At 44.5% G+C, this 69,148-nt stretch overlaps 4 protein-coding genes across 5 annotated transcripts; 3 read left to right on the top strand and 1 right to left on the bottom strand.

The window, feature by feature from the left end:
* Positions 1–691: 691 nt before the first annotated feature.
* On the bottom strand, positions 692–9,651 carry LOC135458092 (bile acid receptor-like). The gene is made up of 9 exons (XM_064733020.1): positions 9,153–9,651; positions 7,227–7,367; positions 5,578–5,717; positions 5,381–5,485; positions 5,192–5,291; positions 3,999–4,127; positions 3,620–3,739; positions 2,387–2,500; positions 692–2,247 (listed from the first exon to the last, which is right to left on the bottom strand). Exons 1-9 carry the CDS (start codon positions 9,592–9,594, stop codon positions 2,018–2,020), a joined length of 1,521 nt encoding a protein of 506 aa, XP_064589090.1. The 5' UTR covers positions 9,595–9,651; the 3' UTR covers positions 692–2,017.
* Positions 9,652–24,963: 15,312 nt separating this feature from the next.
* On the top strand, positions 24,964–29,605 carry SIKE1 (suppressor of IKBKE 1). Of its 2 annotated transcripts, XM_064733168.1 has the most exons (5): positions 24,964–25,269; positions 25,381–25,486; positions 25,728–25,870; positions 27,739–27,852; positions 28,257–29,605. In XM_064733168.1, exons 1-5 carry the CDS (start codon positions 25,111–25,113, stop codon positions 28,335–28,337), a joined length of 603 nt encoding a protein of 200 aa, XP_064589238.1. In that variant the 5' UTR covers positions 24,964–25,110; the 3' UTR covers positions 28,338–29,605. The 2 variants fall into 2 exon arrangements, with proteins under 2 accessions (XP_064589238.1, XP_064589237.1); XM_064733167.1 differs by having other exon boundaries at positions 24,964–25,486.
* A 1,537-nt stretch (positions 29,606–31,142) lies between these two features.
* Positions 31,143–56,547, top strand: CSDE1 (cold shock domain containing E1). Its single transcript, XM_064733276.1, has 20 exons — positions 31,143–31,228; positions 34,552–34,988; positions 38,967–39,165; positions 41,322–41,431; positions 41,756–41,848; positions 42,361–42,458; positions 42,604–42,685; positions 43,023–43,151; positions 43,320–43,445; positions 45,073–45,285; positions 46,894–47,034; positions 47,122–47,280; positions 47,820–47,927; positions 49,071–49,246; positions 49,623–49,735; positions 50,379–50,498; positions 50,689–50,867; positions 51,801–51,964; positions 53,006–53,138; positions 55,189–56,547. The coding sequence occupies exons 3-20, from the start codon at positions 38,967–38,969 to the stop codon at positions 55,234–55,236; spliced, it is 2,391 nt and encodes a 796-aa protein (XP_064589346.1). The 5' UTR covers positions 31,143–31,228; positions 34,552–34,988; the 3' UTR covers positions 55,237–56,547.
* Positions 56,548–57,814: 1,267 nt separating this feature from the next.
* Positions 57,815–64,064, top strand: NRAS (NRAS proto-oncogene, GTPase). Its single transcript, XM_064733277.1, has 5 exons — positions 57,815–57,984; positions 58,657–58,835; positions 59,750–59,909; positions 61,145–61,268; positions 63,055–64,064. Exons 1-4 carry the CDS (start codon positions 57,874–57,876, stop codon positions 61,262–61,264), a joined length of 570 nt encoding a protein of 189 aa, XP_064589347.1. The 5' UTR covers positions 57,815–57,873; the 3' UTR covers positions 61,265–61,268; positions 63,055–64,064.
* Positions 64,065–69,148: the final 5,084 nt, after the last annotated feature.

Genomic DNA, 69,148 nt, shown 5'->3' with positions numbered 1-69,148 from the left:
TTGTGACCAAATTAAGAGGCCCTGAGAATTTAGATAAGCAGAGTTGATGCATAGCTGATTTCTTTATCTGCTTCAGAGCAAAGTTTTACTTCCTGTGAAATCATATCTGAACTATGAAGTGATTTTGATCAACGTATTTTTAAAAAACCTAAAAGTGAAACTCTATTTAACATTTACAGCTACTAAACTGTTTGATTGCTCATGAATATTAAAACTCGACAATATTCAAAAATGTTAAAGAATGAGCAAGGTAAAATTTATTTTAGTTTTACCTGAATCACTGTTTTTGCCACAGTACAGGGACTGAATGGCAAATTAAAATCATCATCTGGGCATTTGTTAAAACTCTGCACAAACTTAAGAGTTAGTTTCCTATGGGTAGATTTGTAAAGGATTATAAAATCCAGAAGAAAAAAAAATTACAGCTGATGTGAAAATATGATTTTTAATTAATAAATCAACTGCCTGCAATTTTTGAAATTGCCAATATTGGTAATGGCTTTGGAACTCACTTGCTTCATACTTCACAGTGGCTTTTCAAAGCACTGGTGTTTTGTAGTTTGCTTTATAGGCTGAGGCCAGAGTGGAATGTTTTGATGAGGAGAATTCATCAGCTGCTGCCTATCTGAGCACAGGTGCATGATAAAGGAGTCACGAAGCAAAATAATTTCTTTAAAGTCCAGTAGTTGATATTTATTTTTTTCTTTACTCCCATGGGTAGTTTTAAACACCACATCTGATTATGTTTTAGCATGAAAATGCCATTTTACAAGGTTTTCAAGTCACAAAAAAATAGGATAAATAGTGTAACTCATCTCCTGTCAGAATATCACGTTTGAATCTAAACATATTCTGTAAGGAACCTCAACATGAAACAATAATTTGTTCAATTCTCAGTGTGGTGACAGAACATTTCCACTGCACATTTGGTCTGGTGTAAGCAGGACTTCAAAGCCAGTGCAAGCATCCAAGTGGGGCACTGCTCACTGCTGAATCACCCACATCAAACGTGGATTTATCATCGGTGATGTGCAGCTACAACACAGAGCAGATGATCGAGAAGATGATTTCCTTCAGTCTTGATAGAGAATAACGGCAGAAGTCTTTGAAATTGAAGTCAAAGATGTTCCTTCCAGCACCAGTCTTGGCAGTCTGCAGAGAAATGACTCCAGCGAATTTCACAGACAGAACCATGGGTTGGGTTGGGAGGGACCTTGAAGCTCATCCAGTGCCACCTCTGCCATGGGCAGGGACACTTTCCATCATCCCAGATTGCTCCAAGTCTGGTCCAACCTGGCCTTGAACATTCCCAGGACAGGCTGGGATGAGTGTGCTCAGGTCAGGACTCTGCCCGGGGCTCCCAGCAGTGTCCCCATGTCCCTGTCAGTGTCCCCTGCCCGCTGCAGCCAGGCCAGGGCCGGCTGGTGGCACCACTGATCCAACACAGCCCCACGGCCCAAGGGGTCACCGGGCTTTGGGTGTGGGCCCTGCCCGGTGCTCAGGGACTGCCACACGAGTGGTTTGAACGGGCTTTCCTCGGTGGGCCTGGAGAAAAGCGGTGACACCAACACTTGATACCGGCACTGACATCACCACTGGCACCAATACCAACACTGGTACCAATACTGACACTGACACAAGCAGCGACAACCAGCACTGGCACTGACATCACCACCAGCACTGAGCATGGCACCCAAACCGATACCAGCACCAGCACCGGCACGGGTACCGACATCAATGCTTGTACCGACAGTGACATTGCCGCCACCACCTACACCGGCACTGACATTAACATCAGCACTGACACCGGCACTGAGCGTGGCACCCAAACCGATGCCAGCACCGGCACTGGTACCAACACTTCTACCAACAGCGACATCGCCACCGGCACCGACACCAGCAGCGAGCCCGGCACCGGCGCCTCACGGCGGCCGCTGAGGGAGGGCGAAAAGGGCGGGAAGCGCCGGCGCGCGGCCCAGGCGGGAAGGGGCGCGCGGGCCGGCGGCGTTGGCGCCCCCTAGTGGAGGTCCCAGAGGTCGCGCAGCGGCGCGGCCAGGCGCGGGTCCCGCGCGCGCAGCGCCCCCGCGTGGGCGTGGCGGAGCGAGCGCAGCTCCGTGAGGCGCCCCAGCAGCCGCGCGAAGCGCTGCGGGTCCCGCGGGTGCTGCAGCTTCGAGTGCTTGTACAGGATCCCCAGCAGCGGCTCCTGCAGCTCCTCCACGTGGCGCTTGTCCCTCAGCAGCGGGCGGTCTGCGGGAGAGAGCCGTGAGCGGGATGCTCCGGGCGCCGCCGCCCCTCAGGGTCCGGTCGGCGCCGCCGCCCCTGAGGGGACGAACGGGAGCTCCCCCGGGGCAAGTGACAGCTCGTTGTTGTCACCGTCCCAGCTTACCTGAAAAGAACACTGTTGTTGCTACGAGCAGAGCGTATTCGGTCTCGGTCACTTTGAGTTCCCCCATGGTTCTGTAGAAGTAGAATAGGGCGGTGATGAACTCCTCAGTTATGCCTTGAAAATGGAAAAAAACCCAACAATTTTTGGTTAAAAAAAAACCAACCAACCAAACAAAAAAATAATCCCCACCAAAAACAAACAAACAAACCCAATCAAAAAACCAAACAAAAACAAAACAAAATAAACCAAACCAAAACCCCCCAACAAAGGTGCAGAATAATGAGGATGTTATTTCAGTGCAGGAATAGTTACAAATCTTTGCCTGAAGGGTGCGAGGTGACCCTGGATCACTGTGTCCGGCTCTGGGTTCCCCAGGACATGAGACATGGAGCTCCTGGAGCAGGTCCCACCAAGGCTGTGGAACTCGTGAGGGGACTGGGACATCTCCCTTATGAGGAAATGATGAATGGTTGGACTCTGTGATTTTAGAGGTCTTTTCCAAGCTAAGTGATTCCATGATTCTGTGGAAGGCTGAGGGAGCTGGGGTTGCTCAGCCTCAAGAGGAGCCCCAGCTGAGAGGGGCCCTCAGGCCTGGATGTCCCTGTCTGCAAGGAGAGCAATGGCACCAGAGGAACGGGCAGGAACTGATGCTCAGGAAGTTCCACCTGAACATGAGGAAAACTACTTTCCTTTGAGGGAACAGATTGCCCAGAGAGAGTGTGGAGTTTCCCTAACTGGAGATATTCCTGACCCATGTGGAGATGAGCTGGTGCCATGTGCTCTGGGATGACCCTGCTGGACCAGGCAGGTGGCACCAGGTGACTGTGATCCCTTCCAACCTCACCTGTTCCATGATTCTGTGAATCTTTTAAGGCTTGGGGCTGTTCTATTGCATGAAATAGTGAACTAATTTTGTGAAAACAATGTTAATTGCTAAAATAATAACAAAAGTTTTATGGTAGTGTATATTTATTTGAATGTGTATATTACCCAAGGAGTATAAGCACGTATGAAGACACCCCTTCCTGCCATGAGGATGTAATGCCAGTGTGTAATATCTGAGGAGGTAATGCCAGAGCAGCTCAAGGGAGAGGAGAAGGAAAGAGAGAAGAGAGGAAGAAGAGAGGCACGGAGATGGAACAGTGACCATAGGGATAGTGTAGCTCAGTGTAAGAAAAGTAGGGCCAGTAAAGCAAAAAATTCTCAGTGTTTAGATCCTGAGACCTCCATTACCTGTGGTAGTAGTAGAAGTTGGCCTCTCTTTATTATGACACATTTCCATGGAATAAATATTGCTTTTATCAAGGCTTTGAACATGACAACATGTCCCGTGATCAGAAAGTCTTACATGACCTGGAACAAGGCAGATGACAGTTCCCAGTCAAGCTTAAAGCAATCTTAAATATTTGTCTGTATCATTGCTGAAAATGTGTAAATTTTCCCCAGACCCACAAAGGTATAAAATCCTTTTTGGCATCTGGATCCAAGTTCTTTGGTTGCATTTTATTGGTCAAGGTCTCTTGTGTTAAATTTGACACAATGTATAATAGGTAATTAATACAGCTGACATAATCCACTCACCCCACAATGATGCAAAGTATTTCAGACCTACTTTCACTGGTTGATGGCTGGCACTCGCTCCTTCTTTGGTTGTAGATTTGGGCTGATCTCAAGAACATTGCCTCCACTGTGGATCCTTTCAGCAGAGCAATCTGGTCCTCACTGGCTAAACTCTCAAACCCTGCAGAGAAAGGTGCATGTTCAGAATCAGGGAAGGCTGGGGCTGCATTTAAGCCCTCAACATGATGTGAAAAAAAATATTTTTTTAAAATAAATATCTTTACTGGAAAGGAGGAGCCACAGTTTAATGATGCATGTGCTGAAGACTTGGGATCTTTCTTGCTAGTTTGCAGGTTAGACAATTTAAAAAAAAAAAGAGGGGGAGTTTTCAGTGTTAAAAAATTCACAGGAAGATACAAGTAAAAAATTTGGGACTGGTTATCCAAACATTCTTCCTAATACCCGATAAATATAGGCCTAACACCTGATAAATTTGCTGCATTGTTTAGTGACTGTGGATACTCCATTAATTGTTACATTATTTTCTTTTTAGAAATCGTGTTCATCTTTTGACAAGCTCATTGTCTGGACTTGTAATTCAAGAGCAAAGGAACTTTGGTGATTTTTTTCTTAAACCTGATCAAAGCAGGATATGTTACACAAGCAAACAGACAGCTCACCCCTTCCTTCAGCTCTGCCCCACAGAGATGCTGAATTACATCAAAAACCTGCTTTAGATATGGTGATTGACCTTTGTCAGTGAGTTTTACAGAGAAAAGTTATCACCCTCCCTGTCAAAGTTATTTTGTCAACTTTACACTGAAATGGAGTGAATTTAATTGCATGTTCCCTTGTTCTTTATGAAAGGAAAATATGAATAAGAACACCTGGTTAGTCCCTTCAGTGCTGCCTTTTCCTTTGAAGGAACATCTGGTTTTTCCTGTGGTGATTATGATAAATTGTAGACTCAACTGGATTTCAGAGAATGTGGTGAGATAGTAATTCCCTCAAGGTGGTATTTTGAGGTCCATGTACTTCCAGAAAATGTCTCTACTCCATGTCAGAAATGGAGAAGAAATCTAATAATAGCAAAGTTTTGAACTGAAAGTTTCTAGGTTGTCCTCATGACACATGAGAAGTACAAATAATCAGTTTAAAGCCTTTTCTTACAGCCTGTATTTTTCTCTGGTTCATGCCACCAGTTTGATTTGGTTCCTCTAATGTTCCCCAAAGGAAGGAACTCACCTGGGAGTCTTTTTGTGAAATCCACCAACACCTGGACATGGACAACAGCTGTCTCAGACAGGTGGAGGAAACTTTCCTCAGGGCTTGCAGTTTCCTGTAGCTGCAGAAAGAGCATTTGAACATTGGATATAGCCAAAATACACAACAGCAGTGACTCAGCAATGCAGGCTGGGGGTGCTGGATACCTACAAACTTCTTGGCTTCCTCAAGGGGAATTGTGTATTTTTGGTGAGCTGCTACAATGTGGTCAAGAAGCTGATGTTCTCCTGGAGTAAGTTCCATCTTTTCTGATATCTGCTAAAACAATAAACCAATCAAATCACAACGATTTGGAGTAAGAATAAGTGATAAAAAGAGATAATATTTTAAATAGAAAAATATCCCACTTTTCCAGATCTTGTTGTAGATGATACTTGCTTACTATTCAGTCCCTCATCTTCCAGCTTTATGTTGCAAAGGAAACTGCTCTTCTGCTTGAAATTCTTCCTGAGTCGCTTTGACTTGCACTGGACTTCAGTCAGCAAACCTGTGAGGTGTGAAGTGGCCATCAATGCTTGCATTTTAATTAATTACAGTCTGAGGTCATCACTTTCATTAGAGATAACTCAGTCTTGCATCCCAGAAGCTGTCACCTATAATGAACAATGTTCCTAGAGAATGTGGCCCTGTTACTTCTCAGGTGAGCTGATGTTCAGTGGCCACCTGAGGGTCTGCAGGCATCCTTGTCCTTGTGGCTCTGTGACACACAGGCATCCGAATTTTTACCAAAGCCCATCATGCCATTTTTATTTAATTTTTTTCCCTCAAACCCTAAAGCTCCTCTGATCTGCTCACTGCTGTCCTGTTAAGACTGGGGATATTTAGCTTATCTTTCTAGTACCTTTTTTTTTCTCTTGTACTGTCTTTGAACAACAGTTCTCTTAAGGTGAGGGGATACTTCCCAAGCATTGCTGGCTTCTGCACACCAAGATGCCACCATCCTCAAAATTAATTTTCACAAAATTACAAAGTTGGAACAGACCTTCAAGATCATTGAGTCCAACCTGTTCCCTAACACTACAACTCAACCCTGGCCCCCAGTGCCACATCCAGGCTTTGTTAAACACCCCCAGGGATGGTGACTCCACCACCTCCCCGGGCAGAACATTCCAGAACTTTATCACTCTTTGCGTGGAAAACTTTTTCCTAATACCCAACCTGTCACAGATATATTTTATGAAAAATACTCATGCTAGGATTTTTTCTCCTGAGAGGCTGAGAGACCTCAGAAATGAAATGTAGCCAATGGTTATCTGCTGCTGTGGAATGCAACAGGTGCATCTGGGATTGGTCTCATGTGGTTGTTTTTAATTAATGGCCAATCACAGCCCAGCTGTCTCAGACTCTCTGGTCAGTCACAAGATTTTGTTATCATTCCTTTTAATTCCTTGCAAGCCTTCTGATGAAATCCTTTTTTCTATTCTTTTAGTATGGTTTTAATATATTGTTTTCGTATAGTATAATAGAATATAATACATAATGTATAGCATAACAAATATGGTATAGTATAATATAGTATAATATAGTATAATATAGTATAATATAGTATAATATAGTATAATATAGTATAATATAGTATAATATAGTATAATATAGTATAATATAGTATAATATAGTATAATATAGTATAATATAGTAATCAACCTGCTGAAACATGGAGTCAAGATTCTCATCTCCTCCCTCGTCCTGGGACCCCTGCAAACACCATCACACCAAAATATATTCCCTTGGTGCAGCTTGAGGCTGTGTCCTCTGGTTCTGTCAGTTCCTGAAGAAAGAGCCCAACCCCACCTGAGCACAGGCACCTTTCAAGAGCTGTAGAGAGTGACAAGGTCACCCCTGAGTCTCCTTTTCTCCAGTCTAAACAACCCCAGCTTTTTCAACATTTTCCTACAGCCAAACAAAGCTTAGACCAGCACCACTGGGAAGAGATTGACTTTGGAGAAGGTTTTATCTGCAGTGATTAGTCAAGAATCCATCAGGAAGGAGCACTCACACTCTGCCAGCATTCCCACAGCTCTGCACTTCTTGAGGCGGCACTCCTGGCACTTCCTCCTCATGTACATGTCCATCTCGCAGTGCCCCCCGCTCTTGCAGCGGTACACCGCCTTCTTGGTGATGCTGCGCCGGAAGAAGCCTGCAACGAGCACCAGCTTGTGACAAACACGCTTACTTTCTTGGGAAAATGTAAAAAGATTAACAAAGGACAATAGGAGACAAGGATCATAGGCCAGGTGCATCTTGGCACTCATTTAAGACAACGCTGTTACTTGTGGGGATACCCCTTAAAGACCTTTTCCCTTACATCAGCCTGTTGCATATTTATAGACTCTTATGTATATCTATAAACTAGTTTCCATTTTTCAGGGAGTATTTTACAAGGCTTCTCTTTGGGTCTGCTTTTTTTAGAACATGTGTGGTTTTTGGCCGTCGTTTTAACTCTTTATCACATCCAGTTTGGGTCTTGGTCCACAGTGTCCTCAGATGGTGAGTGCTGACAGTTGGCAGATCTGTAAGGTGTCTTTATCTTATGTTCATTGGATGTTATCTTATTCAAGCAGGTATTTTAACACACGTATATAGCTGTTATAATATATATAGTATAAGCTATGTAATATATATAGCATAAGCTATTATAATATAGATTATATTAGCTATATCATCTAGATAGTATAAGCTATATAATATAGATATAAGCTATTATAATATATATAGTATACGCTACTATAATATAGCTTATATTAGCTATATAATATATATAGCATAAGCTATATCATATAGATAGTGTAAGCTATATCATATAGATAGTATAAGCTATTATAATATAGCTTATATTAGCTATATAATATATATAGTATAAGCTATTATAATGTATATAGTATAAGCTATTATAATATAGCTTATATTGGCTATATAATATAGATAGTATAAGCTATATAATATATATAGTATTAGCTATTATAATATAGCTTATATCAGCTATTTCACTACTATGTCCAAGCTTAATTAACAACAGAAATAAACACTTTGTAGCAAAGTTACTTTAGCATCACACATATAAAATCCATTGTAATATTTGTGAAAAGCCAATTTTATAATATGTATCTATAACAAGGTGATGGCTGGAGCAATCAAAGGAGCTTTATCTCATAAGGATTTAAAAGTGTCCTCCGGGTTTGAATGGTTGGGTTTTCTAAATGGAAAAGTTGCCTTGATTTTAAATCTGCTTTTTAAAAACATAGTTATGTCTGGTTCTTTCTGACTGATATTAATTGACATTTTCCATACATGGAATCATAGAATATGCTGATTTGGAAGGGACCCACGAAGATCACCAAGTCCATCCCCTGGCACTGCACAGACACCCCAAATCCCAGCCTGTGCATCACTGAGAGCAGTGTTCAAATGCTGCTGGAGCTCTGGCAGCCTCAGGGTTGTGCCCATTCCCTGGGCAGCCTGGGCAGTGCCCAGCACCCTCTGAAGGAAGAATTTTTCCCTGATAATCCACCCCTGACACAGCTCCAGCCCTTCCCTCAGGTCCTGTGCCTGCTCACAGGGAGCACAGATCAGAGCTGCCCCTCAGCTCCCATACCAACAAGTTAAAATGTGATTACCAAATAATTACTACTTGCTTTTATTCAATTATAGTAATAAGTGAAATTAATAACACTGAAACAAATCTCTAAGAAGTGTTCATGAGAAAAGCAGCACGTGCTTACACTAACGCTATACTAATGATTCATCAATGCAAACAGGAGATGCTTACAGTGCTTGTATTAAATATAGACTGAAAATATTTCTTCAAAGACTGTTATAAAAACGTGAATTTGGAGTGATGTTGTTAGGTAGGGGGTTCATTAGATAAATGAAAAGCCCCTGTGGTAACACCAGCTCAAATCTGAGGCCCCGCGTCCCCGCTCACCTTTGCAGCCCTCGCAGGTCAGCGCGTTGTAGTGATAGCCCGAGGCCTTGTCCCCGCACACCACGCACAGCTCCTCCTGCCCCTTCAGCCTCACCGCCGCGTTCAACCGCGGCCTCTTGAGCGCCTGGAACGCCCCGTCCTCCCCGTGGGGAGCCGGGAAGGGGCCCTTGCTGAGCTCGCAGCTGCTGCCCACGCAGGGCCCGTCGCCGTAGGGCGGCTCCAGGCTGTAGGGCCCGTACGGGGCCGGGCCGGGCTGCGGCTGCAGCGCTGGCACCGGCACCGCCGAGTACTGGCAGTACGGGCCCGCCTGGAAATCCGCGTCCTGCAGCGGGTAGTTGATGTGCTCCGGTAAAACATCTGTGCCGGGGAAATGGAAAGTGCAGTGAACACCTGGAGAATATCTCAACAGCGGCTGCTCCAAAGTTTGAAAATGTGTAGCCATGATATTTTCTGAAAAATCCTTTCCTTAGGATTTTTCCTCCTGAAAAGCTGGGAGGCCTCAGGAACGAAATGTAACCAATGGTTATCTGCTGCTGTGGGATGCAACAGGTGCATCTGTGATTGGTCTCATGTGGTTGTTTGTAATTAATGGCCAATCACAGTCAGCTGGCAGACAGAGAGCCGAAGCCACAAACCTTTGTTATCATTCTTTCTTATTTTATTCTCAGCTAGCCTTCTGATGAAATCCTTTCTTTTATTCTTTTAGTATAGTTTTAATATAATACATATCATAAAATAATAAATCAAGGCTTCTGAAACATGGAGTCAGATCCTCATCTCTTCCCTCATCCTAAGACCCCTGCAAACACTGTCACAAAAATGTTTTATAGATTTAGTAGCATAAGTATTGGAGGAACACATTTTCAGAGGGACAATCTGACACATTCTGTTTAAATTTAAAAATAGCTCAATAACAGTTTGGGCAATATCATGTGGATTAGTGTTAGTAGATAATTGGATATCACCAACTGTGATGGCACAGCTGCCTTCAGATCTTACACTTGTTTTTATTACTTGTCCACACTACAGTCAAATATGTTCCACAAGTGAATTTCTTAATGAATAAAGTGTTTGTTACTGATACCTATCTCAGGCATCATTTTGAAAATGTTGCACAAGGGTCTGACAAAAATTGTGTAGAAATCAGAGAGTACTAAAAATTACTGTGACAGGGGTCTTAAAGTTGAACTTCAGAGGAGTAAAAGGCAAAGACTTGTTTTATTTAGTATTTTCTCACACGTCTTTACAGTTATGAGATTTTAGTTTAGTAAAATGTAGGTACAGAATTACAAAGAGAGTTTCTTCCTGCCTTTCTGTCTGTTGAGTTTCAATTTTATCCAGCCTCCCTTAAATACACACATCTATACCAAAGAAAGCCTGTGCAACATGCATCATGTTTCAGTCTTCCTTTGGGATTATTAAAATCTCTATAAAAACAAATAAGGAAGATTTCTTAAAACAGATTTTTTCCTTTAAGTGGGCTTTGGGTCCTGCCTTTAGTCTTCCAGAATCAAATTAGTTATTGCAATTATAGTTCCATAAGATATAGAACAGAGGTTATCTGTTGATAATATATCTGGAATACTGTAATAAAACCTGTGTCTTCTCCATGCAGGTCAAAGGGAGACAGCACTGGGGATGTTTCAGAATAATCCCATCGTGCTTAAAAATCTGTATGAGCACACAGTAATAGATTTCCATACACTTTCAGTAGGAGCTTAGTAAGAGCTTTCAAGTGCATTAAAGATAAATTAAAATGAATTAAACAAAAAATCATTCCCCCAGGAGTTCATTTTGCTGCATTTCCAGAGTACAGAACTTGCTTTGCTCACCGTAGTACTGGAGGGGCTCGGGCAGGCCGTACCCGTCAGGGACGGTGACAAAGGTGTTGGCCATGCTCTGCTCCCAGCTGCACTGCTTCATCCACTCTGCTCCGGGACCAGCCTTCAAACAGCAACCTGGGCAAAGGGGAAAGGAAGAGAAACAACCCATGAGAAGGAATTGCTGGGTAGGGTAGACACAGAGCCAGAAAACTCCAGAATATGGCAGAGTTTTCAGGCCATAAGAAAATCAGATGTCTGTGTGAAGTCACATAACACCCTCAAGGAGATTACAAAATGTTTGAGTGTCCTGATATTACAAACTCAGGGTAAAATTCTTTCCTAAGTTTCCAAGTTATAGTTAGAAATGTTTTATTCTGAGTTTTACACAAAACCATGTGGGGGAATTGGACTGGTAAATTCTCTAATTCAGAGAAGGTTAAAAGGAACTTAACGGAGAGAATAAACTTGCTTTGGGCATGCATTGGAGCATTTGCTCTGGTGTATATGTGGGGCTGTCCTGTTTATGCACAAAGATGGGCTTTTAATGAGTTTATTTAATTCATGTTTTATCAGAGGTGAAGTAAGGGAAATAGCATGGAAAGGCCAGCATGGAATGTCTGTTCTTCATCATGTAAGTGCTCATTTATGCAGTAAAACTCAACTTTGCCTTGCTTAAGCACTGCCTTAACTACATTTCCTGAGTTCCTTTTACAGTGCAAAGTTTTCAGTGAAGACCAAAATATTGATTTATATAGGATATAGTAAACAGAGGCCAGATGTGCTGCCTCTAAAGAGGTTTCCACTGCCCCTTGGTCGCTGAAGGAGCCTGAGCTCCTGGCTGGATTCACCAACATTCCCAAAAACAAAGTGCACTGAGAGCTCACAGTGACATGGTGAGAAGAGCTGCTGTGCTTGGAGTCCAACACTTACCTCACTTTTCAGTAATTTGACTTATAAATTCAAATTTAGCGGAGTTCTGAAAATGTGTGCTTTAAAAACTCTCAAAAGAGTTTTAGGGGGAAAAAGAAAAGTCTGTATGGACAGTGGCATGAGCTGAGTTTGAGGTTTCACACCTACAGCAAACCTGTGGTGTTGCTTTGAATTGAGAGCTAACAGAGCAGCCATTAGAGGAGGAAACAGGAATATTTTCCTTGTCCCCTTGTCCCTCTGCATGAGTGGGATGTGGGCACAGTTAAAGCTTTGCTGAGCCTGATGCCCACTGAGCAAGGGCTGTAAGGGACAATTTGCCCATGAACCACTCACAGCTTTCCCTGAGCAGACAGGAAGGATAAAAAAGATGAAAAAGGCACAGAAGGATTTGGAAAATACAGCAAATCCTACTCCTTCAACAGGATTCTCTGCAGAATTTACAGCAAGTTTGGTTTAAAGACCCTCCCTGAAGGAAGGGGTTTGTGCTATACCTGTGCCTTGCTGGGGCTGAGACAATGAATGAATCACCCCAGGGAATCTGAAATCCTCACTGGTGAAACACACACACATCCCTTCCCCCAGGGTGCACAGAGATCCAGGGCTGACCACTTTCACTTCGTGCTGTCAGCAGAAGGTGAAAGGATGCAGTGAGGCCGGAATGCTGGGGGTTTGTTATCTCTGCTAGTAAATATTTGTTTGAGAGCAAAATAAGTCACTGAATCATGAGGCCTTATCAGTTAGATCAATTTGGCCTGGGCAAAGTCTACATTTTTTTCCCAAAAATGTGTGTTTGCTGAAGAAATGCGTTTCTGAATTCCAGTGGTTTCTTTAAATAAAAGTCATAATTGAATAGTAGGTAAAAAATTACACTGATCCAGTCTAATAAAAGCAGTATATTGGGAGGATGAATTACCAAATGTAAGGTGGTAGATGGCTTAAACATTCTAAAACTTGGAAGCAGATTTTCCTTAGGCAAAGTTTCCTCAGCTTAGTTATTGTATGAGAAAGGATTCAGCCCTTCTTACTGATTTTTATGGCTAATAACAGTAACCAGTTGCACCTCCAAAATTTCCAGCTTAGACTAAGACTTTGTAAGCTGAAATCTTAAATTAAGAGAATTAAGAGGATGTTAGAACAGTGGCAATAGTAAAGCCAATTGTTGTTTGAGGAATGCTCTACTGTCTTAGAATGAGACGTGCATAAACATAAAGAGTTTCATTTTCTGACATTTGAGAATTTAGCGTTGACAAGCTTGTTCTGATCAAACAAAGCATTGGGATTTTAAAGCAAAAAAGGAGAAAAAAAAGAGAAGAGAATAAGATATATAAGGAAGGAACTTCATTTCCTAGACCAGACAAATTGTGATTATTTATGAGTGACTGTGAGAGTTGTTTTTTGCTTCCCCCTGGTGAGTGAGGCAGCAGTCCTGGGATTCCATGATCCATGTGCTGCTCTCCCCAAGCTCTGTGGCCATCCCAAACCCCTCACACCTCACGGGACACTTCCCCAAACCACACAGACACATTGATTTATCCAGACAAGGGAATTCTGCACGTGCCCAGCACGGTGAAGCTCCTGACACAAGGTCCCAGACATGCCCAGGTGTAATGTCCAAAACAGTAACTGCAACAAAGCTGAAGTAAGGATGGAGCAGTGGGTTTGGATGCTTGGGGCAGGTGAAGCCATGCCATTCCCAAAACAAAATGGTTTGTGCCCCTTTTTTCTGTGTATTCCCAATGTAACCCCATGTTTGTGCATGAGCGCTTTAAAAGGAAGGAAAAATCTAAATACATTCCCAGAGAGGATGCATAAAGTTCTTTAGACTAAAAAGTGGGAACAAAAGATGAATTTTAAAATCATTTATTTTGTAGCATCCCAAGCAGTAACACACTGGGAGCCTTGAGCAACCCTGAGTGACACAGACTGAGCTGGCAGAAAATGTCACCTATGGAAAGCACACATTGCTCCTGCTTCTCCTTCTGCTGCTGGGCCACATTTTCTCATTTTCACATGAGAAGTCCTGAGCAGGTGAGGGGAATGGTGTTTTTTGGAACAGGTGATCTACACTCAAGGTGGCTTCAGCACGTTTGAAAATGTGCTTTTACAGGCTCAGTTCTGTCAGTGCTCATCCTCTGAACTACAAACGTTCAGGATAAACCAGAACGTGTTGATTCAAGGGCTTGGTTACCCATCCCATGCAGAAATTTAGTTCTTAGTCCCAACTGAAAGACTTGACAATTTATCAAAAATGGGATTCACTAAAGAAAAAAAAAAAAAAAAGCAGCCACTGATTGATAAAAGTAAAGTAGAACCATAAATAGAATGTACATGTCCAGACTAGAATCTGAGCTGTACATCTATTTATTTCAATTTATGGTGAAAGATGTGGGGTTAATCATTTTTATTGCTATAAACCCCCATATCATAAAGCAACATATCATCTGCTTATCAAATTTATTGGGATACAAAACATCCTTCATGGAGCAGGGCTGCAGGGAGCCCTTTCAGGGTCGGCACTGACAGTGCTTGAGCTGCTCTCGTAAATATTTTGATAGTTGAGTCATGGGGAAATTTCTTGTTTACAGGGAATTTTAGGAACTCGAGCTGAAGGTTTTCACCATCTATTTAGCACACCTTGGGGCACCGTAGTGGTCACGTAGAGGAACTCAGAGCACGTTTCAGGCTCGGGTTTAATCACTGCACTTTGCCTGCAGCTGGAAGGCAAAGCTTATATTTTTTTAATTTGTGAAATTTTCAACAGAAAACTAAAAAGAAAAAGTAACTGAGAATAATCAGTGCCAAGTAGGTGTGATGCCAGCTGATCTATTCAATTTCACTCAAGCAATTCAGTAATCACTGTTTAATTACAGAATGATTTTGCAGGGGAAATTGTGGGATCACTCGATTGATCCTGTGTGCAGCTTACACACTTATTAAAGATTTTTCTGTTCCTCCTGGTTTTAATGTGCTAAGAAGCTCCCCAAAGCTGCTCTTTGAAGAAATTCCACTTTTCTTCCTATTAAATGTGTTCCTCCCTGGTTATTATATTCCATATAATAACCATAATAGGAACCTCTTGTATTCTTTTCTATATACACTTATTATATTCCAAATAATAACAATAATAGGAACTTATTGTATTATTTTCTATATATACTTATTATATTCCATATAATAAGAAGAATATTAGGAACTTATTATATTCTTCTCTATATATACTTATTATAACCCATATAATAATAGGAAATTATTATATTCTTTTATATATATACTTATTATATTCCATATAATAACTATTATAGGAACTTACTATATTCTTTTCTACATATACTTATTATATTCCATATAAGAACAATAATAGGAACTTATTATATTCTTTTCTATATATACTTATTATATTCCATATAATAACAATAATAGGAACTTATTATATTCTTTTCTATATATACTTATTATATTCCATATAATAAAAATAATAGGAATGTATTATATTCTTTTCTATATATACTTATTATATTATATATATTATATTCTTTTCTATATATACTTATTATATTCCATATAATAACCACAATAGGAACTGGCTTATTTCACCAATGGACTGCTTTGCAATTATCTTGAAATTTTCCTTTGGAATTGTTATTCCGTGAATAATTATTTCAAAAAGCATATTTTTTTATACATTCTAAAATAAGAGGTTAGAGGTTGTTTGAAACTCACATTTTTCTGGGTACTTTTGGGAATGGAAACAGATAAATGACTTTAAAAGTTGTTTTTCTTCACTCTGTGTCAAATGAAGTATTGTTGGAACAGACCCTTGGCAGCAGAATACCAGATTTAAAAGCGCACGCTTGCTGTTTTCTATTAGTCAGATGTTTAAACAGAAAGAAAAAAGGAGGTAAAAAAGAAAGGAATATTTTCACATGGCAAACTGATGTATGGCTTGAGCGGCAATTTCTCACCGCAGAGCATGCAGAGAAGGGAGTGCAATACTCACGGTGGCTGCAGGGAGCTCCTCTCCAGGCACAGCTCCTCTCCCGGCTCTGCTGCAGCTGGAGCCCACAGGCCTCTGCCTTTCCCTATTTATCAGTTTGTGCGCGCAGCCCGGGCTCCAGACACTCGGCAGAGCCACGCCGCGGCTCCGAGACACCAACTTCCCACACAGCTCCTCTGGGGTCGGAGCAAGGGCAGCTGCAAAGCCACATAAATCACAGCACAACTGGGTCATCAGGGACAGAGGCCATGGGGACCCTCACGTCACCGCTTCCCAGAGTCCTGCCTGCCCAGCGCTCACGTTCTGCTTGCTGGAATTCTAAATTCTCCCATTTTGGTTGCTTCTGAGTTCCTGCCCCACGTTCAGATTCTGCTTTCCTGCTAGAATTCAAAATTCTCCCATTTTGGTTGCTTCTGAGTTCCTGCCCCACGTTCAGATTCTGCTTTCCTGCTAGAATTCAAAATTCTCCCATTTTGGTTGCTTCTGAGTTCCTGCCCAGCACTCACATTCTGCTTTCATGCTAGAATTCAAAATTCTCCCATTTTGGTTGCTTCTGAGTTCCTGCCCCGCGCTCAGATTCTGCTTTCCTGCTAGAATTCAAAATTCTCCCATTTTGGTTGCTTCTGAGAGCCTACCCAGCATTCAGATTCTGCTTTCTTGTTAGAATTCTAAATTCTCCCATTTTGGTTGCTTGTGATTGCCTGCTCAGCACTCATATCCTGCTTTCCTGCTAGAATTCAAAATTCTCCCATTTTGGTTGTTTCTGAGTTCCTGCCCCATGTTCACATTCTGCTTTCTTGCTAGAATTCTAAATTCTCCCATTTTGATGGCTTGTGATTGCCTGCTCAGCACTCATATCTTGCTTTCCTGCTAGAATTCAAAATTCTCCCATTTTGGTTGCTTCTGAGAGCCTGCCCAGCATTCAGATTCTGCTTTCTTGCTAGAATTCAAAATTCTCCTATTTTGGTTGTTTCTGAGTGCCTGCCCCACGTTCAGATTCTGCTTTCTTGCTAGAATTTAAAATTCTCCCATTTTGGTTGCTTGTGATTGCCTGCTCAGCACTCATACCCTGTTTTCCTGCTAGAATTCAAAATTCTCCCATTTTGGTTGCTTCTGAGTTCCTGCCCCACATTCAGATTCTGCTTTCTTGCTAGAATTCAAAATTCTCCCATCTTCGTTGTTTCTGAGTGCCTGCCCAGCATTCAGATTCTGCTTTCTTGCTAGAATTCTAAATTCTCCCATTTTGGTTGCTTCACGTTAACATTTTGGGGTGCTGATGGAAAATGTTCAATTCCCAAGTGGGGAAAATATTGCAGCAGTGTTATTTGGAGATTTTTACATGATATAAGAATTTAATTTGGAAAGTCTGGATGGGGCCAGGACCTCCAAACTCCACTTACCTTGTTCTCTGTGTTCTGATCCAGACACTCCTCTGGCTCACTCTCAGTTCATTGGCAACCTCAGTGAACTTCAGTTCACATTGCCATTAACTCAGCAAAATTTCATCCTTAACCCCCAAATATTTCCTTTATTAGTAACTTCTAATAAATTAATATTGCAATTTGGTGTTTTCATTGTTTCCCAGGTAGATGTGACTTTTTGGATAGGGAATTTTCTTGTTGGTTATCATGTTGTTCCAATGCTCCCAGCAGGTTGCAGGAGGACCTCACCTGCCTTCTGTGTAACATCAATTCTCCATTCACCTCAGGAAAAACTTCTCCTGTTGGATACTGCATGGAATTAGATGGGAAAAGGAAAATATCATTTCCTGTGAGCAAAGTCACTTACAATACTCTTTTGGGACAGCAGGTTTTCATGGATAAATGGCCACCACCCTTCAAGGGAGGGACACATTTCTGTTCCATGGGCTCCAGAGAAGAGCTGCTGATTTCCATGTGCCATTTATGATTCTGTCTGTGGAGTGGAATGGTTGAGTCTTTCAAGAACAAACAGCATTGACTAATAAATGTTATTTGAGCACATGATGGGGTTTTCTAAGTTTTCAGATGTCCTGCGTTGATCACGTGTGGTGATGGGAAGCTGCAGCACAGTGATTATGCAGCAGAAATGAAGATAATGATGTTCTAAGCTTAATTATGCTCAGCACTTGTCTTTCTGGTAAAAGCAGCCTCATACAGAAACTTGTCAATTTGTCAAAAAAATTCCGATAGTAAAACTGAAATTTTACAATTGATATAACAAATCTTTTTTTCACAGAAGTATCTCTTTCACAATATCCCATTGACTTTTTCATCCAGCCTTTCTCATGAAAGCTGGAAAAACAAGCAGAGATTTGTGAAATACTGGGGTTAGCTTTTAAATGCTACTGACTTTTATTTTTAGCATTTTTTTCTGATAGAAGGCACATTACTGATAAGCTGTTCAAATTAGCTATAGGATGTGGATATTTAGAGCCTGTTGACTTCAGGGGATTTAACCCTGAAGCCCAGGTTTTTAAAAGCATCAAATCTCCGTTCTGTTCAGTTTCTAAAGCCTGCTGGATTCAGGGTAAATTCAGTTTCTAAAATCAGTATATAAATAAGTTTATAAAATAACCATATAAAAGTTGTAATAGAAATGAATTGCTGTAATTAAGTACTAGCCCAAGGTTAATTAACTCCCACACTGTAGTAATGAAGCTCTTTTGCATAATCATGAAGTGATTCAGACCAGGTGACTGGCTAAATACATACATTTATGTAAATACAGATATTTACATTATTTTAATAAATCACTGCTCCTATTCAAAGCTTAGCATGACAAAAATGGGAGACTTGAGGGCACACTTGAGTCACCTAAAATACTGCTGCAAAGAAGAGGAAAATAAACTCTTTTCCATGCTTGTAAATAATCAAAACCCAGAAAGGTTATTTAGGAGTAAGGGAGATTTAAATTACAAACTAGAGAAAGCAATTACTGTGGTAAAAATAGCCCTGGAGCAAGTTCCTTGTACAATGTTCTGTTTTGAAGATCAGTTTGGGCAACCAGATTGAACCCAAGAGTTGTTTTCTCTGAGTTGCTTTGGTTTGTAAAGAGGACTTTTTGGAAAGGGCTTTGGAAAGCTTTCTTCCAGCTCTGTTTTCTGTTATTTTTCTATACCTCCATCAATTCTGTGAAACACTGCTGAAGCCTCTGGTCAGTAACAGGCCCAGAGCCGCTTCAGTGGCAAAGGAAGCAACACCAAACTCCAGGCTTGCTTTATTAGCAGTGAGTAAACAAAGCGTCCCTCATGGATATGGCCTGAAAATTGGAGCTGAAGGAGTTCCTGCCCTGAGCCAACAGCCAGAAGTGGCACTGAAGTGGGGAATAAGGGACACAGATGTTTTCCATAGAAAATGGGCAGATCTGGGGCACTGCTGCAGCCCTTGTGCAGCCTCAGTGCAAACTGGGAGCTCTGGGCAGCCAAACCCCCGTGGGTTGGGCAGCTAATAGGTGAGGAAGATGAGGATGAAGGAAGAGCTTCCCTGGGTCCATACCTGCTGAGAGAATCCATTTTCAAGGTCAGCACAATCCTTTGTTCATCAGGACTGGAGGTTCTGGATGTCTGGGACTCATTTGGTAACTGAATAGTTAAAGGAAATCACATCCACTCCAGCTGGGTCTTCTCTACATAAATGACCCGTTTGGCTTGATCTGCTATTGGATTGTTTACGTAACTTCAGTAATTAACCACTATCAGCCTCATTAATGAAACATAAACCACCTCTCCTGCTCATTTATAAAGCGTTTGTCAAACAAAACTCAAACAAAGGGCAGGATCTCAGCAAAGTAACAGCCCTCCAAGAGCTACTGAGCCTGCCTGCAAGGCACAGCAGTGACTTTGTTGTTGTTTTTCAGTAGAACTGAAGCAGAAGTGATGGCATTGTCTATTGCTCTTGGCTAACTTCTCCCCAAGCCATCTGAGATCTGTCACACGAGGGCAAGGATGCCTGGACAACTATTTTGGCCATTTCAGTACAAAATACTGATGTTCCAGCTCATTACTGTAAATCATTAAATGATGAAAGCAAGAGTCAAATACTCAATGATTAAAGCCCTCAGAAAACTAATTGCTAATTACAGTAATTGTTGTTCTATGTGAGTGAAAGGTTATATTAAAATAATGATTATTTCATTACAGGATTAGATTTTTCCTGTTGGTAAACTGTTCTGAGCAATATTACAGAAAGCTGAGTATTAACAATACAGATCATGTATCAAAATGATCCAACCTTTACCTATTTTCGTGTCAGAGAAATAAAATGGTTCAGAGGCATAAAATACATTGGCAGACACATCCATGCCAGAAGTTTTGTGATCTGAGACCTTGGATTTCCTTTCCAATTTGTTGAGGAACTCATGAAAAAACCCACAAGTTTTCTGTTCCCTCTCTCTTCTATTATTTATAGATCTTCCAAAGGTTCAGGAATGCTGACACTGTTGGGATTGCTCTTCATGGGTGTGGATGAAGCTCTCAGTCCTGGGTGAGAAGCAGCACAAAGCTGATTTTGCAAAGTACTGATTGTGCCTGTTGGTGTTGCCTTGCACAGTGAACAGCTCCCATTTAGCCCTGCAGAGAAGTTCTTTGGTGTCAGATAATAGAAATATTCTTTGTTTTGCATCAAATGTATCAGACAAATCCTCACAATCAAATTGCATGAGAAGATGGAAGTTCTTGTTAAATTCTGAAATGTTTTCATGGGATTAAATGATGAAATAGCAGACCAGAGAGGAAGAACAATTTTGGTCTTTTTAAGACTGATTTTTTTTCTTAATCATGAAGTCATTGGATAGTTTCACCTGTCATTTCTTACAGGCTTGTAAGGCCAATCCTGAAGAACTAAACATGATGTCAAATTTCAGTCCAAGAGCCAAACTGCCTTAAACTCGCTGAAAATCTCAGGATGGCCCACAAAGTGTTACTGTTTCTCCTGTTTATTCTCTTAAACTTAATCTGCAGGGCCTGAAGGCAGAGTAGGTACAATAAACCCATCCATTCAACCTTCACAAAGTTCCTGGGTACCCTGACACCTTCCCCTTTCAGTACCCTCTGCCAAATCTGCTTCCCCTTGGCTGGAAGACCAAGATTTGTTAATAAAATGCTCCAGCAAGGTGGAAGAAAACAAAGCTATCAATTAAATTTGATTACAATCCCAGGAGTTGGTAGTTCATTGAGAACACTCCACAGGCACTGCAGGACTTTGTAGGTGCAGCAAAGGGAAGCCAAAACCTCATTTCCATAAAGCAGATCTTGACACTGTGTTAAGCATAACAAAATAATTATTGTGGAATGCCTTGCTCAGCATTTTATCAGCAGTGGTCTTGCTGCTGAGACTGAATTAACTGGATGTGTCCATTTATCAATGATAATGTTTTTCCTTTTTTCCAGCCTGGATTCCATCTTGAGGACATTTGTTTTAACAGTAGAAAGAATATTAGACTCATAAGTGTGAGTGCTGTGGTGCAGTGGGTGACTCCTCAAGATTTATCAAAGCAAGATAATTAGGATGAACAATAAGACTGAGTTCCTTGGTAATAACTTTTGTCACAGGACAACTCTGCACTATGCCACGTTAATCCACCTTGAAGTTTGGGCTGGAAGTGCAGGAGGAAGATTCCTGTGGGCTCCTGGCCTGTGATTCTCTGTGCTACACTTCTGTTGAAGGCAATACCAGTGAAGTTGTGACAGTAGCTGAGAGCTGTCTAACACTACCGCTTCATTTGAAAAGCAAGCAGTCAGAAAGTGTTGGGGTGTGTGGTGTGACACGGGGCTGGTTTGCTTTTTAAACAGCTGGAGCTGCTGAAATAGTTGGGGTTTGAAGGAAGGACTTGTAATGGAAATGAGAATTGTCATATTCATTTTTAAAAAAACTTGTACCCAGCTGCATCACCATGGGAGAATTGTGCTTTCAGACACTTAGCCACAATGTTTCTACCTGTGCTGACTGCACTTACAATTAATGTAATTTTACTGAAAATCCAAGAAGTATCCTAGAAATTTGCCCTTCATTCTTTTCTGTATTTCCAACATCTAGATGTCACTCCATCTATCACAGACTTTGCCATTTGATACCGGTCTGTTCACAGAATCCCAGAATGGTTTGGGTGTGAAGGGACCTTAAATCCCATCTTGTTCCACCCCTGCCATGGCAGGGACACCTTCACTGTCCCAGGGTGCTCCAAGCCCTGCCCAGCCTGGCCTTGGGCACTGCCAGGGGTCCAGGGGCAGCCACAGCTGTGCCAGGGCCTGACACCCTCACAGGGAGGAATTCCTTCCATGTATATCACTTGAATTTCCACTCTTTCAGCCTGAACCCGTTTCCCCTTGTCCTGTCCCTGCAGTTCCTGATGAGGGGTCCCTCTCCAGCTTCCCTGTAGCCCCTCCAGACCCTGGAAAGGGCTGTGGGGTCTCCACACAACTCTCTCTTCTCCAGGCTGAACAGCCCCAGCTCTCTCAGCCTGTATCCAAAGGGGAGGTGCTCCTGTGCCCGAGCAATTTTGTTCACTTTATGTCAATCTAGATTTGTTTTCTTTGTCATTTTCTTACTGTTAGCAAGAGCCTGCTCAGCTGTACTCAGAACTGGTTTTATCCCACCATAGAAATATTATTTCTGATTTTCCAAAGATGGCCTGGAAGCAGTTTGGGCTCTACAGCAGCATTGTTGTTCTGTGTCCCATACTCTGCTATCCAGCCTTCACTTCTGCTACAAAAACCCCATGTTCTGTTTGACAAAATACAGCCATGTGGTTAAGAGTTATTAAAAGCATTAAAACATTAACCTCCTGTAACCCCATTTTTCACTTTGTACACACACATAAGTGTTTAATCGAATTGAAGTTAAACACTAAAAAGTTTGAGAGGCCAAATTTATACATTCTATTTAGTTTACACAGAATTGCTGTGATAAGCCAAAGGAATTACAAGGCACCCCTACTCAGAAATGCTCATCTGTTGATTTGTTTAAGCTCTGTTGCTACAGACTCAGTGTTTTGGTGGGGAGCATTCCCAGCATTTAAACCAAGGAGTTTTGTCCTGCCGGGATCCTCTCTGTGTCCTGGCGCCACAGGAACTCTCTCTGCTGTCCCTTGGAGCTGGAGAAATGATTCTGAGTCCAGATCTGCTGGAGAGGGGCTGAGATGGGCTCAGGGCAGTGTGGCAGTGGCGCTGTAGACTCTCATCTCCCTCATTCTGGAATTTTATTCCTAGAAGCCAGAATGCCCAGAGGAAATGAGCTGATCCTGAAATGACAGCAGTGCTGCTCTCACCTGCCCCTATGGGCAGGGAAGGCCAGGATGGCACCTCTGACACCAGGGGGAAGTGAGTTAAATCAGAATTATAAACACAAGAGCACAACAGGCAGCTCAGACACTGGTGCAGCTCCTGCAGGGGTGAAATGATTCACACTGCCCATTCCGTGGGTTCCTTCAGCTGATTTCCTGTGGATGTGAACTGGAATTGCCAGTGCCCCATCTCCAAATGGCTCACTGAGTGCCTGAATCCAGTGGAACCTCAGGGACTGCAAGTTTGGTTTCACAGAAGTCCCTGTGCTGGATAAAGTGAAAAAGGGAAAGATGGGTCTGGCACACAGAGCTCGTTCCATGGAGCTGTGTCAGGCCTGCTGTGGGAAATGGGTGCTCTGGGAGAGGCTCTGGAGGCAGGCACAGAGCTGGGAATGGGAGCAGAGCGAGGCAGCAGCAGGTGCTGAGCTGCACACGAGGGGTCAAGTGTGGGAGTGGGACAGGGGAAACCAGCCCTGGCCACGGCTTAGGGATGGTGTGTCCATTTTGGGACAGGACCCAACTGTCCCAACCTTTACCCAACTTGTTCCATAGCCAGGATGGTTCACACAGCAATATTTGTCAGTTTTCCAAGTGGTCATGACTTGCCTATTAGGAAAAAGGAATTCTGATAAACTGTCCTAACTTTCTAGTATTCTCTAATAGCATGAAAAATAGGGAAGGACCAGAAGGTGAAATATGCTATAACCATGGTCTGGGCTTTTATTTCCAAACTAGCGGAAGGATTACATTTCCCAAATTTGCAGAATAGCTCTCATACTTCACTAATTAATCTGATTCTGATGAAATATTCCAACTGCAGCTGCTTGCCCTGTCCTCTTTTGCATTGTGTGCATGTTTTGAGATTGTTGCTTTTATAAAATTATCTCATTCAGCACTTCTGCACCAGGCTTGATTATCTCTGGGATCATAAAGAATCTTCATCTGATAAAGCATCCTGGAGTTTTCTCATGTGCCTGTGTGAATAGGGATTTAAATTCAAAAGATGATTCAAATCAAAGGCTAAAATATTATTGTTGAAAACATTGTTAATGAAGTCGGTGCTATTGAACAAAACTTTGTGGCACAAAGCCTCAAGGACAGCCCGGATCACCAACAGTAGCTCCAGTTAGCAAATAAGAATCAAAGCAGCGAGTCAGCATTGCACAGCTTGTTATTTCGAGTGGCGGATGTTTACTGTGGAAGGGACAAACAGCAGGATCAGATAAGACGGGAGCCCCGCAGACCCAGCCGGGATTGATCGCGCTGGGAGGGAGCAGCCGCAGAGATAAGCGGGCCCCGGGGTCAGGGCCGCCCGCCCTCCGCAAACAGCCCGTGCCGAGCGGCGGCCGCTCGGAGCCGGCCTTGGCCCGGGCTCCCCCGGCCGCGCCGGGGCTCTCGGGGCACGGGGGGATCGGACACGCGGGACCGCGACGTGGGCGGCTCGGGGGAGGGGGCACATCCACCGGGGCAGGCGGCTTTGGGACGCGATGTGTCGGGGGAGCGCGGTGTCCCTCGCCGCAAAACGCCCCCAAACACCCCAAAATCAGCCAAAGCCCCTGAGCTGCGAGCATCCCCCGGGCTGCGAGCATCACCGGGGCTCCGAGCATCCCCCGGTAACGGCGGGGGCACTCCCGGGGCTGGCCCCGCCCCCAGACCGCCCAACCGGCGCTTGGCCCCGCCCCTCCCTCTCTGGCCCCGCCCCCTAGCCGGGTCGTGGCGCTCTGGCGCCGCCAGGCGAGCCCGTGGCGGATCGGCGGGCTCGCTGCGGCTCGCGCCTGCGCACTGGCGGCGCCGTGGCCGCGGGCGGAAGCGGCGTCCCGGCCCCGCGGGTTCGCGTCCGCCCGCGCCCGGCGGCGGGGCCGGAGCGGGGCCAGAACGGCTGAGGGGCGAGAGCGGCGGCGGGGCCGCGAGGGACATGGGCCGGCCGCGGGGCTGAGCAGCGCCGCCCGCCATGAGCTGCACCATCGATAAGATCCTGACGGACGCGCGGACGCTGCTGGAGCGGCTGAAGGAGCACGACACGGCGGCCGAGTCGCTCATCGACCAGTCGGCCGTGCTGCACCGGCGCGTGGCCGCCATGCGGGAGGCGGGCGCGGGCTGCGCCGACCAGGTGAGCGCGGCCGGGCCGACCCCCGGCAGGGCCCGGGCGGGGCGGCCGGAACGACCCCCGCGTGTCGGTAGGCCCGAGGCGGCCGGACCGACCCCCGTGTCTCCCCGGCAGGGCCCGGGACCCGCGGCGGAGCGGCCCGACCCGTCCCGGCTGCGGCCGCACGTGGTGCTGGCACAGGAGAACACGCAGATCCGCGACCTGCAGCAGGAGAACCGCGGTGAGCGGGGCCGGGGCGGATCTTGGCGGGTGATGCGCAGAGGGGCCCCGGGGGATGTGGGGCGCTAAGCGGGGCTGTCCCGGCGGGAGGGTCCCGTGGAGGAGAGCAGGGTCGCTGGATGCCCCGGTGGGTCAGGGAGTCTCCTCGGCCGAGGGGATCCGGGCAGCGGTCCCGCAGCCGGTACCCAGCGAGCGCCTCGGGGCTCCCGCTGTGGCCCTGCCTGATGCGCTGTGCTCTGCAGAGCTGTGGGTCTCACTGGAGGAGCACCAGGATGCGCTGGAGCTCATCATGAGCAAGTACAGGAAGCAGATGTTACAGCTGCTGGAAGGGAGGAAACGGGAAGATGCAGAACCAGTCCTGAAAGTCCATCAGGCTAATTCTGGGGTAAGGTGAGATGGGGACAGGAGAGTGCTCACGACCCCTGTCCCCTGCTCGCTGTCATGCAATCTTTGTTTCCATTCCTGCAATGCCTGAGCTCCAAAATACATTTTTGCTGGTACTTTCCCCTCTGTTCCTTTCGGAGCACACAGGTTGTTACAGCTTTCCCAGAGAACACTGAAAGGCACAACCCCTTCACAGCCCAGGTGGAGCCTTTTTCTTTCAACCAGGCGCTGAATTCCCTGGCTTAAGCTTAATATGCCTGATCCCCTGTAGTAAAATCAAGGATGTCCAAGTTGTTATAATTCCTGTTCAGTAGCTGTAACAAAGGGGAAAAACCCTCCTAAACTCTGTGAGCTGTATATGTTTAGTTCTTAAGAGATTTCACTCCCTAGTGTTTTTAAATCCAGATACTGTGTGGAGTGGCCTGAAGTGTCCCTTTGTACACACTGGGTTCAGTTTTGTACAAAACTCTGGGATGTGGCTGCTGCTAACTGCTGCCTGTTTCATATTTAGGTATTGAGTAACAATAGAATAACATTAAATTTCCATTTAAAACTTAGGAATTGTGTTAGGCCTTTATTGAAATGCATTTTTATCTGGTTAGAGAACAGCAGGTTGGTTCAACCCAGTGACATTTCATATCTTGTATCTTTTTTATTGGAGCTGGAGCCAGGCCAACTCTTGTCATGTGTTTCTGTGCACTGATATGTGGCAATTCACTGCTTCTCTTTTCTCAGTTGCTTAACTCCTCTGAAGGTGTAGCTATGTTTGCTTTCCAGTGCCTCCCTGAGTGCATTAATTGCTGTTTATCAGGGTTTTACATTTGAACAAAACTTGACAATGCAAAGCTGAAAGGGCTGTGCAGGAACCCTTGAAGGGATATCCCTTGATTATCTCAATTTCTAGGCAAATTCTTCTGTACTTCAGGTGAAGTCCTTGAGGTTTTTTTCCCACCATTTGGAGAACAGTAACAAACTGCTAATGTCTTTAAAATAACTATTCTTAGTATAACCATCTTCCTGTTTAGAAAAATAATCGTTTAGAAAAATAATAATCTTTCTTCCCAGAAGTCTTTCATGTTCTCCAGCTGTCTTCTGGATGCTCCAATTTGTTTACATACTTTCTGAATAATGGAGTTCAAAAGTGAATTCTCTGCTCTGTGATAAATTTATCTTCCAGAGGCAGTAGAAAAACTATGGGCACTTAAAGAAACTCCACCCTGTCACCTGTCATGTCAAGTGATGTATTGCTCTTCAAGCAGGAACTGTTGCTTCATACTGGAAATTGTCAGTGTTTGTTCCATGTGCATTTCTGAGCTGCAGCAAAATGCATTTTCAAGAGGATTATTGCTGTATCTAGGCAGATTCTGTAAAATCTGCCTCTGGAGGCTCTGGTCTTACTTGCTTTAGTTTTGTTGCTGGATGTCCTTCTGAGTTAAAGTTGTTTACTCCACACTTGAAATCATCTTTGCATTTATTTTTGGTGTCTTAATAAATTCAGTCAGGCTTTTCTAATAAAGCAAAATAAAATTTGCTGCCTACTAATCATGTTCACATGAACCTGAATCTGCTGTCTCAGACCTTGGCACACTTGAAATTATTTCCCTTTAGATCAGAGTGCCTTATCTTGTTGGCTGCTGTCTCTCTCTTCACTGTTTTCACTGATAAAGGACTGCTGATAAAGGAAAATGAGGTACAAGTTCTTATCCTTAAGTATACAAGGCAAAAAGGCTTTCAAGTGCTTGGGAGAAAATGATTAAAATTCAAAACAGAATCCAAAATCAGGAAAATGGAAGTAAGTGATTTAGAAGGAATAAATTATGACTTTCTTTTGCCTGAACTTACTGAATGTATTAATTTTATGTCTTTCAGGAAATTGAAAGTCAAATAGACAGAATATGTGAGATGGGAGAGGTGATGAGAAAAGCTGTTCAAGTGGATGATGAGCAGTTCTTTAAAGTTCAGGAGAAGCTGGCTCAGTTGGAGGTAAGAACAGAGCCAGGTGCTGAAGATAAATTGAGCTTTGAGGGTCTCCAGACTTCCTCTGTATTTTCTGTGTTTGTGTCAAGGACTTAAAACACTAAAAATTTTGGGATGAGGGTCAGGAAATGCAGAACACAATTGTTTATTTTCAAGTTTTTAATGTTCATATTATTTTTATATATCTATATACAAATAAATAAGGGCAGAAGAAGATAAGGTTTAAATTATGTGGTTCCAGTATTAAATTATGTGGTTCTACTGTCTTAATGTTGGCATTACAAACTTTATGTATCTGTGAAGGAGTGGGACTGTTTAAAGATCAGCATCTTTTAACTACAAATTAGCACCTTTCTGTGATAGTTGTGAATTAGTTCATTTCTATTTCAGCAAAATTGTTGATTTTGCAGCTTGAAAACAAAGAGCTGCGTGAGCTGCTGTTGATCAGCAAGGAGTCCTTCGAGGTGGGGAGAGAAGATCTGCCAGACTGAAGCCCAGGCCACACCAACCTCATGTCCAAAGCCTTCAGGAACTGTTTTGAAACTACCTGACAAGGATTTGTTGTTCCAGGTGTTTCCTTGTATATTTGTTTTATCTATAAAGCGTGTGGGCTGTGTTCTCTGCATTTTTCTGAAGTGTTGATGGCAAAAGCTTGCACCCTGCTCTTAGTACCTGCAGCACTTGGATGCTTAACACTGAAGTATTTGATGTGTCCTCCCTTGTGATGGCTCATTTCCTCTCCCTTTGTTATTTTTTATGAGCTTTAGTTAATAATTCCAGCTGTGCAGATGGCTCTTAAATCCACCTTGTCTGTAGCTAGAGAACATAATGCAGGTTGTGATTGTTGTGCTTGATAGAAGGAACAGGAGATGATTGAGGAACCACAGTGTGAGAGGCAGGGATGTGGTTTGCTCTGGCTGGGCTCTGCAGGGTGAGGGACCCTCAGTGTCTGAATGGCCTGGCTTTGTCACCTGGCCTGGCTTTGTCACCTGGCCACTGCTGAGAGCACAGCAGATGCCAGCAGAGCACCTGAAGGAGTCACTCCTATTCAGAGCAGACTTTACCTTGTTTTAGGGGTGAAGATTGGAGTTAACATCCCTTCCTGACACACACATTTTTTGAAGGATTAATCATTGTTGATAGCTAGACCTGTCCCAGCCTTCCCAGTGCTCCCATTTAGCAGCCAGCCCTGCTCAGAGCCTGCCAGAGCACAGCACCTGCAGATCAAAGCTCTTTGGCCTCCCAAAAATGTGGGTTCAGGCAGAGGGAGCTCAGGTCTGCCTCAAACCCAAACCAAATCCAAACCAAACCACCCTCATGCACAGAATTTTAATGTCACATCACAGGTGAGTCTGGTGTTCCATTGTTACTGCAGGTCCTGTGTTGAGTGGAATTAGAGGTGCAGTGTTGTGGGAGTTTCTCAGTACTGTGGTATTTTTAATGACATTTTTATATAAAAGATTTCTGGCCTACCTGTGATTGAAAAATAATCTTGCAAGAATGGTAAACATCTCCTGTCCATTATTAGCTCAAATTTTTGATGGCATTTTTTCCCCAAGTGAGACTTTTGATAGATGCAGAAGGTGACTCGTTCCTGTGCTTACTGAGGGACAGTGAACACTGGAGACATTGTGAACATTTGGAATATCCAGCTAGACAGGTAGATATAAGGGGTTTCTGTACAGGAGTGCTCTTGTATACAGTCCTTTTCTATTCGAAATTGTTCAGGAGGGAATAAAAAACCCAATGGGAAATACTTGCTCAAGTGTTTTGTGAGTCCTGGGGGAATTCCATGTATTCTGCATATTCCCAAGCCTTTTGCACCTGAGTGAAATACTGCAATGACCGAAACATTGAATTTTCTGGTTTTTAAATTAATATCATCCAGGATGCTTGTGATGCATTTTTATCTTCCCTCTCTCAGTGTCAAGTAACATCCCTCCAGCTGGGTCCTAGAAAAAAATCAGAACTAAATAGCAGTTGCTTTGATTGAGTTTATTGTTAATTAGTAGCAAGCAAAAATAGGTGAGGGAAGTTCAAATATGTTCACAGAACATCCCGTGTTGGAAGGGACCCACAGGGATGGACTCCAACTCCCTGCCTTGCACAGACACCCCAACAATCCCACCCTGTGCATCTTTGGGACAACGTTCAAACTCTCCTGGGAGCTCTGGCAGCCTCGGGGCTGTGCCCATTCCCTGGGGAGCCTGGGCAGTGCCAGCACCCTCTGGGGAAGAACCTTTCCCTGATATCCACCCTAAACACCCCTGCCACAGCTAGCTCCATGTTCCATTTGGGATCTCTAACTGGAATCTGTGACTGGCAGTTGTACACAGTTCCTGAGGGCTGCTGGGCATTTTCAGAACTTGCTCCACTTGTGTTGGAAACTGGACTGGAAATGCTCTGCTTTGTCCTCAAAGCGTCTCCCACTGATCCTCCGGTTCTTCAGCGAGCACAAGGCTCATGTCCCCCTCAGGCTCTGCCAGCCCTGCAGTGAGGCGTCCCCCCAAAGGGAGTTCCTGAAGGCCTGCGGTGTGCCCGCTGCCTGGCCCGGGCCGAGCTCTCCCTCCGTCATTTGGGGTTCTCTGTCTACTTCTCAGCTGAGGCTCTGTCCCCTCTCAGCCGGGGTTCTGCCTCTCGATCCCCTCAGCCGAGATTTTTCTCTCTCTCTCCCCTCAGCGGTCTCACTTTGTCCCCTCAGCCGGGGTTTTCTCTCTGTGTCTCTCTCTGTGCCTGTCTCGCTCTCTTCCCTCAGGCAAGGTTTTGTGTCTCCCCTCAGGCGGGGGTCAGTGCCACCAGCCGCGGTTCTCTTGCCCCTCATGGGGTTCCTCTCCCCTCCCTGATGTTCTCCCTCTCCCCTCAGACGGGGCTCTGTGCCGTAGCCAGGGCTCTCTTTCCCCTCATGAGGTTTCTCTCCCCTCAGGTTCTCCGTCTCCCCTCAGACGGGGCTCTGTGCCATAGCCGCAGTTCTCTTTCCCCTCACGGGGTTCCGCTCCCCTCAGACGGGGCTCTGTGCCGTAGCCGGGGCTCTCTTTCCCCTCCCTGAGGTTCTCCCTCTCCCCTCCCGGGTTTCGTGTCTCCCCTCAGCCGGGGCTCTCTTTCCCCTCACAGGGTTCCTCTCCCCTCCCGGGGTTTTCTCTCTTCCCTCAGCCGTTTCTCCCTCCCCGGGCCGCACGGGGGCGCTGCCGCCCTCACTGCCCCCCCATCCCCTCTGGCGCGTGCCCGCGAGCGCCACCCGCCGGGCTCCTGGCGCGCACGCGCGGCCCCGCCCCTTTCCCCCCCCGTCCGCGGGCGGCTCTCGCGAGAGCGCCGTGATTTCTCTCCTACGTGCCGTGCCGTGCTGCTCATGGCGGCGCTGGAGCGGGGGCGCTGAGCTGTTGGGGTGAGTGCGGGCCGGGCGCCGCCGCCACCCCCGCCCGCCCCGGCGGGCTCCGGGCGCCGCGGGACCTGCGCCCGCGGATCTCCGCCCGTACCGGGGCAGCGCGTCGGGAGCCCCGCCGGGGTTGCGCGCGGGGTGTGTGTGGGGGGGTGGTTGGGGGGTGCGGCCTACTAGGCCGGCGGTGCGGGGATGGAGCGGCGGCCGCGGGGCGCGGGGTGCGCGCTGCGCTCCGCGGGGCTCCGGGAGCGGCGGCGCCGAGGCCGCGCTGGGACCGGCCGTGCCGGGAGCCGCCGGGGCTCGCGGGCCGCGCCGGGAGGGGGCGGCGCCGCGGGGGCTCCGGGCCCCGGCGGGCGGCGGGGCCGTGCGGGCGGAGGGGCGGCGGCGGCTCCCGGCGTGCCGCGCGCGGCCCCGCCCGGCGCAGCGCGGCCGCGGCCCTTTGTGTGCGGGGAGCGGCCGCCATCGCCCCCCTTTGTGTGCGGGGCGAGCGCTCCCCCCGGCCCGGCCTGCCCGAACGGCCCTGGCGCTGTCACCGGCCGGAGCCGCCCGCCCCCGCGCACGGCGGCCCCGCTGGCGGCGGCCCCGGCGCCGCCCCTCGGCGCGGCCGCCCCTCGCTCCGCCGCCTCCATCTTGGTGCAGCGCAGCGAGCGCGGCCGCGGCGGGGACCGGGCCTGGGCGGCTCCGTCGGTCCGGGGCCGGTTCTCTGCTGTCCGCACCGATACCCAGCGCGGGGCTCGTCTCTGCACCGCAGAACCCTTAAAAAATCCCGATATTTCTTTTAACGACTTTTTTGGGATTTTCTCCATACATTCTTCACAGATGTCCTTGGTAGTTTTTAATTCTTTCCCCCCATATATGTATTTTTCCCTGACATGACAAGGACTTCACTGCTGTGGTGGTGGCTCGTCTCAAAGCTGTCACGTACTGGGGTGCCCAGAGCTCAGTGCTGCTTTCCAACATCCATCTGAAAAGAGATGGAGGAGCCTGATCTCGCGGATCTGTGTACACACTGAGAAGACGAAGTGTTATCTTTATCACATTTTATCTCAGGCTGTTTCTGGAAGCACGTGCTCTGATGCACAGAACGCATGTCCTTGCAGTTGCCTCTTTTTTGTGAAGAAAATGGGAAGCAGAACAATGCTGTCATGGGGCAGGCTCCGTGTGGGGCTCTCTCGGTGATTTCTGGCTTGTGACCCGCTGTCGTTTAGCAGGATCTGCACAGGAGAGGCCTCAGGAGCAGGGCCCAGCTCTTCCCTGTCTTTACATTAAATCTTTGAGCTGTAAATACACAAATGCAGAAGGCACTGAGACTTGGGGGCTGGGCAGCTGCTCAGGGTGTTTACCATTTGGAGGAGTATTTATAGTAGCTGAATTAAAAAGTAAGGAATTTGAGGCAGATGAGCACAGTGAGATTTCTTTTTGCTTGTGTTATGATTGCTTGATGAGCTTTTTTTTAAAGAACTTAAATGGGGTAAACCCATCTTGTTATCAAATCAGATTGGGTTTTAATGGAAAAGTTTATGCCTTTACTCCTTTAATACTTTAATTGATATAATTAGCTTTAGTCTTATTTGATCACATGAGGTGTTTTGATTATAAAATGAAAAAGTGATATATTTTATGGCCAAAAAATGATAAATGCAATATGACAAGAGTTACATCTCTAGGAGAGCTCTAATAATATTGGTCTAATTAAGTGAGATAAAATATGTGAGAAGATTCCAAGTGTGTCAGAGCAGTTCCTGGGATGCAGAGTGCTCATTTGAGAGCTGAAATGCTGCCCCAAAATAACATGTCCTGGAAGATTGTGGTAACAGTTGCCCCAGTGTAATGCTGAGGTGAGGGAAAAGCAGTGATACTGTTATCTTTGCAATAGCTTTGTGTCTTCTAATTTATAATATTTTATAATCTAATCTTTCAGTGCAAACCTTTCACACCAGATTTGAACAGCCCTCACCCAATTTATTTAATCTATTTTATGTGTGTGACAGGAAAACTCATTTCAGCTGGAAATTCTCAGTGAAGGAGATGCTTCAGCTGGGGAAAATCACTGAAGTACAAACTTCAGTAAAACTGGAGATGAGTTTGCACATTTGGGGTTCTTTCAATAGCTGCCTTCACTCAGCATTTTCACTGGGGTGAGGGTGAGACTTTAAAGTATCTTTGCATTCAGGTTTCAGTCACTTAAAATGACTCTTTGAAATCACCAGAGGGAGTTCAAAGCTCAGTGTAAGTTGTGAAATTCACTTTCCTGCCACACTGGAGAAATGAATGGGCTCTGTCCATATTTTTTCTCTTTTGGTGTGGGCCTTGTGGAATGACTTGGGGAAGAGTTGTGCTCTGGTTTTCATGCCTGTAGATGAGTGCAGAACTGCCAGTGTATCTCTGAGGACAGAGCTGTGGCGTTTCTCACCCGCTTTTGTCCACAAAAATATCCTCCCTTTTTTCCCCTTATCCACTGAGTAAACAACAAACTCCAAACTTGATTTCTTCTCAAGGAAGGTTTCTATTTCTGTAAGGTTTTGTTTTGTGTAGTTTGCTGAAACTGCTTTTCTCATGAAAAGACAAAGTGGCACTGGAAAACTTTAGGAGGGAATTAATTGCTAATTAATAACTGGTGCAGAAAGGCTTCTCCTGGTGTTAGCTGCACAAATATCATCATATGGAATCAGCATTTTACAAAAAACTGTTTCAGAAGTCCAGAGAATGGCTCTGTGTTATTGTACATGCAGTGCCTGTAGACATAATTGAGAACTCCTTTAATTTTTATACAATTCTAAATGTGCTTCAGGTATCACTAGTCCTTAACTTTGGATCAGAAGTAATCAGGAAATTTTAATTCCTATGTATATATACATCTTATTGCTCCTCTGAGGATCTTTGTGAGCACTTATATAAATTATGCTATAATTTAATAAGCACTCATATAAAGTTATTGATGGGAGCACTAAGGTTTGCTAATGGATCAAATCCTAATGATCAAAATGAAGTTGACATTTAATGGTACACACTGGGACCTTCCCTGAGATGTCTTAAGTGTGTCTGAAAAGTTCAGAGTGGGAAATGCCATCTCACTGGCTTGGAGTCAACCAATCTTTTGGAAAACAGAACTGGAAGTGAGAATGCCAAATATATCTGTAAAACAACTTTTATTAATATGGATTAAACCTCCTGTAGGGGAAATGTCCCTATTATTAAGACCTAGAACTGATGTGAAAGGGGGTTTGGAAGTAGATGGTCTTTAAGGTCCCAAACCAATCCATTCTGTGATTTGATGAGAATTTCCTTCACAGTCATACTCAGTGTGTGTGTCTTTCTCCTTTCTCCAGTATGAAGTGGAACAGAACAGAATTTACCACCTGAAACTGCTGCTTCAAGTTCAGATCAGGAAAAAGAATCTAAGTATACCACATTGTAACAACTCAAGACCAAAGAAGAGGCAACTTACACTGAAGAAGATACAAGGCTTGATCTGAAACAAGAAGTTTGTGCCTACTCAACAGCTTCAAAAGAGCACGTCCCGACGCTGCTATAGTAGTCTTTGTTTTCTCCAGTGCTGTAGTGAAACTGCCCAGGGCAGCAGCACTTGTATTCTCTAGAGCTTGATAGATCACCTTCTTTTGCTATCTTTTTCTTTCTCTTTTTGTCTCTCTTCCTTTTGTTCCCTTTTTTAAAAGAATAGCAGTCTTCATCCTTAGAAACTTGTGCTGAAACAGAGGAATCGGCAAATACTACTGAAAGTGCAATATTTGAATATCACTGCGAGGTTGGTGCACATGCTGGGGAAAGAGTTGTAGCTGTGGTTTTGAGCTTGGTTCTTACTAAGTTTTTAACAGAAGGGGGTGGTGTTGGTGAGGGTTTTTTTAATATTTCTTGATAATAAATATTTAATAGTGAAGCCCTGGCACAGAGCAGCTGGGGCTGCCCCATCCTGGGAAGTGCCCAAGGCCAGGCTGGGCAGGGCTTGGGGCAGGCTGGGATGGTGGAAGGTCCCTGCCCATGCCAGGGGGTGAAACAGAATGATATTTAAGGCCCCTTCCCACCCAAACCATTCATTGGTTCCATGACTCTTTGCTGTTACATTCATTTATTTTGGTGAATCCATAGTAGCTGCAGTGTGGTTCTATGTAACAATACTTATAACCCTGAGAGCTGATTATTGGTGTTTCTCTCTTTTAGTAACAGTAGGTTTGTGGTTCCATCCCATTTCTCAAATAACTTCTCTTTAGTATCTTAATCTTACAGCACAGTTGTTTTTTTTCTTTCTCTAAATATTTCTTTTGATGGGGTTAATAGTTCATATTCCTGTTATAAGATGTAGGAATTTGACAATTATCTGGAAAAGCTGATACTTTATAATAGTATCTTTGTACAGGAGGTTTCAGTGCCACCTGAGGAATCTTTGTTTGAACTGAAGTTGTCAGGCTTTAGAGGATTGAGGAGTTCTTTGTGCTGTGCTCCTTTAAACTCAGACAGTTCAAATGATCTCATGCAGGGGTAGCCTGAGCAGGAGGTGAAGCACTGTGGCTTTCTAACCCTAACAGAGGCTATTCTGAGCCAAGTTTTAATCCAGATTTTTGCCATTTTCTCTCTCTGATGTAACTTTAGCTCATGTGTGAGGCATGGTGTCTGCTTGCTGCTTCCCTTGTGTCAGAGGTGAGGTGGCCATTTGGTGACTCACAGGAGCCTTTGGCTCATTCCAGCTTCCAGAATGGGTTAAATGCTCTGGCCTGTAATTCTCCTGGCAGAAGGTATAATAACATATCATTTTCTCTTCTTCCAGCCACCCTACTTGCAGGACCAGTTTATTTTTGAAAAGTATTTCAGACTCTAGGATAGCCTAAAACACTTGAGCTGTTTTGTTCCCACAAGGACATTTTCTGCTGTGGAGTGTCCTGGGGTTGCCTTCCTCAAAAGATGAGGATTATTATCATGGCATGATGCTGACAGGCAGGACCTAGTCAGTAAATCTTAACAGATTTATTAAGTGTTTTTTGTTAAATACTCAGAGAAAATGTCCTTTAAACATAATCTAGTGCATAAAAGAGATTTGATGCTGTGGCTTTTGTCATTTGAGCAGCTTAGGCTGGACAGGAGGGGAGGGAAATCTTTGCTGAGGTAACAGTGACCCCAGAAAGGTGGAACCTCTGTCCTTGGAGGTCCCCAGGACTCAGCTGGACAAAGCCATGGCTGCCTCTGTTGGCAGGAGGCCTTTGAGGAGGGATGGGCTGGAGCTCTCTGTGTGTCTCTAATTTTCTGATTCATTATTTTCTGACATGGCACTATTTCATGACTTGAACATGTTCAGGGTATTGATTTATGCTGCTTATTGCAGGTTGGACAGGTAAGAATAAGAGTTCAGCATTGATTGAAATTAAGAGGTTGTTACTGGTTTTGAAGGGACAGAAAAGTGAGATGCAGAGCAAGGAAATAAGCAGTGTGTGTTACAGCAATGATATCACAGCAGATTGAGCAGTTCAGGGAATTCTTAGAGAGCCTTGGGTGGTAACAGTGTGGTGTGGAAGTGCTGTGGGATGGGCACCATTACACACTGTCCTGGCATCCTTTGCCCCCTCAGATCACTCCCCCACCTTCTGTTATTTGTGTTTTTCTTCATTTACATCTGCCCCATGTGGGTCTGAAGCAGACTCCTCCTCTTGGAGGTCAAAACACTGCCAATCTTTACTTTGTGTTCTTGTTTCCAATTTTATTTTTTTTAATGTCAGTCTCCAAAACCAAAAATTTCTCCCCAAGAACTTCACAGCAGGTGTTTTTTTGGTGCTCTTTGATCACCTTTAAACTGATTTCCAAACAGCAGAATAAGAATGCTGTGCCTTCTAATGCATTGAATAACTCATTGGCTGTGTTAGGGTGAGAAACAAGACCCTTTTACAAGTTGCTCAGGTGTCTTTTATCTCCACTAAACACATTGCTGAGTAATTTTTAAGCTCTCTGCTTGTTGCAGCAGGAAAGCAGAAAACTGATATGATCTCATTCTGTTTCCAAATTAAAACCTCTGGAAACTAATAAATAATCCTGTATATTTTGAGATGTTTGGAGGGAAGAGGGTTGCTTCAGTTGGCTCTCTTGAATTGCAGTGTTCAGTGAGGTATAATACATTTCACTGATTTAATTGCTAGCCTGTAAGTCCAAGTGCTCTGCTTTAAAAAGGAGACTTGTACATCAAAAAAGCCAATGAGTTGGTAAAGGGATTGGGAATATTTCAAGGGTGAATCTGTGACTTGAAAAGAAAAAATGCCCCATAAAATATGTCATTTAATTTAGGAGTTCATTACACCTTTAGTGCTATTTTCAAATTTTCTGTGTCTTTCTAGCACTTGAGCTTCTATGCCACAGGAATGTTAAATTCTGGTTATTAATTCCATAACTGTGCAAAACTGTTTAATTACTTAAAAGCATTTTTTAGTATGAAAGGCTGAACACATGAACTAGGGAGAAACTATGCAGGGATTTGAACCTAATTGTGTTGATTCAGAACTGTTGCATTTTCCTAATCACCTGTTTAATTTGGAAGAGCAGATACTTCAGATGTTTTCAGGCTCTGGTGTGAAACAGCGAATGTGGGAGTACTTTGAGGTGTAATACTTGAAAAATTCCAGAAGTCTGTTTTGTTGTAAGCAAGCTTTGTTTTGGTGTTACAGTTCTGGCTTGTTTTATAAATATATTGCCTATATAAATTTTAAGGATTACTGTGTTAAAAAAGCTCAACTCTTTTGCTGGTTTTAAAACACATTTTAGGAACATTCTTAAAACACATTTTAGGAAGGTGTCAGTAACTACACAAGCTCTTACTGTGTTGTGGGGATGTTTTTGAAAGACAGGTGTTTGCGAAGGAAGGCAGGAAAATGTAAACCCTCCCCACCCCTCCCAATTGCTATAAATTTGAAATTAAGGGGCTCTCAGGCAAAAAATATGGGAGCAGGAATAACAGTTCTTTAATAGGGAAGAAAATAAAAGGATAAAATAAACAATGCAGTGAACTAAACCAACACTGCCAGAGTCAGAACCCAGCCTGACACCCTGTGGGTCAGGCTGTTGGCAGCAGCCCCATTGGAATTGTGGCTCAGCCCTCCTGCAGTGTCAGGGCTGGTTCTGCTGGAGCAGGGATCCTGGAGAAAGGTGCAGTCTCTGCCTCTGAAGATCCAGGGGAAGGAGAGGCAGCTGCTGCTCCTCTGGGCAATCCAGTGCAGAAGCTGTGCTGGTGTTCCAGAATCTCCAGATTATATCCGGGTAGGAATGTGTGAAATCTCAGCTTGTATCCAGTTAGGAATGTTTGAAATCTCCAGATTCTATCCGTGTAGGAATGTTTGAAATCTCAGATTATATCAATGTAGGAATGTTTGAAATTTCAGATTATATCCAGGTAGTAATGTTTGAAATCTTAGATTGTATCCAGGTAGGAATGCTTGAAATGTCCAGATTATATCCGGGTAGGAATGCTTGGCTCCTCCCTCTGGGCTCCCATCTCCCAATGGGATGCTGTAGTTCCTGTCTGCCAAGCAGTGACATTCAATAGCTGTTATCAGCAGATAATATTATTAAAATTAAAATTATCTACTGATATTAAAATAATAATTATCCCACCTGGAAGGAGGAGTGGTTGTGGAAGAGATAAGGAAAACTGCCCACTGAACAGAAGACAGCTGCCATGCAGATGGCAAATAAAATGGGACAGGATGTGAAGGAATCTGATGCTCAGTATTGTTTGCTTTGTGTGGCCCAGATGAGCTTTGATCCAAACCTGCTCCACAACAATGGACACAACGGGTACCCCAATGGTACTTCGGCAGCGCTGCGCGAGACCGGGGTCATCGAGAAGCTGCTGACCTCGTACGGCTTCATCCAGTGCTCGGAGCGGCAGGCCCGGCTCTTCTTCCACTGCTCCCAGTACAACGGCAACCTGCAGGAGCTCAAAGTAGGAGGTACCTGAGCTTGGGCACAAAAAACCCCTCTGCTGCTTCTGGGGTCTCGTGGTTTTGGTTTAATTGCAGTTTTTGCTGATTTTGAGATTTTCTCGTTAATGCGCTGGTGAGTGTGGTGAACTTCAAATGATTAAGGTGTTTATTTCTTGCTGAGAGATAGGTAAAGTAGGTTTAAAATTTTAAAAGGGTATAAAGATAATTTTATTAAAAGAATCAAAACAAACTCTTCATAGCACTTCTCCCCCCAGACAACCTTTTCTTTTTCACTGATAATGTAAAGAAACCACCTGTGAATAATTCACTGCTCCTGGTGGGAACCCTTCCCAGCACTTTGTGCAGCTTGTGGTACAAACTTGTGCAGTGTTAGGTCAAACTTGTCCAGCTGAGATGGAGGCAGGCACTCAGACTGAGGGAGAATTCACCTCTTGTGCTCTCTTTTTCTTTGGTTAGAGTTAGTTTGAGGATGGCCAGGTGGTTTTTGGTTTGTTCATTTCAGTTTTTGCTAAGTTCGAGATTTCTTCATTAATGCGCTGGTGAGTGTGGTGAACTTCAAATGATTAAGGTGTTTATTTCTTGCTGAGAGATGGGTAAAGTAGGTTTAAAATTTTAAAAGGGTATAAAGATAATTTTATTAAAAGAAGTAGAATCAAAACAAACTCTTCATAGCACTTCTCCCCCCAGACAATCTTTTCTTTTTCACTGATAATGTAAAGAAAAAAACTCAGTGAATAATTCACTGTTCCTGGTGGAAGCCCTTCCCAGCCCTTTGTGCAGCTTGTGGTACAAACTTGTGCAGTGTTAGGTCAAACTTGTCCAGCTGAGATGGAGGCAGGCACTCAGACTGAGGGAGAATTCACCTCTTGTGCTCCCTGTTTCTTTGGTTAGAGTTAGTTTGAGGATGGCCAGGTGGTTTTTGGTTTGTTGATTTCAGTTTTTTGCTAATTTCGAGATTTCTTCATTAATGCGCTGGTGAGTGTGGTGAACTTCAAATTATTAAGGTGTTTATTTCTTGCTGAGAGATGGGTAAAGTAGGTTTAAAATTTTAAAAGGGTATAAAGAAAATTTTATTAGAAGAAAAAAGTAGTAAGAATCAAAACAAACTCTTCAGAGCACTTCTCCCCCCACAATCTTTTCTTTTTCACTGATAATGTAAAGAAACCACCTGTGAATAATTCACTGCTCCTGGTGGGAATCTTTTCCAGCCCTTTGTGCAGCTTGTGGAGAAGGAAAAGGTGCAGTGTTAGGTCAAACTTGTCCAGCTGAGATGGAGGCAGGCACTCAGACTGAGGGAGAATTCACCTCTTGTGCTCTCTTTTTCTTTGGTTAGAGTTAGTTTGAGGATGGCCAGGTGGTTTTTGGTTTGTTGATTTCAGTTTTTGCTAATTTTGAGATTTCCTCATTAATGTGCTAGTGAGTGTGGTGAGCTTGTGTTGGTTAATTATTAAGGTATTTATTTCTTGTTGTTAGATAGAATTAGGAGAAAGGTAAAGTAGATTTAAAATTTTAAAAGAATATAAAGATTTTACTAAAAGTAACTAAAAGAAAAAGAAGTCATAAGAATCAAAACAAACTCTTCAGAGCACTTTTCCTCCCCCACAACCTGTTCTTTTTCACTGGTAATGTAAAGAAAACACCTGTGAATAATTTGTTGCTCCTGCTGGGAGCCCTTTCTGGCACTTGGTGCAGCTTGTGGTACAAACTTGTGCAGTGTTAGGTCAAACTTAGCTGAGATGGAGGCAGGCACTCAGACTGAGGGAGAATTCACCTCTTGTGCTCCCTGTTTGTTTGGTTAGTTTGAGGATGGTGTTTTTCAGCATGAGGAGGCTGTAACCTCTTGCTGATAATCACCATGAGAGTGAAGTTTCTGAGCTGTTTTGTGGCCTTTGTTTGTGTTGTCTGAACTTCAGAGTCTGCTGTACAGGGAGCAAGGCAGGGGGAGGGAATTGCTGTGGAATTACACTGGAATTGTTCACTGGCAACAGGAGATAATAAACAGAATAACCAGAAAATTTTTGCAAATCATGTGTAACAAAAGGACCTGAGTTCTACTTGATTGTGTTTGGCTACAACAGTGAATTAAACTCAGCCATTTGGTGATTTTTGTAAAAACCCCAATCCCAGGCAGCACTCTCAGCATTGCCCTGTTTGTGTTGCAGACGATGTTGAGTTTGAAGTGTCTTCTGACCGCCGAACTGGAAAACCCATTGCTATTAAATTGGTGAAGATAAAGCCAGAAATATTACCTGAAGAACGAATAAATGGACAAGTTAGTGCCTGTTTTCTATACCTACATCATTTCCTTTCTTTTCTCCAGTACAGAAAACTGGGTTAATTGAGACTGGGTATTAACTACCATAATTACACTGAAATATATTTCAGTGTGCTCTGTTAAAAATTCAAATTTTCATTTTGAGCTCTTACTTGGCTCCAAACACTTCTTAGAGCCAGGAGGGGTTCTGTGAGATTGAAAACTTGCAATGTGGCATTCCCTGAGTGTGTAGTAAAGGATACTGAGATTAATTTTATGTACAACAATGCCACTCCTGAAATGACTAGCAATGGATTTTTTTTTTTTTTTTTTGACTGGTAGGTTGTGTGTGCTGTTCCTCACAATTTAGAGAGTAAATCTCCAGCTGCCCCGGGTCAAAGTCCAACAGGGAGTGTTTGCTACGAACGTAATGGGGTAAAGCTTGCGTATTTTACTTGAACTCTTCACTGGTCCATCATTGTGGTCTATGACAAAATAAAACAACAAAAAAAAGCAATTTAATGTAGGTAATTGGCACTGCACTGAACTGTGCAGTTTTTGGCAAAAAAAAAAAAAAAGCATGCTTTGGTAATTACTACAAAAATTAAAGGTTTTGAGACAGTTTGCTTGCTTGTATCTGTGGAGAACTTCCTAGAGCCAAATAATTGTTCTCTTTTAAACTTGGTGAAGTTCATCTATCCTTATCTTGAACTTCTAACCTGTAGAAATTGGCCTTTAAAATGGTCATGTACAAAACCTTTCAACTTAAGCTGCTCGTTACATACTCACCAAAACAGCACGACAGAAAAAGAATGTTTTGCATGCCATGTTTATTGTTGTTGATTTTCTCACTAAATTAAGCAGATAATGTTATTACAATTGTGTTCATCGTTCTTTGAAACAACTACCCTGCAAATAGAATAACTTTAATTAATGTTAATTTACAGGAAGTATTTTACCTGACTTACACCCCAGAGGATGTTGAAGGAAATGTACAGCTGGAAACAGGAGATAAAATAAACTTTATAATTGATACAAATAAACAGTAAGTTGGTATTACTTTTCTGGCTTCATATTTTTAGTAGTCAGGCAGAACTCATACATATTTCAAGAACTATTATATGAAGTACAGTCTTAGTTATTGTTTCAGTTTTGAGTTTACAGATTATTATTTTTTTATTTTTCTCTAGTACTGGTGCTGTAAGTGCTCGTAACATTATGCTTTTAAAAAAGAAACAAGCTCGCTGTCAAGGAGTAGTCTGTGCCATGAAAGTAAGTGATTTTAAGTTTCATTTGACAATTAAATGCTATTTTGAAGAGTGCTGTTCAAAGTAATATTTAAGTTGTTTAGAGCTGTTAACAGCTTGGGCTGCAGGTGTAAATTGTGTGAAATGGTTTAAACAGCTCATCTTTGATACTGATACTCCTCTTAACAAAGAAAGTTCCATTTATTTCTGTTTATATATTTCTTGTGGCAGTCAGCTGTGTACACCTGTAAGTGCTGTGCTGGGATTCAGAGATTGTTTTGTGTTTACCAGAACCTGTCAGATGATTTATTGGTATGTTCAATAATGGACAATTCAACACTTTTGTTTTTTTCTGTTGACAGGAAGCCTTTGGATTTATTGAGAGAGGTGATGTCGTGAAGGAGATATTCTTTCATTATAGTGAATTTAAAGGTGACCTAGAAACCTTACAGCCTGGTGATGATGTGGAGTTTACAATCAAAGACAGAAATGTAAGACGAAATCCAGTAAAACGGAAGCAAAGGTCCTGGGGAATAACTGCACAGCTCTCTGCTTTCCCAGCTCTGAAAAAGGGGGGAGGAGGTTCTTTGAGGTTCTTTGGGAAATGTCTGGTACTTTCTGTCTTTTCTTTGGGTGTTTGACTGATTTTGTGCTCTTAGGGTAAAGAAGTTGCAACAGATGTTAGACTGCTGCCTCAAGGAACTGTCATTTTTGAAGATATCAGCATTGAACATTTTGAAGGAACTGTAACCAAAGTAATTCCAAAAGTACCCAGCAAAAACCAGGTGAATTTCAATAGTTAAATAAATCTGTGTAATGCTGGTTTGATTGTATTGAATTCCAGTCAATAACTGGAAACATTTGTTCCCATTTCCCAGTACCTGTTTGCTGCATAAGCATCATGTCAGAATTAAGATTTGCTCTTTTTCTTAATTTCAAATTCAAAGAGGAAGAGTTAGGGTAGTGGTACATGATGGAGTGTGTGTTTAATGTTTCAGATTTATTGTTCCAAATACTTGCTATATTTTTTGTGGAGTTAGACATATCCTTAAAGCAAGACTAGGGGAAAAGGGAAAAATATTTGCTGGGATAAGCCAGATCTATGGATTCTTGTGAGCATTAACAATTAATGAGGCTTTTGGGCTGCAGTGTTTGACTTGGAGGAGCGTTCATGAGCACTTCCACTGAGGTTTTAGGTGAGTCTCTGTTACTGTGGGAAACTTTGGGGTGTTTTGAAGACTTAATAAGAAAGTGCCTGCATTTTAGAAGTGTTATGGTTCTAAACTTCATTCTTGAAATAGAGAAAATTCCTTCAGCAGGACATGGCTGGGGATTAAAAAATTTCCAGCCAACCAAGAGCTCCAAAAGCCACTTTGCACTGGGCAAGTTCCAGATGAGGAGTGGTGGAGATGGAGCAGAGCTGAGTCCAGCAGGTGAACTCAGGTTTCCCTTGGGATTTCTGTCCACAGAGCAAAAGAGAAAAATTCCTTCAAGTAGGACATGGCTGGGGCTTAAAAAATCTTTAATCCAAGTTTCAGCTCCAAAAGCCACCTTCATTGGGCAAGTTCCAGATGAGGAGTGATGGAGATGGAACAGAGCTGAGTCCAGCAGGTGAACTCAGCTTTCCTTGGGTTCTCTGTCCCCAGAGCAAATAGAGAAATAGAGAAAATTCCTTCAGCAGGGCATGACTGGGGCTTAAAAAACCTTCAGCTCCAAAAGCCACCTTGCATTGGGCAAGTTCCAGATGAGTGGTGGAGATGGGGCAGAGCTGAGTCCAGCAGGTGAACTCAGCCGTGCTGAGCCCTGCAGGTGAACTCAGCTTTCCCTTGGGTTTCCTGTCCCCAGAGCAAATAGAGAAAATTCCTTCAGCAGGACATGGTGGGGGCTTAAAAAACTTTCAAGCCAACCAAGAGCTCCAAAAGCCACCTTGCATTGGGCAAGTTCCAGATGAGGAGTGGTGGAAATGGAACAGAGCTGAGTCCAGCAGGTGAACTCAGCTTTCCCTTGGGTTTTCTGTCCCCAGAGCAAATAGAGAAATAAAGAAAATTCCTTTAAGTAGGACATGGCTGGGGCTTAAAAAATCTTTAATCCAAGTTTCAGCTCCAAAAGCCACTTTGCATTTGGCAAGTTCCAGATGAGGAGTGATGGAGATGGAACAGAGCTGAGTCCAGCAGGCGAACTCTGGTTTCATTGGGTTCTCTGTCCCCAGAGCAAACAGAGACATAGAGAATTCCTTCAGCAGGACATGGTGGGGGCTTAAAAAACCTTCAGCTCCAAAAGCCACTTTGCATTGGGCAAGTTCCAGATGAGGAGTGGTGGAGATGAAGCAGAGCTGAGTCCAGCAGGACTTGGCAGGACCCCTGTGCTGAGCCCTGCAGGTGAACTCAGCTTTCCCTTGTTTTCTGTCCCCAGAGTGATCCATTACCTGGTCGCATCAAAGTGGACTTTGTGATTCCTAAGGAGCTTCCCTTTGGGGACAAGGACACAAAATCCAAGGTGACCTTGCTGGAGAGCGACCACGTGCGGTTCAACATTTCCACGGACAGGCGCGACAAACTGGAGCGAGCCACCAACATTGAGGTTCTCCCCAACACTTTCCAGTTTACTAACGAAACCAGAGAAATGGCAAGTACCTAAATGTTTCTAATTCTTGAGGGGAAGTGAAATAAAACATGAGTTGGGGGCTGTCTTCTACAATAGATAGAAAAATCACTCATGTCTTCCACTGCCTGCTCTGAAATCCAGGTCTGGGACCTGCAGTGCAAGCAAAGCAGAAAATTCAGAATTAATGCTCTGCATCTTTGCCTTAAAAGAATAAAGTCTTAACTACTTTTTAACATTTAAGTGAAATTATATTAGGAAATTAGAGCTTGGATGGGATTGCTGGCTGGTTGTAGCAGACAGAAGTGATGTAGTCTTGAACTGACAGTTAAAAATTCACATACTTGAGTGTAAAGAGGAAAATACTCATCTTTCTTTGGAAAACTGGAGACCTTGGGACTACCCTGGTTCAGATAGTGAAAAGTGTAAACAGTTGGAGGAGAGACTCTGAGCTTTTGTATTTCAAGTTTTTTGGCCAATCTGAGAGTCAAGCAGAAGGATGGTAGAGCAGAGTTCTCTCAGTACAAGAAACTCTTTGTGGATTACAGGGACTAAGGTGGATGTGCTAATGAGCATTACAGAATATCTTTCATTCCTGTAACTTGGAATGTTGGTTCTGTTCCAGCTAGACTGTGACTTTGCTTTCCTTTGCAATTTGGAGTTCAGTTAGTGTTGTCACATCAGTGTGCTGTGAATTATTGTCCCTTGGTTTTAAAAAACCCTGAGTTGTGATTTCATAATTTGAGATTTTGGGTTTCTATCCTATAGACTTGTTGTATTTCTGCTCTGGCTGCATACACCTGCCTGCCTGAGCTGAGCTCCCGTGGGGGTGATAGGTGCTGGCAGCCTCTAGGAAGGTTGGGTGGTTTGCTGGAGTTTGTGAAAGCTGTTCAAGAGAGGAATTTTCCTAAAGGTGAAAGGTACACTGTGATTCAGATCCTCTGAGTTTATCCTAAGCCTTGCTGAATTCTGTATTAACTGGGTTTTAGGCAATGTGTTAATGAATTCTGCCTTCATTCTGGCAGCATCTGGAATTCAAACCCAGACTAGGGTTTGGGTTTTTGTCAGTATATTCTGTTTATCACTCAGCATTCCATTCCTAGTGGTTATCAGGAAGGTCACTAAACTCCTGTGTCACGTGGGAGTGTGTTCCCAAAACACACCCATGGGTATGGGAGTCTTGTTTAACAGCTTCTTTATCATTCCTTCATTTGTGACTGGAAATCTGATGGTTTTTCTCTTAAACTTTCCTCTGAACACTGATTTTATCTCCTGTTTTTATAGATGGTTGTACCTTTAGTGTGTGTTTGTGTGTTTCATATTCTCCTAGAGATGATACAGTGTTTGCAGAGCTCCCCATTGTGTCCTCTGTACTGGCAGATTCTTTAACTTCAGTCCTTGAATTAATATTCTCCACTGCACTCTTTATCTGGAGTTGACTTCAGAAATGAGGTGGGAAGAACTTCCAGCTTGACTAGAGCTGTGAGCAGCAGGGTTTGCAAGGAAGGACATTGCTTAATCCAAGTGTTTTCCCAGGATTCAGGCCTTTCTGCCCACTCCTGACCCATGGAGCAGCTGGACAGGTGTCACATACCAGGCATGAAACTGTAACTGTTGGTTTGGCTCTTCCAGGGTGTGATTGCAGCAATGAGGGATGGCTTTGGCTTCATTAAATGTGTGGACAGGGATGCTCGGATGTTCTTCCACTTCAGTGAGATCATGGATGGAAATCAGCTCCATATTTCTGATGAAGTAGAGTTCACCGTCGTTCCTGTAAGTGGGATTTCAACTCCTATAAAATCTCAGCAGTTAAGGGAATTCTGCCCAGTGTGTCTGTAACCTGATGGATTTCTTTTCCAGGATATGCTGTCTGCCCAAAGGAACCATGCCATAAGGATCAAAAAGCTCCCCAAGGGCACGGTTTCCTTCCACACCCAGTCAGAGCATCGCTTTGTGGGCACTATAGACAAAGAAGCCACTCCAGCCAAAGCCACTAGCCCAAACAAAGGCAAAGAGAAGGTAATGCTGCTCCCCTTCATTCCTGCCATTGCAGACTCAGGCTGATTCCTTCAGATCTCTAGTTCAGCTGGGTTTGAAGCACTGTTCATTCTGTATAGAGTGAACTACAGCTGATGAGAGCAGTCAGTGAAAATGAACTGCTCTGAAGAAGATAATAAAAATATTGTTGATAATCATTAATGATCATATTGTTGTTGAGGATCATTTCCAGGAAATTGATGGGGAGTTTCTTTCTGCCTCTCAGTACACAAGATTCTTGATAGAATTATTTAAGTTTCATAGGAACAGTCTTACTGTTTTTGTTCTGCTTTTTTAAACAATGCCAGAACACTTAAAAGTTCCAACAAATGCTTGCTGGAACTGGTGGCAATACTTCATTGCCTTTTAAAATACTGTCTGGCATCGTTTAAATCTCCTTACCCAGAGTTTGGTTGTGGTTTTGAGCAGTTATTGTAAAACCACTGAAACTCCAGTGAGCAGTGCTTGAGCTGTGTGTAGGAAACTGAATTGATTGCTGAATTCTGACCTCTTGTTTTCAGGAAGCTGAAGATGGAATAATTGTGTATGATGACTGTGGAGTAAAACTGACCATTCCTTACCAGGCCAAGGATGTGGAAGGATCTACTAATCCCCAGATAGGAGATAAGGTAAGAGAATTAAGTGTACTATTGGGAAATGCTGTTCTGGGCATTGTGGAGTGTGAGCTTCTCTTTGCCTTTACTTGGAACAAATGGAGGACAAGGCATCTGTGTGGCATCACCTGCAATGTTGTGTTTAAATGAGTAAAAAATACCCTCCAACCTGGTGATGTATAGGTGGAAATAATGTCTTACTGTCTAAATGATGTTTTTTTAACAAAGAATTTTTATCACTAAGTGGACACTGCTTGTCAAGAGGAAATTATTAGCATAGAGACTAAGATGGTTATTAAAGAAGGGGAATATTCCCTCATGAGCATATTAACCTGAGGGACAATGGAAAGGGAAAAAGCTTGGAGATTAAGAAGAGCAACAAAACCCTCAGGAGCCATTCTGGTTACTGGTTATTGTCTGTAAAAACTGAAACAAGGAGTGAAGTGAGGCACATCCCACTGTGGGCCACTGGTGAGCAGTGTAGGGAGAGGAGCTGATCCCCAGGGACAGAAAACTTCTCACGGTTAAGGGGTGAAAGCTGACTAGGAAATAACTTTCCTGCAGAGACCAGGTGCTGCTGCAGAGCTGCACAGCCTCAAAATGAATTTGGGGGTTTTTTTGGTGGTCATGGCTTTCTTTGCATTTTTCTGCCTGGTACTGAATGTGTTTGGTTTTCTTTGCATTTTTCTGAATGTGTTTGGTTTTCTTTGCATTTTTCTGAATGTGTTTGGTTTTCTTTGCATTTTTCTGAATGTGTTTGGTTTTCATTGCATTTTTCTGTGTGGTATTGAATGTGTTTGGTTTTCTTTGCATTTTTCTGAATGTGTTTGGTTTTCTTTGCATTTTTCTGAATGTGTTTGGTTTATTGATTTTCGCTGGTACTGATGTTTTTGGTTTTCATTGCATTTTTCTACTGTATGAATGTGTTTGGTTTTCTTTGCATTTTTCTGAATGTGTTTGGTTTTCATTGCATTTTTCTGCCTGGTACTGAATGTGTTTGGTTTTCATTGCATTTTTCTGCCTGGTACTGAATGTGTTTGGTTTTCATTGCATTTTTCTGCCTGGTACTGAATGTGTTTGGTTTTCTTTGCATTTTTCTGAATGTGTTTGGTTTTCTTTGCCTCTCTCTGTGTGGCACTGATGGCCCTGTCCCCCCAGGTTGAGTTCTGTGTGTGTGAGGTGAAGAGGACCGGGCTGCAGACGGCTGTTTCTGTCAGGATGCTGGGACGCAACTACAGCTCCAAGAGGCTCCTGGGCTATGTGGCAGCCCTGAAAGATAACTTTGGGTTTATTGAAACAGCCAATCATGATAAGGAGATCTTCTTCCACTACAGGTGAATGACAGTTTTATTATTTCATGATGTGTCTGTGTATGGGAAGTGGGATGGTGTGGAGTTTTGAACCCATTTGCACTTTACACACACATAATATATTTATATATATGCTTAAATATTTACAGTTTTATTTATCATCTCTGTTGGACTGGTTCAAGCTTTTCTGTTAGTCAGCACTCCTGGTGTTCTGTGCCTCTAATTCCCAGCCAAGAAAACCAGTTGTGTTATGTATTTAAATGCTTCATTTTCCTGAATGGAGGTTCCTTGTGAACTGATGAGGGATTTAAATAATTTCTGATAACTGATGTGGATGTTGGGTGAGCATCACTGTTGTCATGGAAATAAAGGAAAACTGTTTCTCATTCTGGTCCTGTAGTGAATATTGTGGTGATATCGATAGCCTGGAACTTGGAGACACTGTGGAATACAGCTTGTCAAAAGGCAAAGGAAACAAAGTTAGTGCAGAGAAAGTAAATAAAACACATGCAGGTAAGGCTGTACCTGGTATTTTCTGTCTGCAGGGCTCTTGGCACGTGCTGGGGGTGAAGTTTGTTCATGATCCATTTACACTTGGAGTGAGAGCAAGAAGATGCTCAGTGTGGGGTGGTCACTGGTTCCCTGAAAGCTGCTGCCTGTGTTTGCAGAGAACACACAAGCACAGACCAACAGTTCTGTGCACTGCAGCAATTCTGTGAACCTTTAGTGTCCTCAGTCCTCCTCATTAGGGGTTATAAGGAGAGGCTGAATGGCAGAACTGGCCAGATCAGTACCTGCACCCATTGTGCTGTTCCTCACAGGGGAAAGATGGCAGGAGCAGGGCAGGTGGGGGAGGGTATTGAGGACTTGGGGGTGGGGGGAAATGCATTCTCCAGCATTATTGGATGATAAAGTGAGTAGGGAATGTGGAAGAGAAAGGAAGGAAACACTTTGATTTGCTTTTCAAGCTTCCTGACCTTAAGTTTCTTGAGAAAAATTTTTCTACCTCCATGTATGGTATATCAGTATGATTTTGATTCATTGTCATGTAATGCAAAACATTGACTCCTGGTCAGTCTGAATCACTTATTTAAATCAGTTTTAAAATAAACTATGATTAAAACATCCCATTCCTCTATTCTCTGTCTCTTTTCAGTGAATGGTATCACTGAAGAAGCTGATCCAACTGTTTACTCTGGTAAAGTAATTCGTCCCTTGAGGAGTGTAGATCCCACACAGACAGAGTACCAGGGCATGATTGAAGTCATGGAGGATGGTAAGATTGGTTCCTTTTAATTAAGTGTTCTTTCCACAAAAGCACAAGTTGAATGCACTGTAAAAAGAGCTGTTGAGGACTTTATTCACACTGCAAACTGCATCCACACAGCTAAGCTGATTTGTAGTATTTGAAATCTGATATCAAGTGGCAAAGGCCTCTCAGTTGTGTCTCCTGCTTCCCCCCCCAGGTGAAATGAAAGGAGAGGTCTATCCCTTTGGAATTGTTGGCATGGCAAACAAAGGTGACTGTCTGCAGAAGGGGGAGACAGTAAAGTTCCAGCTGTGTGTGCTGGGCCAGAACGCGCAGACCATGGCTGTGAACATCACCCCCTTCCGCAGGGCCACCGTGGAGTGCGTCAAGGACCAGGTGAGTGAGCCTGGCACAGGGCCTGGGCATGGGAATCACTGCTCCAGCTGGCACAGAGCAGCTCAGAACCACCTCAGTGCTGGAACTGAGGCAGCTCTGCCCAGACAGATTGCTCAGGACTCCAGGGAGCTGGTGGTGTAACCCACCCTGGTGGGACTTGAGTAAAGGTGGGCTCAGAGCCTGGTTTGGTGCTGAAACATCAGAATTGCTGGGCAGCAGATAATTCTGAAGATTTGGCTTTGAGATGTCTTAGAAATTGCTCTAACTGGTTTCTGCTGCACAGTGTGTTTAAAAAGTGTTCAGAAAAACAAAACATGCACGTACTTTGCTTCTGGAAGGAGCTTCTTCACAGCACTGAGCAGTCAGTGATTACAGCTCATCTGAAATGCAAAGGCTGATCTTTGCCCTCGTTGCATCTTGGAATGATTAAAAAGTTAAATGCTGCAAATGCTGTCTGTTTTTACAGATACCATGCAGCACTAATCTCCAGTCATTTATGGAGAGGCTGGATGAGTATTCCTGGCTTGTACATGAGTAGAATGGAAAACAGAAGTGAATGGCTTCTTATCCCAGTGACAGGCCTAAAATTGAGTGATTGCTGCTGTGTAACTTCAGGGTGGAGTCTCAGAGCTTGAGGCACTGCTCTTCTCTGTTTAATGCAGCTGCCAGCCCTTGGGGGCAGTTTTCAAAACTTGTTTTATAGACTTCAGGATTTAAATGTGACTTTACAGTGCCAGGAAGAGTGCCTGGATTTCCAGAAATGTTGTTTCCATACAGAATGTTCTGATCACTGCAGAAATTGTATTTCCAGTTCTAGTAGGCAGCACAGTTTGGAAGTTTTATTTAGAAGTAGTTAAACTACAGTGATGAGTAAGTTACTGCCTTTGTCTGGAGCAGAGCAAATTAGTAATGTTGTGATGTGTTGCTTTTCAGTTTGGTTTCATTAACTATGAAGTTGGTGACAGCAAAAAGCTCTTCTTCCATGTCAAAGAAGTCCAGGATGGCGTGGAGCTCCAGGCTGGGGATGAAGTGGAGTTCTCCGTAATCCTGAACCAGCGCACAGGAAAATGCAGTGCCTGCAACGTGTGGCGTGTCTGGTGAGGCTCTGGGATGGAAGGAGTGACCCTGGCCAGTGTTTGCATCCCAGCAGGGCCCTGCAGCCTGGTCTGCCTGAGCTGGATGTTCCTGCAGCAGGAGCTCTGGGTTCCAGCTGCCTCCAGGACACCTGAGAGCTCCCAGCTCTTCCAGTGCAGGCAGCAGCAGCACTCCCAGCTCTTCTAATTACAGATGCATTGTTCCTTTTTTAACCTGTTCTTAAACTCCCCCTGTAGCAGGAATTTGGATACAGGCTTGCAAGTGGAAGTTAATGATAAGGAAAGTGATGGCTCTCCTGTGTGGATGCTGGCCACTGGCCAGCACACTCCACAGTGCTGCCATCTCTTTCCTTAAGAGCAGCTTTAATTTTTAAATAGAAAACTCATGTTTTAGAGACTCTTCTTTTTGGCATGGCATTTTTTACAAGTGATGGGGGTTTTTTATATATACACTTGAAGAAGACTGCATAATTTGTATTTTGTTTAAGCTTGAGATAGCAGTAGAGTAATAACAGAAAGCTAATGTTTTTGTTTCAAAATTCTGTGCCCATTATCTTCAGAGATGTTAATGCTCTGCCATGATATGCTGGCAACTTGCAAGTCTTTATTATTGCAGTTGAGTCACAGAATGGGTTGGGTTGGAAGGGAACCTAAAAAACCATCTCAGTTCCACCCCTGCTGTGGATGCCTGCCACTATGCCAGGTTGCTCTTCAGGCACATCCAGCCTGGCCTTGGAGATTTCCAGGGATGGGGCAGCCACAGCTTCTCTGGGCAATGGAAACTTAGGAAACATTGGTTAGATGTGCATGAGAGTAAATACCAGACCTGTGCTCCCTAAAGAACACCCTCTGGAGATCACTGAGCTCCCCTAGTGCAGTGCCCAGCGTGGACAGCAAGGTTTGGGGCAGTGCCAGCCCACCAGCCGGGTCTGCTGTCACACAGCATCAATCCTGCACAATAAATAACCGTGCCCAAGGCCTGGCAAAGCCTGGGGTGCCCTGGCCAGCCCGGGGTGACCCTGCCCTGCCTGTGCTCTCTTGCAGCGAAGGCGCCAAGGCCGTGGCTGCTCCGCGTCCCGATAGACTCGTGAACCGCCTAAAGAGCATCAACCTGGACGATGCCAACGCCCCGCGGCTCACGGTGCTGCGCCAGCCCCGGGGCCCCGACAACTCAAAGGTACCCACACAGGCAGGGCAGAGCCCTGCAGGGCCTGCCTGCCCAGGGGAACACACAGTGCTGCCTCTGGGGGGGCCTGAGCTGTGGCTGCTGCTGTTCTGTAGGGAGCGGTGCTGTGTGAGGGTGGATTGTGTCTGTGCTGTGAGCTGTGCCCTGTGTGTGCCCTGTGTGTGCCCTGTGTGTGCCCTGTGTGTGCCCTGTGTGTGCCCTGTGTGTGCCCTGTGTGTGCCCTGTGTGTGCCCTGTGTGTGCCCTGTGTGTGCCCTGTGTGTGCCCTGTGTCACTGCTGTGCCCTGTGTGTGCCCTGTGTGTGCCCTGTGTGTGCCCTGTGTGTGCCCTGTGTGTGCCCTGTGTCACTGCTGTGTGCTGTGTGTGCTCTGTGTCTGTCACAGACACATTTTATGAAAAATCCTTTCCTTAGGATTTTTCCTCCTGAGAAGCTGAGAGGCCTCAGGAACAAAATGTAAACAATGGTTATCTGCTGCTGTGGAATGCAACAGGTGCATCTGTGATTGGTCTCATGCAGTTGTTTCTAATTAATGGCCAATCACAGTCAGCTGGCTTGGACTCTCTGTCCGAGGCACAAGCCTTTGTTATTCAGTCTTTCCTTTTCTATTCTTAGCTACCCTTCTGATGAAATCCTTTCTTCTATTCTTTTAGTATCGTTTTAATATAATATATATCATAAAATAATAAATCAGCCTTCTGAAACATGGACTCAGATCCTCATCTCTTCCCTCATCCTAAGACCCCTGTGAACACGGTCACGCTGTGCCCTGTGTGCTGTGCTTTCAGAAGAGCACAGGAGAGAGAAGCAACCCACTGCTGCCTGGGTTGGAACCTTTTTGTCATGGTTTGTCTTGTCTGTTGTAGTTTGCTCTTCATTTATAAACCTCAGAGGTAGCAAGTGAAGTCTGTTTACCTAGACGTGGCTTTCACACAACGTTCTGGCACTTCTTGATAAGCAGGAGAAAAGTGTTTGGAATCTCTGTTGTGTTTGGACTACAAAGAACACCCCAGAGAACCTGTTTTGTTGCTGTCTCTGTTTGTGAAGACAAACATGACTAATTAGAAGGGAACTGCTTGGGTGGAACAGACCAGGCTCTGCCTCAAAGCCCAGTGGCAGTGCCAGGTTCGCAGTTGGACTTGATGATTTTCCTTTTCCTATAGGAATGTGCTTCCTGTTGATGGAGTGATGTAACTATCCTTTGTCTCCTTAAAAAGGAACTTCTTTCTTCAATTTGCAAAAAAGACACCTCATAGGACCTGGGAGACTTTACCTCAAACTTAAGGATAGCCAATTGGATAGAAGCCAAAAAGTTTTGCCTGAGCAATTTGCTAGAAAAAGAAGAAAACACAGAAACTAATGGCTTTTGTGAGATGTTTTACTAGGAGCAAGAACTTCTTGCACCTGTCTCGGTTTTTCTCTATAAAGAGTTTTGTTATTTTGCCTTTTATTAGAACTTTTTTGTTTCCAACACTGCCACAGAAGCCATCCTGCTGATTTTATGCCTTCTAAGGTAGCTGAGTTATCTTGGGTGTGATACAGATCTCCAAGAGCTTGAGGAGACCCTTATATCATCTTCTGTGGTGGTGTTCACAGGGGTCCCAGGATGAGGGAGGAGATGAGAATCTTGACTCCATGTTTCAGAAGGCTGATTTATTATTTTATGATATATGTTATGTTAAAAGAAAATTATATACTAAAACTATACTAAAAGAATAGAAGAAAGGATTTCATTAGGAGGCTTGAAAGGAATAGAAAGTAATGATAATAAAATCTTGTGACTGCTCATAGCCTGTCATTGGTGGCTTATAGCTCCTAGGTGGCTGTCATAGGTCATAAAGTAAAACCAATTTCACGTGCTGGGTAAACAATTCTCCAGATCACATTCCAAAGCAGCAAAACATGAAGAAACTGAAGCTTCTCACCTCTCAGGAGAAAAGATCCTAATGAAAGGATTTTTCATAAAATACACCCATGACAATTTTCCAGCCTAAATGATACCATGGTTGTGTGATGCTAAAAGTGTGTTTTGTTTTGCTTGCAGGGATTTGGTGCAGAGAGAAAGATCCGCCAGGCTGGTGTTATAGACTGATCCCCAGCCCACGGCGGCGTTGGGCCGTGCGGTGGGGCTGCCGAAGGGTACTGAATATCTCCCTGTTCACCCCTTCCTCCAAATTCTCAGAAGCTATTCCACCAGTTTTAACACCTTCTCATGTTATGTTTAAAATTAAATTTACGAAACCATTTTAAATTTCTGCACAGTTGCATTCTGGAGAACTTTAAGGTGGCGCCTTATAGTATCACATTTTAGAAGCTTGTTTTGAATGGTGCATTTAACGCAACTGGTAACTGCAATCTCCATTGCCTCTGTGAGTAAACATAGACAGCTCTGCTCGGGCAGACCTTGTGGAATTCTGCACTACAGTTATTATGCTTTATCCTTGTTTTTGGCCAAGGTTTATTATGCCTTAGTGCTCAGTTGCATTATCTCCTTTCCCGAGTGGAAGGGAAGACTCACTTCAGCTCACTCTGCTCAAATTTTGAGGAACGTGTGAGGGTGGAATAAGTTCTGTTTCTATCAGATCTCCACAAACATTCAGATACCTTGAGTTGATGGCCAAATGTTACAGTGTTTTCCTAGTTCATTTAACTTGACTCCTTTAGCCAGTCCTTAGAGCTCAGTGCAAGTCTCTCCCAGGGTCGGTGGATTTTGTAGTGTTCTGGAACAGACAGTGCAGAATTTCATAAGGCTGAGGTGTGCCATCAGTGTGGTAATTTAAATATATTTAAAACAATGCACAAATCTGCTGCTGCTTAGAACACTGCAGCTTCTAAACCCAGTTTCTTTTACTGATTTAAATTTAAAAAGAAAGAAGTTGTGCCTGAAGTGGATACATTTTTTTTGTTCTTTTTGCAGCCGGCACCCAGTGTACTGTAAGAGAATAAATACTTAGGCTTTCCATAGCTGTATTGAGACTTTCATCAAGGTGACTAGTTGATGTCTGTGTGCTTTTTTTTTTTTTTTTTTGGTTTTTTTTTGTTTGTTTTATTTGGTTTTATTTTATTTTGGTTTTTTTTTTTCTCCCCTGCCCCCCTCCCTCCATTTCCCCAGTCACACTTTATCAAGCAAGAAAACTGAATGATTGGTCTAAGTATTACTGTAACCAAAAAGATCAGGAGTTACTTTTTGGAATAGAGGGCAGTACTGTGGTTTGGTTTGGGTTTGTTTTGTTTTGTTTTTAATTTTATTTTTATTTTGATTAATTTTTTTTTGTTTGGTTTTTTTTTTTTTTTTTCATGTTACCTCTATTCTCAATTTAGGGTTTTCTTCTCTGGGAGATGCATTATCTTTGTAAAACAAAACATTGCTTTCTCCAATTTTTTTTCTGTTAATGGCAAAGAATGGAAATAGAATAAAGTTTTACTGATTTTGAAAAAAGCCTTGTTGTGCTCAGCCTCTTCTTTCCTCAGCGGGGGCTGTGTTAGCCCTGTGTTGTCCCCATCACAGACTCCGTCCTGGTGCCTCCAGTTCTCACACCACCATGAGGGAATTCTGTGCTTTATTTCCAGTCTGAAAGGCCCCATCATCTACCCTGCACTAGTTATGCATTATAACAACAGCGACATTCATTGGTTACAAATTACATCACTTCTAATTAGTGCCCACCCCATTTATGAGCTCTGCCCTCCCCGTGCCCATCCGTGCCCGGCTCAGTTCTGTTCCTTGGCGGGCTCTGTTGGCAGCAGGGTCAGAGCTGTTCCCCCGCTGCTGCCATTCCCTTTCCCCGGGGTTCCTGCTCTGTCCCAGGCTCTGAGCCAGACCCTCCCTTTCGATCGGGGTCACTTAAACAAAAACCAATCCTAGCGCAGGCTGCTCCCACTGCAGTCCCCTACCCAGAACCGCCCAGCTCCAGCTGTTCATCAACAACTTAAGAGTACAAAGCTTGACTTTATTCCCTTTTCAAATCTCGAGAGCTCGCTGTGATTCCCAGTTTAAAAACCACAGGGTCTGGGTTCGGTGGCGTTCCCGCTCTAAAGCCCCGGGATGCGGGCCCGGTGCCGTTCCCCTTTCAAAGCCCCGGGATGCGGGCTCGGTGCCGTTCCCCTTTCAAAGCCCCGGGATACGGGCTCGGTGCCGTTCCCCGTGCGGGGCCGTGGGCCCGGTGCTGTTCCCCCTTGAAAGCTCCACCATGCGGGGCCAGTGCCATTTAAAGCCCCGTGCTTCGGGCTCCGTTCCGGTTCCGAGCCGCGGTGCCGGTGCCGCCGTGCCCCGTGTTTCTCCCGTGTCCCTCCCATGTCCCGCCGTGCCCCGTGTTTCTCCCGTGTCCCGCCCGTGTCCGTCCCGTGTCCCGCTGTGTCCCTCCGATGTCCCTCCCGTGCTCCTCCCGTATCCCGTCCCTGTGTTCCTCCCGTATCTCTCGTGTCCCGCCCTGTTCCAGTAGTCCCGTGTCTCCGTGTCCTCCGTGTCCCCCCGTATCCTGCCCGTTGTTCCCGTCCCCGTGTCCCGCCGTGTCCCCTCCGTATGTCTCCCGTGCTCCTCCCGTATCCCGCCCGTATCCCTCCCGTATCCCTCCCGTGTCCCGCCGTGTCCCGCCCGTGTCGCGCCCGTGTCGCGTGTGCGGAAGCGGCGCGGGCGGTGACGCGCGGGCGGGAGGCGGAAGCGGCGCGGGGCGATCGCGGGGCGGCGGCGGCGGCGGGGCCGGGCCGGGCCCGGCGAGGCCGCGGGGCCATGACCGAGTACAAGCTGGTGGTGGTGGGCGCGGGCGGCGTGGGCAAGAGCGCGCTGACCATCCAGCTCATCCAGAACCACTTCGTGGACGAGTACGACCCCACCATCGAGGTGCGCGGGGCCGCGGGACGGGAACGCCGGGCCGGGGGGATCGGGAGCGGATCCGCCGCCGGTGCCCGCAGCCCGGCCCGGCCCGGGGCTCTGGGAGCGGTTCCTGCCCCGTTCGTTCCCCTCGGGCTTCCTAAAGCAGCCACAGGCAGCCAAAGAGGCCGGCACGGGGCTGGGCAGGGCGGGGGCTCTGCTCGTGTTTGTGATTGTTCTTTATTTTCTGCTCCTGTGGAGGAATTTCTTTAAAGCAACAGGAGTTGTGTGTTTTGTAACAAAGGATGAGAGAGGGCTTAGAGTCTCATTTAAAATGGGGTAGTTTGGGCATGGTTTAAAATGTGATAGTGTGGGTAATATTTAAAATAGTGTAGTTTTAGGTCTGGTGGGTTTTCGTCAGAGATGGATGAGAATCACAAATGGATGAGAATCACAAAGCCCAGACTGCTTTGGGTTGGAAGGGACCTTAAAGCTCATCCAGTTTCAACCCTGACACCTTCCAGGCTGCTCAGAGCCCTGTCCAATCTCACCTTGGACACTTCCAGGCATCCAGGGCAGCCACATCTTCTGCAGAACAGCTACCAAAGCTCCTCCTGCGTTTTGATGATTATTTTTCCATTTCCCCCGCGCCCCTGGGGCGGCAGGAGCAGTGCAGGGCTCAGTGGCCGTGTGTTGTTGCAGGACTCGTACCGCAAGCAGGTGGTGATCGATGGGGAGACGTGCCTGCTGGACATCCTGGACACGGCGGGGCAGGAGGAGTACAGCGCCATGAGGGACCAGTACATGAGGACAGGAGAGGGCTTCCTCTGCGTCTTCGCCATCAACAACAGCAAATCCTTCGCTGACATCAACCTCTACAGGTACAGCTGGGCTGCCCCAGGGACAGGGAGCAGGGACACTGGCTGAGCGAAGCGCTGGAGTGCCTCAGTGAAAGCTCAGGAATGGACAAATGTTGAATCTCCCACTTCTTTCAGGAAGTTTTGTCACTGTTCTCTGCCAGTGCATGGAATCACAGACAGGGGTGGGTTGGAAGAGACTTTAGAGAATTTAGATCCATGGCAGGGACACCTTCCTCCATCCCAGGCTGCTCCAAGCCCCATCCAGCCTGGTCTTGGGCACTGCCAGGGATCCAGGGGCAGCCACAGCTGTGCCAGGGCCTCAGCACCACCTTTAGTCAGTTAAGACTGGGATGATTTTTATCCAGTTTTATTAATTTTTTTAAATCAATCCATATAAATATCTCCAAAAGCGCCACGAGAACAGTGTCAGACTCTCTTCAATGATGCCCAGGGACAGGACAAAGAGCAGTGGCCATAAACTAAACCACAAGTTCCACCTCAACGTGAGGAAAATCTTCTTTCTATGAGGGTGGCAGAGCCTTGAGCAGCTGCCAGGGAGTTGTGGAGTCTCCATGTCTGGACAAATTCCAAACCCTCCAGGATGGGGTCGCCTGTTCCAGGTGATCTTGCCTTGGCAGAGGGGTTGGGCTGGGTGATCTCCCTTCCAAGGCCAGCTGTTCTGGGATTCTGTGAATCAGATGCCATTTGCAGCTACAGAATGTCATCTCTGAGAAAATGAGAAATCCACAGGAGTTATCCATGGACAGAAAATGAAGTGTACAAAGTGCTTGCCCATGCTGCTGACCCCTGAGGCCCTGCTCACCTTTAATGTGTTTTTGTGGCACAAGGTTGTTTGAATACTGAACTAAACCGGTTTTTCTGTTTAGAAAATACTTCCTAATTTTATTTTTTTTTAATAATTTGTCTTCCTAAAGAGAACAGATCAAGAGAGTGAAGGACTCAGATGATGTGCCCATGGTGCTGGTGGGGAACAAGTGTGATCTGCCCACAAGAACAGTGGACACAAAGCAGGCCCAAGAATTGGCAAAAAGCTACGGAATCCCCTTCATAGAGACCTCTGCAAAAACGAGACAGGTGAGGGGCTCCCCCAGGGCCTGACTCCTTCCTGGGAAATGCAGCAAGGACATTTTCCCTTGTGCTTTTGCCTTATTTACAGGAGAAGCGTTTTTTCAATCCCTTTGCAGTTTTTTGCTTTTATTTCCCCGCTCACTATTTCAAGAGTTCTGGGCTGGGCCAGTGCAGGAATCACTTCAGACTCACCCTGACTTTCTTTCAAGTGGGTCAGGTTGATAAATAACAGAGAATAAAAAAAATTTCAACTCCCTTGAAGTTACTAAATAAAACTTAAAAACTAACTAGGAAAAAAAATACTCAAAATAATAAACATAACTGATACCAGTAAATGTAGAGATAAAGAGACCTACAGTGGTTTTGTGGAAAATTACGTAACAAGGAAAAAATAACACGTGCCCAAAAATATGTTAAAATTCACCTTTGCTATCAAAACATTCCAATGCAACCACCAAAAAACCCTCTTAATAAACCTCCAAAGCTATAAAAAAAATCCCAAAAAGAAACAAATGGCTGCAAAATAATTCCTAAAAAATAATACTTATGTCTTAAATAAAAAACACATTTTAACTATAATAAATTAATACCTTATTATCAAATCTCACAAAACACACAGAAGGAAAAGAAACCCAGCTATTTTCTACTGCTTCAAATGATGTTTAAATTTTGATTGCAGCCAGTTTCAGCATCTTGCAGTGTTGGCAGGAGGAGCAGCAGAGTTTCAGCTGCTCTCCCTGGGCAGTGTCAGAGGCTGAGCTCCCTCAGCCCAGACCTGCTGGGTGCTCTTGGCTCGTTAATGAAAGCCAATTAGCAGATTATGATTGCAGACAGAATTCCCCAGACTGGACTAATGGGCTTCTCCAAAGCCTCCTTGGCCACGTGGGCCAGCCTGGAGCAGGGGAACAGAGCAGGGAAGGTGCAATTACTGAGCAGCAGCCAGAAAATCCTGAAGAGCTGAATTCTAAGAATTCTAAAATTAGGCAAGGAGCAGCTGGTTTCCTGCATGGAGCCTCCCTGAGATGCAGTTTTCCATGTTTATTTTAGTGGTTGCTATCCCAGGAGGAGTCAGGCTGGGACATCCATATGGGAGGAACCACGGGATCAGTTGGGTGCTGCTCTTCTGCAGAATTGTGACTTTCAAATCCTCTAAGGGGTTCTGGGATGAGTGATGTTGTGGACAGATGAGTGATTTCAAAAGCTTGAGGGAGGAAAATGCCTGACCTTGTGTTTGCACTCAGGGTGTGGAAGATGCTTTTTACACGCTGGTGAGGGAGATCCGGCAGTACCGGATGAAGAAGCTGAACAGCAGCGAGGATGGGAACCAGGGCTGCATGGGACTGTCCTGCCTTGTCATGTGAGAAGGTGAGCTGGAACCTCACTGGGCACTCCTCTTCTGCCTCCCAGCAGCTCCTGAGCGTGGTTAGAAATGCTGCCTGCTCTAGGTGGGGTTTTCCCCTTTTACAGAACGTATTTGTGGGAATGTTCCTCACTCGGGGTCACCAAGTGTGGTGGTGTTTGCAGGGGTGCCAGGAGGAGGGAAGAGATGATTTATTATTTTATGATATATATTATATTCAAAGAAAATTATATATTAAAACTATACTAAAAGAATAGAAGAAAAGATTTCATCAGAAGGCTTGAAAGGAATAGAAAGGAATGATAATAAAATCTTGTGACTGACCAAAAAGTCTGAGACAGCTGGACTGTGATTGGCCATTAATTAAAAACAACCACATGAAATCAATCAAAGATGCACCTGTTGCATTCCACAGCAGCAGATAATCAATGTTTACATTTTGTTCCTGAGGCCTCTCAGCTTCTCAGGAGAAAAATCCTAGCAAAAGGATTTTTCATAAAATATGTCTGTGACACATATTGATTCCCAGAGAATTGGATTCTACAATGGATCCTGCAGTGGATTCTGTAATTGGATCCTACAATGTTTTAATGCTCAAAAAAGAAAAATTCCCCTCTAACTTGGTGGCAGAGCTTAAGAAAAGGAATTTTCATTCACATCACTCCTTTGGCTGATGGGTGGATGGAACAAGATGATCTTTAAGTTGCTTCCAACCCAAAGCATTCCATGATTTCCACCAATTCCAATGGTGAGATTTGCTGTGTCATTCCTTTCTGTCTCCTTCTTTTGGGAAACCATTTGGACTGTTTGGAGAAGGTGTAATTTCTGAGGAAACACCTTGAAAGAGGGGTGTGCTCACCTGAGTGTTTGACTCCTGCGCAGCTCCCCATGAGCTGTGTTCCTCTGGAACATGCTGATTCCAGGATTAACCAAATAAAATGGTGAAATAACCAATTACCAATTTACTCCCACAGGATTTTCCCCATTTTTTTCCATTTATTCCCATTTTTTCCCATTCCCGGATTTATTACTGAATTTTTTTCCATTTTATTCCTGGATTTTTTTCCCATTTATTCCCCGATTTTTTCCTTTTTTCCCATTTTTTCCATTTATTCCCAGATTTTTTCCCATTTATTCCCCGATTTTTTTCCATTTTTTCCAATTTTTTCCCTTATTTTTCCCATTTATTCCCAGATTTTTTCCCATTTTTTCCAATTTTTTCCCACATTTTTCCCATTTATTCCCAGATTTTTTTCCCACATTTTTCCCATTTATTCCCAGATTTTTTCCCATTTATTCCCCAATTTTTCCCATTTATTCCCAGATTTTTTCCCATTTTTTCCCACATTTTTCCCATTTATTCCCATATTTTTTCCCATTTATTCCCTGATTTTTTCCCATTTTTTCCCACATTTTTCCCATTTATTCCCCGATTTTTTCCATTTTTCCCCCCTATTTTTCCCATTTATTCCCAGATTTTTTCCCATTTATTCCCAGATTTTTTCCATTTTTTTCCCACATTTTTCCCATTTATTCCCATATTTTTTCCCATTTATTCCCATATTTTTTTCTCATTTTTTCCCAGATTTATTCCCATCTATTTCTGAATTTTTCCCCATTAACCACATAAAATAATGAAATTTGAGTTCCCAACTGAGGGAAATTCCTTTCAACCATTCCCTGAAGATGTTGCTCATGGCTATGGAAACAGCCAGGCCAGCTCAGCACTGCTGCACTGCCCATCCAGCCCAGAGCTAATTAGTGCTAATTGGAGCTGCCTTTCTGTTCCAGATGCCAAGAAAACGTGGTTCAGGTGCAGCTGCTGGACGAGCCTCGATCTGTGCTGCCTCTCCTGCTGCTCCCTGCAGTGTTTGGGTGCCACTGACAGACTCTGAGCACCAGAGTTAATGAATTAGCACAAGATGAAGAGAATTAATTAGCTCCATCTGAAGAGAACATCCATGGCATCTACCTCCCTGCTCAGCTCACGGAGCAGCAGCACCTCGGGATGTGCTGGGATTCTTCTCTCACCGTCACCTGGCTTTGTTCCAGAAGGAAACCAGCCCCAGAAGTGAACTGTAGAGACTAAATGCTGTGAAAAAGATGACACTTTACCTCTAGAGTAAAAGCTAGAAGTGCTGTGTGTCCCCTGTCTGTTGGAATCCATGCAGTGCTGGTGTCACACGGGGTGGTGCCACCCTGTCCCCTCCCGGCTGGGTGTCTGCTCTCTGTGCACCTGTACAGCAAAACAAATGCAACATCTCCAGTGCCAGGAGTGCCGCCTGCCTGACCCTCCAGTGCTGTAATAAAAAGGAAAACCTTTCCTAACTAAGTGCCTGTTTGCTAAGAAGATTTGGAGTTGTCCCTTGGGTTGAGGAAAAACCCCCAAGGAGTGGAATTTCTTGGGAGCTCATTGTGTCAAGCAGGCAAGTGTGCTGTGGGTGATCTGGGCCTGGCAGGATCCCCCAGCAGGAATTTGGAAGGTCCAGCAGGCACTTGAGAGACTTTTGGACAAGGGAGGGGACACACTGCATCTGTGTTTTACTTTCTTTGTGGGTGGAACAGTTTATATTCTGTATTGTTTTCCTGCAGCATTCAGATCTCTTCTAAGTTGGACCAAACCTGTCAGCTGTTCATTTTTAACATGAACTGCCAACGTTTCTGGGCAGCTTCTCACTAATTAATCTGGTAACTGGAGGTTGCTTTGGACAGCTGCTATTCAGCTCTCTCTGTAACTTGCAAATTGTTTTATTCTGAATTATTTTCTTACCACAGACTGTAAAGAGTCTCTTCAAAATGTCTCTAGGCTGTAAAATTGGAGTTTCTTTGTCAGGGGTGCAGGAAGGGGCTGCTCCATCCCTGGCAGTGCCCAAGGCCAGGTTGGAGCAGCCTGGGGCAGGGAATGGGATGGATTTAAGGTGGATGGGAGGGGTGTTTGGGATGAGATTTGAGGTCCTTCCCAACCCAAACCATCCTGGGGTTCTGTGCTGGAGGGGAGGAAGCTGAGAGCTGCCACAGGCACCTGAGCCAGCTTCTGATTGCAGCATCCTTGCAAAATGAGGAAGGAGATGAGCTCAGGGATGGCTCCTCAGGAGGTGGGGACAGACTGGGGAGTTCAGGGCTCGCTCTGAGCGAGGGAATTGCAATTGTGAACCCTTCCCTCTGAACTGAGGGAGCTTCAGAACAGAGCAGAGCACCCTGCCCTGCTTCCCTGTGCCAGCTGTGCTCACCCTGTCCCTGGGCTGGGCTGGTTCTGCCCCGAATCCGGCTCTGAGGAGGAGGAGGAGGAGGAAGGAGCCCTCAGCCAACAGAGGGAGCATTTGGAGCATTTGGTCAGTGCCAGGCCAGCAGAGCAGATGCAGAGGCTCAGTTTCAGGTTGTTGGTTTCAGTCACACATCTTAATTTGGAGTGCTCAGTTTCAAATGGACCTTGGAGAGCAGTAAACAGAGAGAGAAGAATTTTCTCCTTTTAATGTTGCTTCCTTCACTACTTACAGTCTTAATTCTCTTCTTGGAATGAAGAGGATCAATCTGCATCACATTTGCTTTATCTGTGATAATCCTTATAAATACTGTTTTCAATTTATTTTAACTTTGACTGATGTGACTGATAAGAATTAAATCCACAAAAAATTGAACATAAAATATTATTTTCCAGCAACACACACACACAATGGTGGGCAAATTGTGGAGACCACTGGCTCAAATTCAGTTTATTTGATGTTGCCCAGAGCAGCTGTGGCTGCCCCATCCCTGGAAGTGTCCAAGGCCAGCATGGAGCAGCCTGGGACAGTGAAGGTGTCCCTGCCCATGGGATGAGCTTTAAAGCCCCTTCCACCCCAAACCATTCCATGAGTGCAGAGGTTAAACCTGGCAGAGCTGCCACCCTGCACAGCCAGGGCTGGGAAAGCTTTGTCAGGAAGATTTTCTGTGAAAACCTCAGTGGGGCTGCTGCTGGGGAGCTGTGGGGCAGCCAGTTAATAAAAACACCCCTGGGAAAGGAGGAAAAGCTTTTGGGATGCACAGAGAACCAGCAGGAAGGGCAGTGTGGGGTTTGTGAGGACACTGAATGGTGACATTCTGCCACTGAATTCTTGGGAAATGCAGGAATTTGCTCAGCTGCTCGTGGCCATGGGAAGCCTCTGGTATTTGATTTTTTTGAAGGATGTGTGCTCAACCTGGAGAATTATTTGCATCATAGCAATGCCCCACACTGCTCAGCATGCTCTGGCATTAAAATGTACCAGCTGTAGCTGGGAATTCTCAGCAATGTGTGGGAACTGACTGGAAAATGCATCTGCTGCTCTTTGCTGTTCCCTTTCTCTTGGGCTCCATAAAAGGGAAAAAGCCCTGCTGAGGGTAGGTCTGTATTCGTGTCACCTTTGGAACCTTTAGAATGGTTTTTAGGAATTTTTTTCCGTTTTTTGGGTGCTGACCTGCACAGGTGATACTCCCAAATCCAGCAGAAAATACAAAATCAGGGTGTTGTACTATCAGGAGTGAACTGAATGGTTGTGATTTGTTTCCAGCTGCCTCAGAGAAACCTGGGTTTGGTGGCAGCCAAGAACTGGAAGGACAAACCCTGTGAACTTTGGGGGAAATTATTTAGAAGATAAGCACAGAAGGTTTTGCACAAGACTGGTCCCTGGAAAAGGTGGTTTAGTAGATTTGGTCCAAATATTGTTATTTACAGCAGCACAACTCTGCACTAGTGCCAAGCTGATTTCACTGCCTTGACTAGGCACAACGGACATGAACAACTTTTGAGGTAAAATATCAAAAATATTAAAATGTTAAAAAAGGGTAAAGCTGTTTTTCAGAAGTTCCAAGTGCCAATGACTGGAACAAATGTTTGTGTTGTGTGGCTGAGCTCGGTCAGTGCATCCTGGGGTTGTTTCTCTGTGTCCTCACTCTGTGCTCTTGCTCAAACAACTGCTCAGATTCTGTCCCTGTCCCTTTAACCAGGATTTTAAGCAGGATCTTGAAGCTGCCATCACTTTTAGTGCAGCTCAGCCTTAGAATTGGATTTCAAGCAGCCTCAGGCCTGTGGAGGATCACATTCTGTCAAAAACCCCAAACCTTGAGTGTGTGCCTGTGGTAACCCTCAGGATGGTTGGGAATGTTGGGATCTGGACTTTTAACCCAAGGGCTAATTTGTTGTTACTTTGTTTAATTATTTGCTTTCAATAATGCATCTCTTTTTGGTTTGGATTGAAGTAAATTATTTTGCTTCTTAAATAACTTTTTTAAAAGAATAAACTTTGAATTCTTTGGTTGTTTTCTTTGGGTTCTGGGTGCAGGATCCAAGAGTTACAGGAGGTTTATCTGCTTTGTCTGTGGGGTGGGATTTGCTCCATTCTGTGCTGGGGCAGCCCCAGCTCTATCACAGATGTGCCCTGAGCATCAATGAGCAGTGAGAGGGACATTGATTGTGCCACAGGCTTGGTCCTGTCCAGTTTCAATCTTGCTGCTGCTGAATCTCTGTATAGAGTGGGGTCCCTCATGCTGATTTACATAAAAAAATATATAAATCAATTATTTACTTGATACTCCAATAGCAAACCAGCTATTAAATTATTGCTGTGCCCAAATCATGCTCTGTTAGCATTTTAAATTGCTTGATTCAGTCTTCTAAAATACTTCTGTGGTGGTTTGACCAGGAAGAAGTGTGCCAGGCTCAAACCATGACAACTTCCCTGTTGTCTTCCCTCTGCAGGAAGGCAAATTTTGTCAGAGCACACAGTCAATAAATGTGCTCCAAGGGTTATTTCTCCTCAGACCTCGTGTCAGGCATCTGAAACCTGGAGTCCAACGTGGGTTTTATGCCAGGAATTTAAAACCAGACCCCCAGGAGCAGGGACACAGAGTTCCTGCCATGCAGGTCCTGCCTGTGCCCAGAGCATTCCCAGTGCTGAGAACCCCAGAGTTCCTGGGCTTCTGGAAAGGTTTCCCTGCCATGGGTTTGTTCCTACAAAGGAGCTCCCTGCAGAGGAACTGGTTTTGGTTGTGCCCTGGGGGCTGTGCAGGGGATGACAGAGCAAGGTGCTGTCACCTGTGGCATTCACATCCTCTGGAAAAATCCCCTTGCCCAGGATTTTGCTCCTGGGAAGCTGAGAAGCCTCAGAGAAAAAGGAAAACAATAATTATCTCATCTGCTTCTCCTGTGTTTTGCTCCTTTGGAATGTGTTTGGAGATTGTTTACCCACAGGTGATTGTGTCATTGGATTCTGGTGTGAATTATTTTAACTCTTTGGCCAGTTGGGACCAAGCTCTGTCAAGACTCTGGAAAGAGTCAGGAGTTTTCATTATTATCTTTTTAGCCTTCTGTAAATATCCTTTCTGTATTCTTTAGTATAGTTTAGTATAGTATTCTTTAATATAATATAGTATCATAAAATAATAAATTAGCCTTCTGAGAACATGGAGTCAGATTCATCATTCCTCCCTGCCACGGGGCACCCCACAAATACAATTGTCACCAAAGGGGTGCTGGGGACAAAGGTGATACAGAGACTCCATCATCAGAAGGCAAGAAAAGCACTTTTATTATTAGAAATCCACAGTTCTTACAGAAACAATGGTGGCTCTCAGACCTGATTGGCCTTCAGGAATTTTCTCTCACCTATTGGTCAGGAAAGGACAACTCCTCCTTGTAAACATCTTTGACAAACAGAGGTTGCCTGCCAGGTGCAGGGATTGAGATAAGAATTGTTTTAATTCTTTCTCTGAATTGTTTTATTCTTTCTCTGAATTGTTTTATTCTTTCTCTGAGCTTTCTCCCAGCTCCCCAGGAAGATCTGGGCCAGCTCTGTCTCTGTGCTCAGAGGATTTGTGATCACCACAAGGCAGGGACAGGAGAATCTGCTGAGGGTTGATCAAAGCCCCAGCACAGCCAGGATGCCCTGGTGGGATGCACCTTATCCTCCTGCTCAGACTCCTCCTCTTCAGGAATTTAAACCATTTTCTAGCAAAGCTTCCCCCATGGTCTCTGTGGGTGCAAGCTGGAGGAGGATCCTGCTCAGAACCCAAATTTCTGCTCCAACCATTCTGGATGGAACCAGGGCAGCTCAGAGGATAAAGGGGGGGTGTTCAGAGGCTCTCCAAAGCCTCTGGGTGTGAATCCAGCTGAAAAAGAGAGGGAAGAGAGGCTGTTGGTGTCAGTCCTTGAGCTTGCACAGGCCCTGGATCTAACTTTAGCACAGCACACCCAGGCTTTACTCAGATTTCCACCATGAGCCCACCCAAGCTCAGCCTGTGATTAAAAAAGCTGAGGGATCAAAAGACCAAGATTCTCTTGACCTCTGGATCCTAAAGGTCATTTTTGGTTTCAGATGTGAATCCCAAGATCTCAAGGAGGGTTAAGGGCTGGTTTAGTCCTTGTGGGAGAGCAAACAAGAGGATTTTATGGGCATTGAATGAACAGTTAAACAATAATGTGGTGTGGAGAACCTCAAACCTGGGGATGGGTGAGAACCAGAAGAATTCAGAACCTGAAAATTTTATCAGCGTGAGAGGGAGGCCAAAGCTGTACCATCATCCCAGCTTTGCCCTGGTGCTGCACCTCTGCAGTTGAAGGGGGAAAATTTATAATTTTGGGGAATAAGAGCAAAGACGGGGTAAAATTCCCTAAATTCTGGAGAATTTCCCAATTGTCACCCAGCTTGTTTTGAAGCTGTGCCCATCAAATAAAGGGAACATCTCTTCCAGAGAGATTCTGCATGCTGTGGAAATGATCTCAGCTGGAGGAGCTGCTCCAGGTCTCACCTCACTGGATTCCTGTGCTCCTAAGTTCAAAATCCATGGCTTTTTATTCCCAGCTCTGTATTTTATTTTATTTTATTTTATTTTATTTTATTTTATTTTATTTTATTTTATTTTATTTTAT

This window comes from Zonotrichia leucophrys, chromosome 26, assembly GCF_028769735.1.
Source record: "Zonotrichia leucophrys gambelii isolate GWCS_2022_RI chromosome 26, RI_Zleu_2.0, whole genome shotgun sequence".
Classification (NCBI taxonomy): domain Eukaryota; kingdom Metazoa; phylum Chordata; class Aves; order Passeriformes; family Passerellidae; genus Zonotrichia; species Zonotrichia leucophrys.
Note: the sequence above shows the minus strand (reverse complement) of the source record. Positions and strands in the feature narration are given on the sequence as shown.

Coding starts and splice junctions, on each gene's coding strand:
- LOC135458092 (XM_064733020.1), bottom strand. CDS start 9,594: ATGGCTACACATTTTCAAACTTTGGAGCAGCCGCTGTTGAGATATTCT. Junction 5,718..7,226: donor TGTGGGAATGCTGGCAGAGT/GTGAGTGCTCCT, acceptor CACACCTCACAG/GTTTGCTGACTGAAGTCCAG. Junction 2,501..3,619: donor AACTTCTACTACTACCACAG/GTAATGGAGGTC, acceptor TCCATTTTCAAG/GCATAACTGAGGAGTTCATC.
- SIKE1 (XM_064733167.1), top strand. CDS start 25,111: ATGAGCTGCACCATCGATAAGATCCTGACGGACGCGCGGACGCTGCTG. Junction 25,871..27,738: donor TCCATCAGGCTAATTCTGGG/GTAAGGTGAGAT, acceptor TATGTCTTTCAG/GAAATTGAAAGTCAAATAGA. Junction 27,853..28,256: donor AGAAGCTGGCTCAGTTGGAG/GTAAGAACAGAG, acceptor TTGATTTTGCAG/CTTGAAAACAAAGAGCTGCG.
- CSDE1 (XM_064733276.1), top strand. CDS start 38,967: ATGAGCTTTGATCCAAACCTGCTCCACAACAATGGACACAACGGGTAC. Junction 42,686..43,022: donor GAGTAGTCTGTGCCATGAAA/GTAAGTGATTTT, acceptor TTCTGTTGACAG/GAAGCCTTTGGATTTATTGA. Junction 45,286..46,893: donor CTAACGAAACCAGAGAAATG/GCAAGTACCTAA, acceptor TGGCTCTTCCAG/GGTGTGATTGCAGCAATGAG.
- NRAS (XM_064733277.1), top strand. CDS start 57,874: ATGACCGAGTACAAGCTGGTGGTGGTGGGCGCGGGCGGCGTGGGCAAG. Junction 57,985..58,656: donor AGTACGACCCCACCATCGAG/GTGCGCGGGGCC, acceptor GTGTTGTTGCAG/GACTCGTACCGCAAGCAGGT. Junction 58,836..59,749: donor GCTGACATCAACCTCTACAG/GTACAGCTGGGC, acceptor GTCTTCCTAAAG/AGAACAGATCAAGAGAGTGA.